Consider the following 72,089-nt stretch of genomic DNA (forward strand, 5'->3'; position numbering starts at 1 on the left):
CTGTCTCAAATTTCCATCTTTTGGAATGATAGGCTATTTTCCATTGAGATAAGAATTATCTGCTATTATGTTCATAGGGGAAAAAAAGAGATAAAAATTTGGGCTATCAGCTGTTTTGATTTTGAGGCCATAGGTATTTTTATTTTTATTCTATTTTAAAATGATTTATTCTGATTATTTGCATTCATTTTAGAAACTGTTGTAAAAGGGGATTTAGAAATCATTAAATCATTGTCTTCACAAAACTTGTATTATAGTAGGCACAGGAGGATAAAAAAATAAATAAATTGAGAGAGTCAGGGGAAAGGTGACTTAAATAGGATGGTCAGGAAAGACCTACTGAAAAGGTAAATTTAAGAAAAGATTGAGGCTTCCCTAATGGTCCATTCTAAAGGAGATCAGTCCTGAGTGTTCATTGGAAGGACTAATGTTGAAGCTGAAACTCCAATATTTTGGCCACCTGATGTAAAGAGCTGACTCATTGGGAAAGACCCTGATGCTGGGAAAGATTGAGGGCAGGAGGAGAAGGGGATGACAGAGAATGAGATGGTTGGATAGCATCACTGACTCGATGGACATGGGTTTTGGTGGGTTCCGGGAGTTGGTGATGGACAGGGAGGCCTGGTATGCTGTGGTTCATGGAGTCACAAAGAGTCAAACACGACTGAGCAACTGAACTGAACTGAATGGTATTGTCCGTGCTTAGTCACTAAGTCGTGTCCAACTCTTTTGTGACCTCGTGGATTATAGCCCACCAGGGTTCCATGGAGTTTTCCAGTCGAGAATACTAGAGTGGGTTGCCATTTCCTCCTTCAGGAGATCTTCCCAGCCCAGAAATTGAACCCACGTTTCCTGCATCTTCTGCCTCAGCAGGTGGATTCTTTACCACTATGCAAACCTGAGAATCCCCAGAATATGCAATACTTGTAAACTACTTTAAGAAATTAGGCTCTAAACACTTGGGGATGCTATTAAAGGGATAAGAACAGAGGAGCACAGAGACATGTTCTACTCTGCTGAGACCAGGTTGTTAGGAGGCAAAGCATAAAGAGAAACCACAGCACACTTGGGAACAGAACTCCACATCAGATTCTAATCAGAGTCTATTTTTTCTGATCTTCCCATTCTTTATTCAATAAACACTTAAGATTAAAAAAAAAAAAAGATACATAAAAGGAAGGCAAAGCAGAAGCAGGGTAATCAATTAGGAAAAAGTACAATGATACAAAATCATTTGTGATTTAAATCAGAGTGCTAGCAATGACCGTGGTCAAAGTGAGGTATCAACAGGTTGTGAGAAGCATTCAGAATTTGAATATATTTTGAAGTAGAGCCAGTAAGATTTTCTAGTCACCTGGATATGGACTGTGAGAAAAGGAAATAACTCAAAGATGACCCCAGTATTTGGCTGGAGGTATTAAAAGAATGAAATTCATGTGTTGAGCATTTATATATGGATTTCTACTCTGCAATGTATATATTTTTTAATTAATAGAAATTGCTTCTTTTCACAACTGAATAAATGTTATAGAAACTATAAAACAAAGACATGACTAACATGTATTCTGTTTTTCAAACATTGCATCACCGACTTATGGGAAGTAAGTACTTTTGTTTCACCTCTCTTTTCTTTAAGTCATTAAAAAAATATGCAGTTTCAACACAGAATCAATTTGGGCTGAATGAATGCACTTACCAAGCTCTTTCTCATTACTGAGCCACAAGAAGGAATCTTCTCAACAGACAGTGATTTCTCAACATCATTTCTGCCATTCTTGAATGTTTTAACTCTGAGATAGAAAGTGACTCCTGACTCAGGATGTGAATTTCAGTGACCTTCACTGCTCTACTTGGCTGTTTCTCTGAACTTGCCACCGTGTCAACCCTTTGCAATGAGTGTGGGATGGAAGAGGCAGGATCCCTTAATAAAATTTTATCACTCATTTCACCCAGTCCTGTAATAAGACTAAACTTAGAATATGATTCAAATGGGGTAGAAAGTTCAATTTTCAATGTGGCGAGTTGCCTTTAACAGGAATATTTATAAGAGGATTTTCACTAAATGTAGTTCCTTTATTAAATACAGCTCTCCTGACACAAATTTTTGAACTATAAATTTGTTCTGATTCCCAGAAGCTTTTATGCCCTACCAACACTTATGACTTGTGAGAGGCATGCCTTTTCTTTGGTAAATTGGGAAAAGAGTTGCTTGTAAAGGGGAAAGGAAGATTGACGTAAGAGCAGGGTCTTCTCAGCATAGTGATTTTAGGAAAAAGAACACGTGGACATGAAGGATTTTCAGACTATCTATGGCCAGTGTCTCTTTGAAAGGTTTCCTGTTGCCTGAGGGGTGTGCATCACTACAGAAGACCACAGGGTCTGAGAAAAGAAATACGACACAGTTGCCGAGCAGCATGGACCAACATAGTAGTCACGGGTTTTGGTCTGTTTAGCTTTTTTCAATAGCAGTGGTCCCAACATACATTAGGTTAACCTTAAAAATGCATTCCAATATATCGTGTTCAGCTATTCAGTTGTGTTCTGCTCTTTGTGACCCCATGGACTTGTACCCCTCCAGGCTCCTCTGTCCGTGGAATTTTCCAGGCAAGAATACTGGAGTGGGTTGTCATTCCCTATTCCACCAGATCCTCCTGATCCAGGGATTGAACCCGAGTCTCCTGCATTGGCAAAGTGGTTTCTTTTCCACTAGAGCCACCCGGGAAGCCCCCAGTATACATTAGGCACAGACAAATGGTGTTTGATTCTGCTTGCACAAGGTACCCAGAATAGTCAAATTCATAGTCAGAAAGTACATTGGCAGGTGCCTGGACAGAGGGTGAGCAGGGTGACTGGAGGAATGGGGACTTGGCATTTAAAGGGGACAGCGTTTCAGTTCAGGAAGGTGAAAAATTCAGGAGATGGATGATGGGGAGAGTGGCACACGATGTGAACGTACTTAGTGCCACTGAGCTAACTCCACGGTTAAATATGGTTAAAAGAGTATGTTTTATACTATGTGACTTCTACCACGATAAAAAATATTTTAAAAGTAGTGATTCTAAATGACTTACTAAATTCTCTTTGTATCTCCTGTCTTTTAATTGAACAGTTTATGTTTTATCCATAGTATTTTCCCTTCATTGGGCCATTTTGTTCTTTTTACCCCTCTACTCTCTTGAGTTCAATATTCACTTCTTGTATTACCAGTTTCAATTACTTCTTGTATTACCAGTTTCAATTACATGAGAAAATGATAAAATATTAAATGTATACATAACAAAGGTAGCTCTCTGCTAAATTCTCCCAACCACCACAAGCCATAATGTTTTCTGTGAGTCCTTCCATCAGATCTCTTCTAGATTCAGTCATCACAAGTTATACACAAGCTGCTGCTGCTAAATCACTTCAGTCATGTCCAACTCTGTGTAACCCCATAGACGGCAGCCCACAAGCTAAATATGTTCATATTCAATATTTGCTCTAAAGTAGGAATCAAAAAATATGCATATAATCATTATCTTACCCTAGATTATAAATTGACTGAAGACCAGGAAATGATCTCATTCATATGCCTGTAGCTTCAAACAGTGTTCGGCGTAAGAAAGGAGTTTAGTAAAATTGGTATGTGATGACATGCGAGTTAACCACGAGAGATAGAGGGTATTTAAGTCTACCACTCCACTCTTTTCCTCTTCTGTTCTTTGCCTCCTGTCTCTAACAATTCCTTTATATAACAAACAGAGAATCTAAATTATCCTGTATTTATTTTTGATTCAAAATTATTATAGAGTCCTTTCTGATAGCCAATACAAAGATGGGTTTCTTGTCATGACACTGTAAAAGATGTCAACCATTTCAAGTTCTATTAGAAATCTACAATTACTACTGCAGGTGGTAGAGTTTTTGTTGCTGTTTGTATGTGGGAGATACACACACACACACACATATATATATACATAACATTTTAATTTTGAGACAATTATTCACATACTATTGTAAGAAATAATACAGAATGACTCAGTACACAAATAAGCACAAGAAAAATGGCTCAGAATAACTTTGCTGAATTATACCAACGTTAACATCCAGATTCTGAAGTTGTAGTATAGTTTTAGAAGATGGCTTGGCCTGTTGGCTAAGATCCAGTGTAGTATGGGGGTTTCCAAATGGCACAATGGTAGAGAATCTGCCTGACAGTGTAGGAGATACAAGAGAGAGAGATTCGAGGCCTGAGTTGGGAAGATCTCCTGGAGAAGGGAATGGAAACCCACTCCATTATACTCTTTTTTTTTTCTTTTTTTACTGTCTGGTATACTTTTTTTTTTTTTAATTTAATTTAATTTTGTTTTCTTAGTTCTCTCTCTCTCTCTCTCTCTCTGTCTATACTTCACAATATTGTATTGGTTTTGTCATACATTGACATGAATCCACCACGGGTGTACATGAGTTCTCAATCCTGAACCCCCCTCTCACCTCTCTCCCCATATCATCTCTCTGGGTCATCCCAGTGCACCAGCCCCAAGCCTCCTGTATCCTGCATCTAACCTAGACTGGCAATTCGTTTCATATATGATAGTATACATGTTTCAATGCCATTCTTCCAAATCATCCCACCCTCTCCCTCTCCCACAGAGTCCAAAAGTCTGTTCTATACATCTGTGTCTCTTTTGCTGTCTTGCATACACGGTCATCATTACCATCTTTCCAAATTCCATATATATGTGTTAGTATACTGTATTGGTGTTTTTCTTTCTGGTTTACTTCACTCTGTATAATTGGCTCCAGTTTCATCCACTTCATTAGAATGGATTCAAATGTATTCTTTTTAATGGATGAGTAATACTCCATTGTGTATATGTAGCACTGCTTTCTTATCCATTTGTCTGCTGCTGGACATCTAGGTTGCTTCCATGTCTTGGCTATTATAAACAGTGCTGTGATGAACATTGGGGTACATGTGTCTCTTTCAATGCTAGTTTCCTCGGTGTGTATGCCCAGCTGTGGGATTGCTGGGTCATAAGGCAGTTCAATTTCCAGTTTTTTAAGGAATCGCCACAATGTTCTCCATAGTGGCTGTACTAATTTGCATTCCCACCAACAGTGTAAGAAGGTTTCCTTTTTTTCACACCCTCTCCAGAATTTATTGCTTGTAGACTTTTGGATCGCAGCCATTCTGACTGGTGTGAAATGGTATCTCATTGTGGTCTTGATTTGCATTTCTCTGATAATGAGTGATGTTGAGCATCTTTTCATGTGTTTGTTAGCCATCTGTACATCTTCTTTGGATAAATGTCTCTTTAGTTCTTTGGCCCTTTTTTTGATTGGGTCATTTATTTTTCTGGAATTGAGCTGCATAAGTTGCTTGTATATTTTTGAGATTAGTTGTTTGTCAGTTGCTTCATTTGCTATTATTTTCTCCCATTCCAAAGGCTGTCTTTTAAACTAACTTATATTTTCCTTTGTTGTGCAGAAGCTTTTAATTTTAATTAGATCCCATTTGTTTATTTTTGCTTTTATTTCCAGTATTCTGGGAGGTGGATCATAGAGGATCCTGCTGTGATTTATGTTGGAGAGTGTTTTGCCTATGTTCTCCTCTAAGAGTTTTATAGTTTCTTGTCTTATGTTTAGATCTTTAATCCATTTTGTGTTTATTTTTGTGTATGGTGTTAGAAAGTGTTCTAGTTTCATTCTTTTGCCAGTGCTTGACCAGTTTTCCCAGCACCACTTGTTGAAGAGATTGTCTTTAATCCATTGTATATTCTTGCCTCGTTTGTCAAAGATAAGGTGTCCATAGATATGTGGATTTATCTCTGAGCCTTCTATTTTGTTCCATTGATCTATATTTCTGTCTTTGTGCCAGTACCATACCGTCTTGATGACTATGGCTTTAGAGTAGAGCCTGAAGTCAGGCAAGATGATTCCTCCAGTTCCATTCTTCTTTCTCAAGATTGCTTTGGCTATTCGAGGTTTTTTGTATTTCCATACAAATTGTGAAATTATTTGTTCTAGCTCTGTGAAAAATACTGCTGGTAGCTTGATAGGGATTGCACTGAATCTGTAGATTGCTTTGGGTAGTATACTCATTTTCACTATACTGATTCTTCCAATCCATGAACATGGTATATTTCTCCATCTCTTAGTGTCCTCTTTGATTTCTTTCACCAGTGTTTTATAGTTTTATATCTATAGGTCTTTAGTTTCTTTAGGTAGGTATATTCCGAAGTATTTTATTCTTTTCATTGCAATGGTGAATGGAATTTTTTCCTTAATTTCTTTTTCTGCTTTCTCATTATTAGTGTATAGGAATGCAAGTGCTTTCTGTGTGTTGATTTTATATCCTGCAACTTTGCTATATTCATTGATTAGCTCTAGTAATTTTCTGGTGGAGTCTTTAGTGTTTTTTATGTAGAGGATCATGTCATCTGCAAACAATGAGAGTTTTACTTCTTCTTTTCTCATTTAGATTGCTTTTATTTCTTTTTCTGCTCTGATTGCTGTGGCCAAAACTTCCAGAACAATGTTGAATAGTAGCAGTGAAAGTGGGCACCCTTGTCTGGTTCCTGACTTTAGGGGAAATGCTTTCAATTTTTCACCATTAAGGATAATGTCTGCTGTGGGTTTGTCATATATAGCTTATATTATGTTGAGGTACGTTCCTTCTATTCCTGCTTTCTGGAGAGTTTTTATCATAAACGGATGTTGAATTTTGTCAAAGGCCTTCTCTGCATCTATTGAGATAATCATAAGGCTTTTATTTTTCAATTTGTTAATGTGGTTAATTATATTGATTGATTTGCAGATATTGAAGAATCCTTGCATCCCTGGGATAAAGCCCACTTGGTCATGGTGTATGATCTTTTTAATGTGTTGTTGGATTCTGATTGCTAGACTTTTGTTAAGGATTTTTGCATCTATGTTCATCAGTGATATTGGTCTGTAGTTTTCTTTTTTGTGCCATCTTTGTCATGTTTTGGTATTAGGGTGATGGTGGCCTCATAGAATGAGTTTGGAAGTTTACCTTCCTCTGCCATTTTCTGGAACAGTTTGAGTAGGATAGGTGTTAGCTAGTCTCTAAATTTTTGGTAGAATTCAGCTGTGAAGCCATCTGGACCTGGGCTTTTGTTTGCTGGAAGATTTCTGATTACAGTTTCAATTTCCGTGCTTGTGATGGGTCTGTTAAGATTTTCTATTTCTTCCTGGTTCAGTTTTGGAAAGTTGTACGTTTCTAAGAATTTGTCCATTTCTTCCACGTTGTCCATTTTATTGGCATGTAATTGCTGATAGTAGTCTCTTATGATCCTTTGTATTTCTTTGTTGTCTGTTGTGATCTCTTCATTTTCATTTCCAATTTTATTGATTTGATTTTTCTCCCTTTGTTTCTTGATGAGTCTGGCTAATGGTTTGTCAATTTTATTTATCCTTTCAAAGAACCAGCTTTTGGCTTTGTTGATTTTTGCTATGGTCTCTTTTGTTTCTTTTGCATTTATTTCTGCCCTAATTTTTAAGATTTCTTTCCTTCTACTAACTCTGGGGTTCTCCAATTCTTCCTTTTCTAGTTGCTTTAGGTGTAGAGTTAGGTTATTTATTTGACTTTTTTCTTGTTTCTTGACGTATGCCTGTATTGCTATGAATTTTCCCCTTAGCACTGATTTACAGTTTCCCACAGGTTTTGGGTTGTTGTGTTTTCATTTTCATTTGTTTCTATGCATATTTTAATTTCTTTTTTGATTTCTTTGATGATTTGTTGGTTATTCAGAAGTGTGTTGTTCAGCCTCCATATGTTGGAGCTTTTAATAGTTTTTCTCCTGTAATTGAGATCTAATCTTAATGCATTATGGTCAGAAAACATGCTTGGAATGATTTCAATTTTTTTTTTTTATTTATAAGGCTAGATTTATGGCCCAGGATGTGATCTATCCTGGAGAAGTTTCCGTGAGCACTTGAGAAAAACGTGAAATTCATTGTTTAGGGTGAAATGTCCTATAGATATTGATTAGGTCTAACTGGTCTATTGTATTATTTAAAGTTTGCATTTCTTTGTTAATTTTCTGTTTAGTTGATCTGTCCATAGGTGTGAGTGGGGTATTAAAGTCTCCCACTATTATTGTGTTATTGTTAATTTCCCCTTTCCTACTTGTTAGCATTTGTCTTACATATTGTGGTGCTCCTATGTTGGGTGCATATATATTTATAATTGTTATATCTTCTTGGATTGATGCTTTGATCATTATGTAGTGGCCTTCTTTGTCTCTTTTCACAGCCTTTGTTTTAAAGTCTATTTTATCTGATATGAGTATTGCTACTCCTGCTTTCTTTTGGTCTCTATTTGTGTGGAATACCTTTTTCCAGCCCTTCACTTTCAGTCGGTATGTGTCCCTTGTTTTGAGGTGGGTCTCTTGTAGACAACATATACAGGGGTCTTGTTTTTGTATCCATTCAGCCAGTCTTCGTCTTTTGGTTGGGGCATTCAACCCATTTACGTTTAAGGTAATTATTGATAAGTATCATCCCGTTGCCATTTACTTTATTGTTTGGGGTTCAGATTTATACACCCTTTTGTGTTTCTTCTCTAGAGAATATCCTTTAGTGTTTGTTGGAGAGCTGGTTTGGTGGTGCTGAATTCTCTGTTTTTGCTTGTCTGTAAAGCTTTTATTTCTCCTTCATATTTGAATGAGATCCTTGCTAGGTACAGTAATCTGGGCTGTAGGTTATTTTCTTCCATCACTTTAAGTATGTCTTGCCATTCCTCCTGGCCTAAAGAGTTTCTGTTGAAAGATCAGCTGTTATCCTTATGGGAATCCCCTTGTGTGTTATTTGTTGTTTTTCCCTTGCTGCTTTTAATATTTGTTCTTTGTTAATTTGATTAATATGCATCTTCGGGTGTTTTGCTTTGGGTTTATCCTGTTTGGGACTCTCTGGGTTTCTTGGACTTGGGTGATTATTTCCTTCCCCATTTTAGGGAAGTTTTCAACTATTATCTCAAGTATTTCCTCATGGTCTTTCTTTTTGTCTTCTTCTTCTGGGACTCCTATAATTCGAATGTTGGAGCGTTTCATATTGTCCTGGAGGTCTCTGAGATTGTCCTCATTTCTTTTAATTAATTTTTCTTTTTTCCTCTCTGATTCATTTATTTCTACCATTCTATCTTCTATTTTACTAATCCTATCTTCTGCCGCCGTTATTCGACTATTTGTTGCCTCCAGAGTGTTTCTGATCTCATTTATTGCATTATTCATTATATATTGACTCTTTTTTACTTCTTCTAGGTCCTTGTTAAACCTTTCTTGCATCTTCTCAATCTTTGTCTCTAGGCTATTTATCTGTGATTCCAGTCTGATTTCAAGATTTTGGATCATTTTCACTATCATTATTCAGAATTCTTTCTCAGGTAGATTCCCTATCTCTTCCTCTTTTGTTTGGTTTGGTGGGCATTTATCCTGTTCCTTTACCTGCTGGGTATTCCTCTGTCTCTTCATGTTGGTTATATTGCTGCGTTTGGGGTGGCCTTTCTGTATTCTGGCAGTTTGTGGAGTTCTCTTTATTATGGAGTTTCCTCGCTGTGGGTGGGGTTATATCAGTGGCTTGTTAAGGTTTTTTGGTTAGGGAAGGTTGAGTTGGAGTTCTGGTGGCTGGAGCTGGATTTCTTCTCTCTGGAGTGCAATGAAGTGTCCAGTAATGAGTTATGAGATGTCAGTGGTTTTGGAGTAACTTGACCTGCCTGTATATTGAAGCTCAGGGCTGTGTTCCTGCGTTGCTAGAGAATTTGCATGATATGACTTGCTCTGGAACTTGTTGGCCCTCGGGTGGTGCTTGGTTTCAGTTGTAGGTATGGAGGCATTTGATGAGCTCCTATTGATTAATGTTCCCCAGAGTTAGGAGTTCTCTGATATTCTCAGGATTTGGACTTAAGCCTCCTGCTTCTGGTTTTCATTTTTATTTTTACAGTAGCCTCAAGACTTCTCCATCTATACAGCACTGATGATAAAACATCTAGGTTAACGATGAAAAGTTTCTCCACATTGAGGGACACCCAGAGAGGTTCACAGAGTTACATGGAGAAGAGAAGAGGGAGAGGGGAGTTGGAGGTGACTGGAATGAGATGAGGTGGGATCAAAAGAGGAGAGAGTAAGCTAGCCAATAACCACTTCCTTATGTGCGCTTCACAGTCTGGACCTCTCAGAGATGTTCACAGAGTTATACAGAGAAGAGGAGAGGGAGGAAGGAGACAGAGGTGGCCAGGAGAATAAAAGAGGGAAATGAAAAGGAGAGAGACAGATCCAGCCAGTAACCAGTTCCCTAAGTGTTCTCCACTGTCTGGAACACACAGAGATTCACAGAGTTGGGTAGAGAAGAGAAGGGGGAGGGAGGAGACAGAGGCAACCTGGTGGAGAAAAAGGAGAGTCCAAAGGAGGAGAGAGCAGTCAAGCCAATAATCTCGCTCTCAAATAAAAATGGGTACTGAAGAATGGGTTTTTAAAGGTACAAAATTGATAGGAAATACCAAAAAGCAAAGATTAAAAATCTAGAGAAGAGGTTGGATTTTCAAATATACAATATTAAAGAAAATAAAAAGAAGAAGAAGGGGAAAAAAGTCACAAGAATTATTAAAAAGCAACAACAACAACCACAAAAAAAAAATATATATGGCGTTTGCTTTAAAAATAGGGTCTTTTTTTTGAAACGTAATAGTAGGTTATAAAAATAAAAATTAAAGGAGAAATAGAGGACTTAAAAATTAAAAAATGTTTTAAAAAAGAAGAAAAAGAAAAGAAGGAAAAAAGACAAACAAAAAAGAATGATCATAAAAATAGTGAAGATATATCTGGGACTTTCTCTGGTGTTGTTGTGGGCAGTGTGAGGTCAGTTCATTTTTGAATAGTTCCTTGGTCCGGCTTATATTTCTCAAGATCTATAGGCCCCTTCCTATGTAGTCGGTACTAATGACAGGGTTTTAATCTATTGCACCTGTCACTTCCAAGGTGGTTCCCTCTGTTTTAGCTTCTTTTGTTTGCTGGTCTCTTCAGTGTCTGATTTCTGCCCTGACACAAGTGGGGCAGTGGTAGACATCTTTTTTTTTTTTTTTTTTTTGTTAGGCTCACTTGTTCATTCACGCTGTGGGGAGGGAGGGATGCTGCAAACAAATAACCCTGGCGTGTGCTCGCAGTGTCTCACCCACACTGGGCCTGCCTCCGCTCGCAGCACACACCGCTCAGGCTCTAGGTTGCTCCACCGGGAATCGTCTGAGGCTGGCCCTGGGCTGCATGCACCTCCCCAGTCTAAGCCACTCAGGCTCAGGCACTCAGGTAGTCCTCAGAGGCGCAGACTCGTTGGGCCTGCATTTTGTGCCCTTCCCAGGTCCGAGTAGCTCAGGTGTTTGGTGAGCGCGGTCGCTGCAACTTATCGCCTTTCCCATCCCTGTTGCTCGGTTTTCTGGGAGTATAACTGGCACCCCTTCTTCAGTGGATGGTGACTGCCCAGAACCCCAGGAAGTCTTAGTTAGCAAAGAAGCTTGCTTGCAGTTGGTAGTTAATGTCTCTCTGGGGCTGTGATTGCCCCCTTCCAGCCCTTCCAGCTCTGCCTGCCTGTCTCTGGAAGGGGATGGTCTACAGCTGGCTAATTCTGTTCCGTCCTTTGTTCTCTGTGCAGGCCTGGCGGTATCTTATGTTAGAGCTTTTCGTGTAGTATCTATCCCACAGTCTGGTTTGCTAGCCCAAGTTAGTTCTCTCTGGTTATGCTCGGGGCATTCTGGCCCAATTCTTAAAAAGCGCTGCAGCCCTCGCCTCCCTGCCCAGCCCATGCTTGTTAGTGGCGGATGCAGGCGTCTGTGCTGCTTCTCCACTGGGGGAGTTACCGTTGGGCTCATAATCTGTTGATTTTAATTATTTATTTATTTTCCCCTCCCTGTTATGTTGCCCTCTGTGCTTCCAAGTCTCACCACAGACGCAGCAGCGAGAGTGTTTCCTGGTGTTTGGAAACTTCTCTCTTTTAAGACTCCCTTCCCGGGACAGAGCTCCCTCCCTACCTCTTTTGTCTCTTTTTTCTTTTATTTTTTCCTACCTGTTTTTGAAGACAATGATCTGCCTTTCTGGGTGCCTGATGTCCTCTGGCAGTATTCAGAAATTGTTTTGTCCACTCCATTATTCTTGCCTGGAGAATTCCCTGGACAGAGGAGCCTGGTGGGCTACAGTCCATGGGGTCACAAAGAGTTGGATGCAACTGAGCACACACACCAGTTTCTCCCAAAGCACCATCTTCTTGCACATATTTTGTGTGCATTTAGTTCTGTGCAACTTTTTTACATGCATAGACTCATGAGATCACTGCACAGTCAAAATTCAGAGCAAATTTATCACAAATTTCTTCTATACCAACAGTCGTCTCTCTCCTCCTGTCCCTAATACACGGCAACAATGAATCTGTTCTCCACTTCTGTCTCTTAAAGAATCTTGTCTATATAAAGGAAGCAGACAGAAGGTAACTTTTTGAGACTGGTTTTTATCACTTAGCATCTTTTCTTTGTGATCTGTCCCAGTTGTTACATGTATCATTAGTTTGATTCTTCTCAGTACAGAGGAGTTACCTATGGTTTAAATGTACCCCTTTACCTAACCAGTATCATATGGAAAGAAGTTTGGGATGTTGCTAATTTGGGGCTATGACCAACAAAATTGCTATGAATATTTGTGTAAGGTTCCTGTGAGAAGATATGGTTTTACTTTCCAGGAATAAATAGGCATGTGTGCATTTCCTCTGCTGTATGGATAGTATATGTTTAGTTTTGAAAGAAACTCCATGTGTGTTCCCAGAGTGGCTTACACGTCTTACATTCCTACTGGCAATATGTGAGTGATACAGCTTCTCCAAACCCTCACCAGCATTTGGTTTTATAATGTTTTTTAAAAAATCTAGTCAATCTTATAAGTAAATAGTGAATCAGCTTGTTCTAGAGAAAAAATGATGACAGAAGAAGAATCCTGTGAAAGCAGAGTCTGTCCCATTTAAACTTCACAGATGAGTTTATTAACCAACCACAGCTCAAGTTGGCATTCTATCTCAGTTTCCTTTATCTGATCTTGAAATTAGACCTGTCTGATTCTTTGCGACCCCATGGACTGTAGTCTACCAGGGTCCCCAGTCCACAGAACTTTCCAGGCAAGACTACTGGTGTGGGTTACCATTTCCTTCTCCAAGGGATCTTCCCAACCCAGGTATTGAACTCCGGTCTCCTGCATTCTGAGCCATGTACAATGGGATACATTTACACTGTGTGCTTCTTAGGATATTTGTATAAACAAAATACAAGCAACATGTTTATATCATTACTTGGCTTACAGTAATGTGCACCATTATCAGTGATTTCTCCTTTAGTAGGTATTGCTCAGTGACACCATTTAACCTTTGATGGTCCTAAAATGGTGAGTTTTAATGGCAATAAGAAACTTTAAGTCTTAGATTGAAAAGGAATCACTTAAAAGGAATTTGATTCCAGTCACAGATAAATATTTTACTGCTACTTTCCATTCCTCTGGTATCACTGTCAGTTCAGTTCAGTCGCTCAGTCATGTCCAACTCTTTGCATCTAGTCAAAATACAAAAGCACTTAATAGTGGGAGGGATGCACATAAAATTCAAAGTGGTCCTTACTGTAAATGCTCATCTACTAAAAAAAATAGATATGCACTGCCTGGTTCAGTTCTGAATTTTGCTTTTGATTGACAGGAACATTAAAATGTATCTTTCCATAGCACTTTCCTTTTTCATATAAACTAAGTAGATTTAAAACATGGATTCCCAAAACATTGCTGAAGATTCTAAGATACTTGCACTGTTTATAATAGCCAGGACATGGAAACAACCTAGATGTCCATCAGCAGATGAATGGATAAGAAAGCTGTGGTACATATACACAATGGAGTATTACTCAGCCATTAAAAAGAATTCATTTGAATCAGTTCTGATGAGATGGATGAAACTGGAGCCGATTATACAGAGTGAAGTAAGCCAGAAAGAAAAACACCAATACAGTATACTAACACATATATGGAATTTGTATGCAAGACAGGAAAGAGACACAGATGTGTATAACGGACTTTTGGACTTGGGGGAGAATGACATTCTAACATGTATACTATCATGTGAATTGAATCGCCAGTCTATGTCTGACGCAGGATGCAGCATGCTTGGGGCTGGTGCATGGGGATGACCCAGAAAGATGTTATGGAGAGGGAGGTGGGAGGGGGGGTTCATGTTTGGGAATGCATGTAAGAATTAAAGATTTTAAAATTTAAAAAATAAAAACTAAAAAAAAAAAAAAAAAAAAAAGAAAAATAAATTTCTCCAAATAATTTTCACAATTAAGCTTAATTTAAAACTCATCTGTTACAGTTACCAAAGCAGTCAGCCTGCATTTTTCTGACAAAGTTCTACAATAAGCTGTACAGGTTGTAACTATGTTCAGGCACTGTTATTATTTCCTAGGGGTTGTTATGAGCTGCCAATTCTTCTACTTGCATAGTTCATTATGCCATTCAAAGTAGTTTCAGGTTCACCATCTTATTTGTCTCTCCTAAAAGATCCCTAATGGTAAGGTATCCTGGGCACTCCTCATTCTGTTCTAAAGATGTGGAAACTAATGTAGTTCATTAAGCTAGTTACCTTCCTGGGCCTGGAATTCAAGTCTCTGCAGCCTGCATTTGTGCTTACCAACTCTCACTTCATCCCCTTAAGCTATCTCTCAGGGCAAAGTAGACTCTGTAACTGAAAGGATGCAAGAGCATGATTGCCAAAACTGCAGCAACAACTTCTATCAAAATGTTTACCCCTCAAGGTCCTTGGAAGATACTGTGCTAGTTCAAACTGTTGAGTTAAGATAGTAAGGTAGGGAGTTGCTGACACTCATTATCAGACAGGTCAGGAAATGCATTTGCTGTGCGGCAAATTTACTCCAATACACCGTTTATTCTGGCCATCTCATAATCCAGTTCCCTGACTTATTTGCTTGTGCTGGTGCACAGGAGAATTCCCACACAGTTCTCTACCTCTGCTCTTACTACAGCAAATGGACAACTCAGCAGTGATTCTAGCCATGGCACTTAAACATGGCTGTTAAAAGACTGACATGCAAAACGATTTTAAAGATCAGTACAGTTCCTCCCTTTAAAAAAAAAAAAAAAAAACAAATAGAACAAATCCTCCCGCCCACTAATTCTTATTAAAAAATTAAGCAAAATGTTCCATTTCCTAACTCAGAGGTAAAGAAAACCTAACTGTGACTCACCTTTGTCCTCCCAAGCTATCTGATCTTAGGATGTTATTAAATTTCCAAAGTTTCTTTTGTGAAATCTTGCCTATGTCTTCCTACTATCATCCTGAGATTCCAGGGAGGACAGTGTGTGTATGCCTGTGTATATATATGTGTGCATGTGAGACAGAAAACCCTTGTGTGTGTAGTGTTGAGGGGGTCCTGATACTATAAGAATGGTGACATGATGGGTACATAGTGATTTAAAATAGAGAATCAGGCCTACACTAGTCTATTTCTTAACACCTATTTATTATTTTTGCCAAGTCTTTGGTGTTTGGTCACTCAGTCATGTCTGACTCTTTGCTACCCCATGGACTGCAGCACGCCAGGCTTCCCTGCCCTTCGCCATCTCCCAGAGCTTGCTCAAACTCATGTCCATTGAGTCAGTAAAGCCATCCAACCATCTCATCCTCTGTCTCCCACTTCTTCTTCTACCTTCAATCTTCCCCGGAAGCAGGGTCTTTTCCAATGAGTCATCTCTTGGCATCAGGTGGCCAAAGGATGGGAGCATCAGCATCAGTTCTTCCAATGAATATTCAGGGTTGATTTCCTTTAGAATTGACAGGTTGAATCTCCTTGCAGTCCAAGGGACTCTCAAGAGTCTTCTCCAATACCACATTTCAAAAGCATCAATTCTTCAGTGTTCAGCCTTCTTTATGGTCAAACTCTCACATCCATACATGACTACTGGAATAGCCATAGTTCCAACTAAACAGACCTTTGTTGACAAAGTAATACCAGGTCTTACCCATTTAAATTTCCTGATGTCTCTTATTAACATTTTGTGTTTTCACAGTCACCAACATATTCAGATCTTCATGTTTCTCACCCTTCTATTTCCTTCAATTCTTCCCTTCTTTCTGATTGTATTTCACTCAATTCAAGCACATTTACTGCCTCATGAGTCATAGCATATCCACGTCCATAAACTTCCAATAACATTTATTTTCTGTCAAATTAAATACAATTCATTCCCATTTAGATTTCTCAATATGTTATCATCTTATCTTAAAACTTTCATCCTGCCCTTTCTCTCCTCATTTTCCTCTCAAACTGGATTACATTATTTTATTTAAACAATACATTTATCCTCCCATGTGGATGACTCACTCCTCCATCCTGTTCTGAATATTTACTTCACATTATCCTGAGAAATCCTGCTCACTTTCAAAGTCCTTCACTAATGCCATATTTTTTTAGAAGTTTGAGTTACATCTTATCTATATTTATTTTACAAATCCTACACTATTATTAGCATAGTTATTTTTCTGCTTATAGCCCTGCATGAGTTCCTTGAGAACAAAGGTAAAAAAATATGCCTGATCTTGTATCCCATGTGTGTTAATTTGCTTGGGCTGCCCTAACAAAATACCAGAGACCAAGTGGCTTGAACAACAGACAATTATTTCTCACACTTCTGGAATCTGGAAGCGCAAGATCAATGTGCCAGGTAATTTGGATCTCCATTGAAGACCCTCTTCTTGGTATGCAGATGGCCACCCTCTTGTGCATCTCATAACAGAAAGAAAGAGCAAGCTAGTGTCTCTGTGTTATTGCTGTTTAGTCGCTAAGTTCTGTCCGATTCTTTGCACCCCCAGGGACTGTAGCCCACCAGGCTCCTCTGATCACAGGATTGTCCAGGCAGAATACTGGAGTGGGTTGCCATTTCCTCCTCCAGGGAATCTTTCTGACCCAAGGATCAAACCTGCATTTCTTACATCTCCTGCATTGGCAGGCAGGTTCTTTAACACTGAGTCACCAGAGAAGTCTCCTGTCTCTGCTTACAAAGGCAATAATCTCACCATGAAAGCCTGGCCCTCACTACCTCATCTAAACCTGATCACCTCCCAAAGGCCCTGTCTTCAAATACCATCAAATATTTGCTAAGGGCCTCAATATATGAATTTTGGGGAGACACACTTCAAGGCATAGCACTGTATGTTATTTAACATAATACTTTATACATAATAAATACTTGTTGAACTGAATTGTAATAGAAACAAATTTCAAAAAGCAAATTTGACATAATAATGAGATTGATGATTTTCCTGACTTCCAGATCCTTTCTTGGTAACAGATTCCCCCCACCCCACCCCCCCCCCCCCACCCCCCCCACACACACCACACGTAAAGGAAAAGGAAGGAAGATTTCTTACTCCAAGGATTCTCTAGTGAAAAGGCAATCCAGAATTATACTTAAACAATAAAAAATAATCCCAGCCCCCAAATTTTAAAATTACATTCAAATAAGCCATAATATTTTGCACATTCATTGAATCATTTCACTTTGGGAAAAAAAATGACTATGATAAAAAAGTATAAATCAAAAGCAAGTGAAGTAATAACCATTTTGATACAAATTTATTAAATCTATGGAGATAAGCTCAGGTTTTGTCTACTCTGGTAAAATGCAGTGTGCACTTGTCACTATAACTATAAATCATAATGGTATTTGTACTATTCAGTGCCAAAAGTCCCTTTTTTCTTCTAAGTTTTATAGATAATTATTCTTTCTTATTTTTCACTGTATTCTCAAACAAATCTATGCAATAGAAGAGCTTTATCATTTCGTAGTACCAATTTCAATATAAAAAATACAACTTTGTGTGGTAAGTATTTACAGAAAGAGAAAAGAAATCGTAACTCTCCTAGAAGAATTAAGGAAACTGTAACAGGAGAAGTCTTAGGATAGCTAGAGAGCAACCAATGTTCCTCAAAACATAGGGCTACAGTTTAAATTAAACACTGAGAAGCTTCAATAGTTCAAATACTTACTCAATTCATCATAAGACTGAAAAAGATCTGTGCTACCCAGGTTTGTAGGAAAACAAAGCCTACCTCAGAACCAACCATAGATTAAATGGTAAGGCAAGGAAGAACAAGAGTGAGTGATACAGTGAGTGGTATTCTGTAAGTGTGAGCTGCGCTGTTTACACTATGCAACGTTGACATGCTTTTATCTGTCTTCTCTGTTTAACAGATCAGACAGACTCACGGTCACAGCAGTTAAAAAGATGGAGATATCTGAATGAAAACTTCTCACTGGGCTTCTGTCCACATCCTATCACTGGGAGTTTGTCTCCCCGTGTCAAATGAGTTGAGTCTCTGGATACTAATAATGCTGGTATAGGCTTCTGAGATTATACTATACATTTTTCAATGGTTTCTGCCTCTCGGTGGATTCTCTTGATTCTCAGAAAAAGGTAAAGCCCTAGAAGTCTCAGCAACCCAATGGTTATCACATGTTGAGATGCTCTGTGTCATCTCAGATCATTGACACACACATTTCAAACTTATAAAGCACTGATGTATAAACCAGCCTGGCCAATCATAACATAAATTCAACAAAAAAGAGTCAGATTGCCAGGGTTCAAGTTTCAGCTTGATGACTTCCTAGCAAGTTACTTAAAGACTGTATCAATTTCTGAACTTGTGAACAATGGAAATAATAGCAGCTACTTTAGGCACTGCTGTGTCAATGAGCTAATATGTATAAAATATTAATTATAGTGTTTGACATATAGTAAACATAAACTACACACAATAACAATAATGATTTAGGGTTTGAGAAATGAGTGTAAATTATTAGTAGAAATAATATGATGCTAATACCTGAAAATTAGAATTAAGTAGCTTGGTTCATCCTTTTCCTATAGTCACTTTCACTGGCCAATTTTTGAAAATTATATTTTTGCTGAATAATGGCATATACAAATATTACATTTCATATCTTTCAGATTTTTTAAAAAGAAAGTCATGTAAACCAACCAAACTAACTTCCTATGACATAAAGAGTTTTTACGTAAACTAGCATTTTTGTTTGTTTCTACTTATAGGGAAAGAAGGATGTCAGTATTTCCAGATATTATAGAAAAAAACAACTCATACTATTTTCTCCCAGTTTTTAACAGTTTCTTAAGAAACCTTATTCTTCTATTTACATGTAACTGTGTATTTAAAACCTTTAAGCCTGGGATTCCTATAGACAGGCAGGGTTTATGCTGTTGGGTTACATCATGGAATAACTTCTGTGAAAATGAGTTGGAAAATATTATTACATCTATTCTCTGTGATGCACACTGGCTGTTTATATTCCTGTTTATGTTGACTACTAAATAAAATACAAATAGCTCATTGCACAGTGTGGGTTTAGCCATTTTCAACAAATCTTTCATAGTTCCTAAAAATTCCTTATTAATGAGTCCTTCATGTATTGCTATATATATATACGTACACGAACTGATAGGATATCAGTTAATGATCACATTCAGAATTCTTAGACCTGGGTAATCAAAGGTTCTCCTTTTGGTCACCTGGCTTCCATATACTCTCCAATGTTCGACCTCCCCGCCTTTAAGGCACTCCTGCCTTGCAGGATATAAAGAGAATACGAAGATGTCAAAGTCTTGCTTCCTCAGCCTTCCTAGTGACAATCTTGCTGGCATGAAATGTGGATTCAGAAACTCTTGCCCGACTTGGCCAAACAGAGCCTCTTGGAGAGGAAGGCGATGGGGACCCACTCAGCACTCAAGGTTGCCGCAGTGGCGGCCCCTGCTGGAGGGATCAGGGACAGAAATTCTCCCGGGGCACCGGCCCCCTAGGAAGCCCAGCACTCAGAGCGGCCACTTGGCCCCAGGGACTGGACCATTTCACCGATAGCATCAAGGACCCTGTTCGGAGATGTGGCCCCGGACCTTGCTTCTCATTCTAGTCACCCCCGCCCCCAAGCTGCGCTCTCTTATTCTCCCAGTGAAAAATTCTGCTGCTGGTGGTTTTGCCGCTAAGTCGCTTGAGTCGTGTCCGACTCTGAGCGACCCCATAGACGGCAGCCCATCAGGCTCCCCCGTCCCTGGGATTCTCCAGGCAAGAACACTGGAGTGGGTTGCCATCTCCTTCTCCAGTGCATGAAAGTGAAAAGTGAAAGGGAAGTCGCTCAGTCGTGTCCGACTTCTAGCGACCCCATGGACTGCAGCCCACCAGGCTCCTCCATCCATGGGATTTTCCAGGCAAGAGTACTGGAGTGGGGTGCCATTGCCTTCTCCGAAAAATGCTGCTAACAAATCCCATTTCTTCCCTAAATTATTGAGGCGTGGTTTATGACGCTGCTCATCAGGGATACTCACCGATCCACCAGCTGAGGATACGCTTCCTGAACATAGCTGTTCTTACCTGAGCAGGTGAGTCCTGGCACTCACTGCGTCCTGACTTGCTTCAACAGTTTGAGCACTTTTCTACGATTTAGTATCTGTGAAGGCTACCCACCATTTCTTGTCTTGAACCTCATTCTGCTAAGAGATATTATTATTATTAAACTTTCTGGTTATTCTTATATATAAGAAAGAAATACTCTGGACACATGTATTCAGGTCATTCTTTATGTTCTCCGACCTCCTGTGGTGACTGTGTGAATCAGTCCCCACAGAATGAATCAGGCTGAGGACGCTTGGGAAAGGACCCTAGGACACACTTGCGTGTCCCGGAAGTAATCCTTCTGGAATCAGGCTGCCTGTCAATGGCTCCCTCAGAACTATTTCCTGTCTAACTCTGCTCTGTTCCACACAAATACGGAGATTTTTATGGCTGTTCTGCTGCGGCTCATAATTACCATGTTATCATGACATTCAATTTATCAGAATAGCGGGTAACTTTGATGGATATGAATCCATGATGAGAAGCGATGAAATATTTCATCTCACATTAGAATATACAAAGCCTGAAGACACGTCTGCTGGGATCAGGACCTGCTGCCCTACATGCCGGCACTAACAGGGCCTCCTAAGCATTCAGTTCAAGGATTGAAAATAGAACCACATTACATTATACAGCCTTAGGATGCTGTGAGCAGGGAAAAGTTTGTAATCGTCCCCAGAGAAGGAAAGAAAAGAAAAAACTAATGAAAAGTTTAAAGAATCAGAATGGACTCAATCTTCCAAACAGTAACACTGGAAGACAGAAATCCGAGAGCAAATTATTTCCAGACAAAGTTTTGCAACAAGCTGATGAAGGTCAGAGCTAACACAGAGAATACGTGAGAAAAAGGCAAATAGACTATTTAGTACATGTGAACAAATGAAGAGATTTTCATAAGTGAAAATAGATCTTGAATTAACAAAACAAGACAATAATTAATTCTAGTCAAACACATGATTGTGTAGGAAAGAAAAGGAAGCAGTGATTACCACGTGGCTCAACAAAAGCCTATTTACATAATTATATTAATACAAACACGAGATCCTAGTATTAGCTTTAAAGATCCAGCAAGAGATGATATATACCAGTATGCATTGATGGGTGCTGCTAATCAGGACTGTGCCCACTCTGATTGGCCAGAACAAGAGCTGTACCTGCGGTTAAGTATGCTGACCATCAGCTCCAACCATGCAGTACAGGAGACGTGGCCCAGATGTGGGGGTGTGAAGGTCTGTGCAGGAGGCTGGGAGGGTGTCGTGGAGAAGGAGCACTAATCCTCACCTTTCCAATCAGTTAGGAAGCATTGCCTGTAGGTGGGAAGTTAATATTCTTGAATACAAGAATTATATTTTAAAAATATGTCCAGAACAATGATAAAATATGAGGAGGAAGATGCAGAGAAAATGTTTTTTGATATTAAAAATGTTTATGGTAAAAAAAAGGTTTCTCAACTCTTTAAAATACATGCTTATATACCTTTGTTATTAAGATAAACTCTAAAGATTTCATGTCTTGAGGGTCCACATGCTTAGTCTAAGGTACTACTATGTGTCGGATTAGGTCTCAAGTTTTAAAATAGAGAATAATTAGAGTACTGTGTGAAATAAATGTCTGTCGCTTAAGCCAAACAGTCTATGGAATTTTAGTTACAACTCTCAGAAAGAACTAAGACATATATAGTCCATATACTTTTCATTTTAATTATGTATTCAAAAACTAAATGTTGAAAAATGTGGTATCAATTTATTTTACTTTCCAAGGGATGGTTAACACAAATGAAAAATAAATTGTGATAATTACATTGCATAATCAGAAAACATAGATGAGTCATAGGGATATGTTTCTATTTGAGCAGAAAATACATGAAATTGTTAACATAATAGTAAAAATGTCCAAGAAAAAAAAATCTTATAATAAGTTTGCATAAATTTTTGAAAAGATATTTTAAAGGGACTTCAAGAACATGTTCTCTTTTAGAATAGTTTGTAATAACTTTAAAAGAATAGAGTTATATATAGACCCTAAAATATTTTTCTAAAATAATTTATAAAATATATATATTATAAATAATATATATATAATAGTTTTATTGGAATTAAAATAATTTGCTTGCAACACAAGGATTAACCTGCATCAATTCTGCCTTAATCTGGTCCTTGTCCTTTTGCCAGATGATCCCGTGCTCATTGGTTTTCACTGTGTGAAAATGTTCCTGCTCATTTGTGTGTATCTAAGAGCTCTCCAGCACACGCTGGAATTAATCAAACTCATCTCCTTGGAACCCAGGGCTCATGGAAGCTTTCCAATCCATGTTTAAACCACAAATATCACCAAATCAATAAGACAATATTATCAAGGTAAAAGAATGTGACAGGATCCTCTGAAGCGAAGGAACAGAATCAAAGCCAAAGCTTTTCAGAGCTTCATTTATGAACTTAACACAGTCTTCTGATTGAACAGAAGACTCTATGAGACTGGTGGTTTAGTCCGTAAGTCATGTCCTACTCTTGAAACCCCACGGACTGTAGCCTGCCAGGCTCCTCTGTCCAAGAGATTCTCCAGGCAAGAACACTGGAGTGGGTTGTCATTTCCTTCTCCAGGGGCTCTTTCTGGCTCGGGGGTCGAACCCAAGTCTCTTGCATTGCAGGTGATCTCCTGCATTGCAGTTGGGTTTTTTACTGACGGAGCCAGCAAGGAAGCTGCACATCAGAGAATTCTGAGTATTTAAGAGTACACATTGCCTCATTCACTGTATTATTAGAACTTTTTTCCACAGAATTCTAAAAATTCGTGTTTGATGAGTCCATCCCCTATGGGAGAGTTTATTTTTGTAAGTTTTCCAAAAGCTATTAACACTAAAGTTTTCACCAGTCTTTCTGAATTTTCCTAACCCACTCATACTTCAGTCTCTTAGATGATGACTTGGTGTTTATCTTCTTTATTCAAATATCTAACACCTCCTCATCTAAGCTTATTTGCCAGTGCACTTGGGTCCTGCTTCACTGAGAAATAAGAACAATCAGAAGCGAACATCCATGGCACAGATGTCCTCTACAGCCTTATACAGAGTGAAATAAGTCAGAGGAAAGCAAATGTTGCATATTAATGCTTGTATATATATATATATATATATATATATAATATAGAAAAATGGTACTGCTAAGTCACTTCAGTCGTGTCCGACTCTGTGCAACCCCATAGACGGCAGCCCATCAGGCTCCCCCGTCCCTGGGATTCTCCAGGCAAGAACACTGGAGTGGGTTGCCATTTCCTTCTCCAATGCATGAAAGTGAAAATTGAAAGGGAAGTCACTCAGTCGTGTCCGACCCTTAGCATGGACTGCAGCCTACCAGGCTCCTCCATCCATGGGATTTTCCAGGCAAGAGTACTGGAGTGGGGTGCCACTGCCTTCTCTGAAAAAAATGGTTACTTCTGCAGCTCAACTCCAGAAAATAAACGACCCAATCAAAAAATGGGCCAAAGAACTAAATAGACATTTCTCCAAAGAAGACATACGGATGGCTAACAAACACATGAAAAGATGCTCAACATCACTCATTATTAGAGAAATGCAAATCAAAACCACAATGAGGTACCACTTCACACCAGTCAGAATGGCTGCGATCCAAAAATCTGCAAGCAATAAATGTTGGAGAGGGTGTGGAGAAAAGGGAACCCTCCTACACTGTTGGTGGGAATGCAAACTAGTACAGCCACTATGGAGAACAGTGTGGAGATTCCTTAAAAATTGCAAATAGAACTACCTTATGACCCAGCAATCCCACTGCTGGGCATACACCGAGGAAACCAGAATTGAAAGAGACACATGTACCCCAATGTTCATCGCAGCACTGTTTATAATAGCCAGGACATGGAAACAACCTAGATGTCCATCAGCAGATGAATGGATAAGAAAGCTTTGGTACATATACACAATGGAGTATTACTCAGCAGTTAAAAAGAATTCATTTGAATCAGTTCTGATGAGATGGATGAAACTGGAGCCGATTATACAGAGTGAAGTAAGCCAGAAAGAAAAACACCAATACAGTATACTAACACATATATATGGAATTTAGGAAGATGGCAATGACGACCCTGTATGCAAGACAGGGAAAGAGACACAGATGTGTATAACGGACTTTTGGACTCAGAGGGAGAGGGAGAGGTGGGATGATTTGGGAGAATGACATTCTAACATGTATACTATCAAAAAAAAAAAATGGTACAGATGAAGCTATTTGCAGTGCAGGAATAGAGACGCAGATATAGAGAACAGACATGTGGGCCCAGTTGGGCAAGGAGAGGGTGGGATGACCTGCCAGAGTAACACTAAAATATATACTCTACCCTGTGTAAAAGAGCTAGCTAGTGGGAAGCTGCTGTACAAGGGAGCTCAGCTCAGTGCTCTGTAATGACCTAGAGGGTGGGAGGGAGTGGAGTAGGAGGGAGGTTCAAGAGAGAGGGGATATATGTGTGCTTATGGCTGATTCACTTTGCTGTACAGCAGAAACTAGCGCAACATTGTAAAGCAATTGTCTTCCAATTAAATATAAACTGAAAAAAGTAAACGAGAATATCCAAAAGCTCCTAACATCACAACATCCACTTCCCAGGCTCTCTATCAATGAGTCCTGCCATCCATCCTGTTAATCCAGATGTACGTCTCGCCACTGTCTACAACTGAGCTTGAAAATACCACATTTGTAAATACCACGTTCCCTCCTACTTTTTCAAGCATATAATTCTGGATTCTCATGCATCGTCACATTTTCTCAGCCAACCGAATCACTATCCTTAGCAACAAGCGTGTTATGATATCTCAGCTCTCTTTTACAAAAAGTCCTTTTATCTCCACATCTCCTTTCAGAAACTTCTGTTTTCCTCCCATTCACCAAAAATAACTTGTAAAAAGAGTGAATAAGACTCACTGTTTCCAACTCCTCTCCCCCCACTCTCTCTTTAAACCGTTTTAACCAACTTTTGCTCCCACCAGTCTACCAACACTGATCACAAGAGATCCTCAGTGATGTTCACCTTGCCAGATAAAAGAGTGCATTTGGTGTCTTCATCTTATTTACTTTATAAGTAGCACATGAAGCCTGGACCCCTCAGCCCTCTTGGGTACCCTTTTAGAATTAGCATTCCGAAGTACCAAACTCTAATGATTTTGTTCCTGTATCATCTCCACTGACCTAAGTCTTCTTCCTTCTAAGTCTTCATCCTTTTCCCCTATCCCTCAAACACTGGAAAGTCCTAGAACTCCTTGCTTTCCCATCTACCCTTACTCTACTTGTTATCTTATTGATTCTCATGGATTTAATTTCTATGCCTGCAACTCCCGAATTTATATGCAGTGCCTGGGTCTCTCCCCTGAACTCTAGGCTCAGATATGTAAAGTATACTCAGCATCTCTACCAGGATGGATAAAATTTTAACCATTGAATTAATCACCCCAGTCCTCCTTCTCCCAGTTAACAGCATTTCTATACCAGATGCTTAGTCCAACATGGTAATTACATTCTCTCATTTTTATCATCAATCTATAACAATAATTCATCTTATCCTCTCCTTTACTACCACCCTAGACAAGGTAATACATGCCTCTTGTCTGTTTTATTTTAATAGTTTTCAAGCTAATATCCCTGCTTTCTTTCTTCCTTTCTTTCAGTGTACCCTTAATACAGAATGATCTTTTTATGACATGTCAGACTATGTCACTTCTCTGCTTAAAATCCCCCATGGTTTTTCATCTCATTAAGACTAAAAGTCAAGTCTTTACATGGTGCGTGAAGCCCTGCATATCTGAACCTTTATCATCTTTTAACTCATTCTCTCTTTGTTCACACCACTCCAGCTGCACATAATTCTTTCTTCCTTTGCACCTGGGTACGTGTCTCTCAGATAATCTACACACCTGTTCCCTCTTTAGGTCTTTGCCTACAAGCCACTATTGTAATGAAACCTGATATACCAGCCTATTTACAGAAGGAAAAAAAAAAAAAAAAAACACCCTCTGTATTCCCTACATTCCTGCTTTATAGGTCTCAGTAGAAGTGATGATCACCTGAAATACAATTACATATTTACTTCATGAGCAACTTTCTCATTTCCAGAGGATCTTCCCAACCCACGGGTTGAACCCAGGTATCCTGCACTGCAGGTGGATTCTTTACCAGCTGAGCTACAGGGGAAGCCCCAATTATATATTTGCTTACCGAACAACTCCCTCTCTTGGAACATAAGCTTCATGAGGTCACAGAACGCATATTTCATGAATGAATAAAAAGTAGCTTTTAAAGTGATGGTGTCTTTAACAGTTGAGAGCACTTCAAAATAGAGGAAATATGATAATTATTATGTTTTAAGTGTAGACTTTACAGACTATTTTTGAACAACTTGGGAACATAATTGCAAAGATTCACGTTACAGTGAAAATGATTCTTATTTTAAATAACTGCCTTTAATCTCAGCTCAGCCTTCAAGGACATTCAAAAATAGATCTTAGGACCCTGGTCACATCTCCATTCTTTCCCCCAGAGCAGCTCTCTTCTTAATACTAGTCCTGTTAATTCACATGTATTTCTTAAATTGCCTCACTCTCAGTAGGTGAACTTGGCTTGTACTTCAGAATGAGAACAGTCATTAAAAGTGAAAACAGCCTGGCAGTCTGAGGTTCTGCCTCATCAGGAAGCTGGTTTGAGTTGCTAAAGTCAACAGGGTGGGAGGCACAGAGACAAGAGACAGGGATTTATTTCTCTTTCTAGTTATACTGAAGAGGGTATCACACCTGTCATCCCCACGATTTCAAACAAACGTTTCTTCCTTCATACTACCTGTATTGATTCATTGAGTGTTTATTATTATACTTGAATTATCACCCAATTATGCTTTTTCTGGGCTTCTCTGGTGTCTCAGATGGTTAGGAACCTGCCTGCAATACAGGAGACCAGGGTTTTGTCCCTGAGTTGGGAAGATCCCCCTGGAAGAGGAAATGGCAACCCACTCCAGTATTCTTGCCTGGCGAATTCCATGGACATAGGAATTGGTGGGCTATAGTCGATGGGGTTGCAGAGTCAGACACAACTGGGTGACTAGTATACACACACATGAAAACATGCTTTTTCTCTTTTGCTGTTCAAATTGTTTCAGCTTTGGCCTTGAGTCACCGTTTCATTTTTCTCCTATGCCCTGTAGACATCATTATGGATTTTTTGAGCACTTTCTTACTTTCTGGCCCTAAAAGATCCTCCAGATTTCTCTCATATATTTCTGCCCCGGTCATGTTGTTGTTGTTTTCGGTTAATTGCTAAGTTGTATCCGACTCCTCTGTGACCCCATGGATTGTAGCCCACCAAGTTCCTGTCCATAGAATTGCCCAGGCAAGAATAATGGAATGGGTTACCATTTCCTCCTCCAGAGAATCTTCTAAACCCAGACATTGAAGCCTTGTCTCCTGCCCTGCAGGTGGATTCTTTCATGGCTGAGCCATTGGAGAAGCCTTGCGTGCATGCATGCTCCGTCACTTCAGGCATGTCCAACTCTCTGCAACCAGGCTCCTTTGTACATGGGATTCTCCAGGGAAGAGTGGGTTGCTGTTTTCCCCTCCCAGAAATCTTCCTGATCCAGAAAGTGAACCCATAGCTCCTGCATCTCCTGCTTTGCAGGCAGATTCTTTTACCACTGAGCCACCTGGGAAGCCTGGGGAAGCCCCAGAATCAGTCAAATCTCTAAGAAGTCCTGATTTCAGGGAGAAGGCCACCATATAAAGCACATCTGGGCTATGTCAGCTGACAGAGCAAGGAAATATATGTGCGTACTAACCTATTATAACTGTGTCTATAAGTAACTACCTGTATGTATACTAAGCTAAACATGAGATTAAACTGACGTATCCAGTTCTAATCCACAACCACAGGATCATTCTGGTCTCCTCCCTGGTTGACTCTTACTAAGTCAGCCACTAAACCTCTCTGGTTATCTCTTATTCCAACACTGAGAAATCTGGTGTCTACCATCCTTCATCCATGTGCATGACTGTCAGAACCCATGTAAAGCAATCTAAGAATCTCTATCCATGCCGAGTGGGAAACTCCTGTGCCATCTGGAATTACTGTCTGACCAATAGAAAGTGTCTCTGTGACTCAGACTCCTCCTCTATAAAATGGAATAACGACCATATCTACATCACACCATAAGTGTTAAAGGATAAATATGTAAAAGTGCTCAGTTCAGTGCCTGCCATATACCAAGTGCCTGCAGTTGTTGGCATTTGTTGTTTTTTACTATTAAGTATTAAGAGCACGTATGTCTTCTATCCATGACTCTACTGCATTTTGCTGTGCTGTGCTTAGTCGCTCAGTCGTGTCTGACTTGTTGCAACCCCATGGACTGTAGCCCTCCAGGCTCCTCTGTCCATGGGGATTCTCTGCACAAGAATACTGGAGTGGGTTGCCATGCCCTCCTTCAGGGAATCTTCCCAACCCAGGGATCAAACTCGGGTCTCCCACATTGCAGGTGGATTCCTTACCAGCTAAGCTAGCATGATAAAACTTTTTTTTTTTTTTTTTAAGATGCAGGTTATCTTTACTGTTAAAAATGTGAGTGATATAAAATGGCCTTTCAACTTGCCTGATGGTGTAGTGGATAAGAGTCTGCCTTCCAGTGCAGGGGACACAGGTTCGGTTCCTGGCCTGGGAAGATCCCACATGCCACAGAGCATCCATACCCATGCACCACAAGTGCTGAGTCTGCACCATAGAGCTTGTGCTCTGCAGCAAGAGAAGCCTGTGCACCACAACTACAGAGCAGCCCCCACTCCCACATCTAGAGAAAGCCCACGCAAAAGCGAAGAAGACCCAGCACAGACAAAAATAAATATGTAAATAGACAAATAAAAATTAAAAAAATAATAAAAAAATCACTGCAGATGATGACTGCAGCCATGAAATTAAAAGACGCTTGCTCCTTGGAAGAAAAGTTATGACCAAGCTAGATCGCATATTAAAAAGCAGAGACTACTTTGCCAACAAAGGTCTGTCTAGTCAAAGCTATGGTTTTTCCAATAGTCATGTATGGATGTGAGAGTAGGATCATAAAGAGCATCAAAGGATTGATGCTTTTGAACTGTGGTGTTGGAGAAGACTCTTGAGAGTCCCTTGGACTGCAAGGAGATCCAAACAGTCCATCCTAAAGAAAATCAGTATTGAATATTCATTGGAAGGATTGATGCTGAAGCTAAAACTCCAGTACTTTGACCACCTGAGGCACAGAACTGACTCAAAGCTGGGAAAGATTGAAGGTGGGAGGAGAAGGATACAACAGAGGATGAGATGGTTGGATGGCATCACTGACTCAATGGACATGAGTTTGAGTAAGCTCCAGGAGTTGGTGATGGACAGGGAGGCCTGGCATGGTGCAGTCCAGACAGAGGCCTGGCGTGGTCACGGTCAGACAGGACTGAGCGACTGAACTGAACTGAACTGAAAAAATAATGAAATGGTCTTTGAAAGTTGATGTGAAAGACAAGAATTTATTTATATAAGAACATTGCTTATTACATATATCATTTATAAACTATGTGAACATATCTATACAGTATTTTAAGATACTTTAATAATTGATAAAATTGCTATATTTGGGGATAATGAATTCAAACCCTACTTTTTAATAATATATTTGTTCATTTTAAATAAATCAATGTCCAATTAACTAAACATGCCAGGTATATTTATGCATCAATATTGCTTTCCTTTGACCTGGTTTTCCTCTAGCTTTCCTGTTTATTTTCTTCATGTTACATATATCTCAGTATCTCAATAAAGATGAGCTGTTTGCAGGAAGGAACACTTTCACCCCTCCTGATATTTCTTTCTGGAGATGGCTCTTTCTTCTTGAATTTATTTTTTTAACTGGAGTATAATTGTTTTATAATGTTGTGTTGGTTTCTGCTGTGTGACATAGTGAATCAGCTCTATGTACACCTTTATCCCCTCTCTCTTGAGCCTCCCTCCCACGCCTCCTTCCCTCTCCTCTAGTCATCACAGGGCACTGAGCTGAGCTCCCTGTGTTATACAGCAGCTTCCCACTAGCTGTCTATCTTACACATGGTAGTATAGATACGGCAATGCTACTCTCTCAATTCATCCCTCCCTCTCCTTCTCTCTCTGTGCCCACAAGTCCCTTCTCTATGTTTGTATCTCTATTCCTTCCCTGATACTAGGTTCATCAATACCAGGAAGGCTCTTTCCTAAGTCTTCTTAAACTTGTCTCAGCCTGTATTCCTCCCCTAGATGTAGCATACGTTACCTCGTCTGATCAAAGTCAGTGGTCATCCTTCATAGGTGAATGGAGTTAATTTTCCCATAGTCCAGAGCATCCAGAGGGATTGTTTGATCTGTTTTTGCATCTCATCCCACAAAGACCAAGATGTAACTGGGGTGAGATGTAACAGCTTGTCCAACTTTCTCCAGTGGTTTCTCAAAGTCAGTCTTTACCTGACTTTTCTGGTGGGTAGGAAAGAGCAAGGTCCCTCTGACCACCCTGAGCAAAACTCGCATTCAGTAGATAAGGACCGTGTGGCTTTACACTTGTTAAGCTCGGGTGTTCCCATACTAAATGATGGAAGTCTTTGCCATGAATTTGTTAAGTATTTTGATGACCAGTTCTGTCCGAAGCTGCATTCCCTGGCTGAGCCTTTAGGAGTTAGGAGAGTGATTCTTTTCATTCTCTATTTACTGCACGTTTAGTGTGTTTGTTTCTTATTCAGCAATTAGTTCACACCTCAGAGAAAAAACGTGCTATTTGTTGGCTCCACTGAAAACCTCAGGGCTGCCAGGGTACTCTAATCCAGGGATTACCATTCACACTGTCTTCAATGATAAATGCACCCCTGGAGCACAAGTATGCAACATCCCAACAAAATATGTCAAATGAAAAATTACTTGTCTTTTAGTATAAATGAGCATATTGAATTGCTCTTTAGAGATTTAAGAATTATTTCACTAATCCACAATCAATTCTGAGCATGTCTGTCCATTTCTTTGGCGCATGTTTTTGTCTTAAGAGAAATTACGTTACATAGAAATAAACAACCGAAGATGCTGAAACACACAAAGAGAGACATACACCACTCACTCAACAGCTCTTCAAAGCACAATTTATTCACTTCAAGACAGCAAATATTAAAGACTCTGGGATGTGATAAATTGGGTCTATTGTTCTGTTCCCTGAGTTTTGCAGGCTTCTGAGTTCCTGGCATTTGAGAAAGGAAAGGAAACTGTTATATCTGCATCTTGCTTCCTATTAAGCTTGGATCTGCTCTACATCACAAATGCTGTGCTCCTAATTGACAGAGACGAGGGACTTGTGCACTTAACAGATGGCCTTTTCATAATCACCCTGCCCAGTTGTTTTTAACTGGCTTTGTTTGTCTTTAAAGCTATCTCCAACACCTGTTTTAGTTCAGGATAATCTTTACAAAAATATCAGGAGTAGTGAAGTCGGAAAGAATACGGCATGCATTTTCCTAGCTTCTACACACTATAGAGGAGCTTCCCTGGTGGCTCAGTGGTAAAGAATTCACCTGCAATGCAGGAGATACAGGCTCTATCCCTGGGTCTGGAAGATCCCCTGGAAAAGGAAATGGTAACCTACTCCAGTATTCTGGCCTGAAAAATCCCATGAACAGAGGAGCCTGACAGGCTACAGTCCATAGGCCTACAAGAGTCAGACATGTCTTAACGACTAAACCACCATCACCACACACTATAGAGAGTCAGTCAGTTCAGTCAGTTGTGTCCAATTCTTTGTGATCCCATGGACTGCAGCATACCAGGCCTCCCTGTCCATCACCAACTTCCAGAGTTTACTCAAAATCATGTCCATTGTGTCGGTGATGCCATCCAACCATCTTATCCTCTGTCATCCCCTTCTCCTCCTGCCTTCTATCTTTCCCAGCATCAGGGTATTTTCAAATGAGTCAGTTCTTCACCGTCAGATGGCCAAATTATTGGAATATCAGCTTCAGCATCAGTCCTTCCAATGAATATTCAGGACTGATTTTCTTTAGGATGGACTGGTTGGATCTCCTTGCAGTCCAAGGGATTCTCAAGAGTCTTCTGCAACACCACAGTTCAAAAGCATCAGTTCTTTAGTGTTCAGCCTTCTTTATAGTTCAGCTCTCACATTCATACATGACTACTGGAAAAACCATAGCTTTGACTAGACGGACCTTTGTTGGCAAAGTAATGTCTCTGCTTTTTAATATGCCGTCTGGCTTGGTCATAACTTTTCTTCCAAGGAGCAAGCATCTTTTAATTTCATGGCTGCAGTCACCATCTGCAGTGATTTTGGAGCCCCCCAAAATAAACTCTCTCACTGTTTCCATTGTTTCCCCATTTATTTGCCATGAAGTGATGGGACCAGATGCCTTGACCTTCATTTTCTGAATGTTGAGCTTTAAGCCAACTTTTTCACTCTCTTCTTTCATTTTCATCAAGAGGCTCTTTAGCTCTTTGCGTTCTGCCATAAGGGTGGTGATATCTGTGCATCTGAGATTATTGATATTTCTCCTGGCAACAGAAGACTCTTGCTATAGAAACACATACACACACATTAAGAGTGTGTGTTCTCGGGAAATCCACTGTCAAGTTATAATTATTGACCACAGAGCACAACATGGTTAGATGGTTAAAGGCTATATTAGAAAAAAGAGAAAGTATAAAAGTATATTAGAGAAAGTATAAAAAGAACCAGGAATTAATTTTCTCTAAGAAAACACCACCAACTTCTGCATTACTAGTTGTGTATGTCAACTTTGTAGATCCGTATGACCAGAGTAAATGTGGCAAGCCTGTACTCCCAAAGCAATTGATTCATAAAAGTTATTTAATAACCAATATGTGAATTTTATATTAGCCATATATATATATATGCACACACACAGACACATACGTATGTGTTCATGAATGTATTCAGTCAGTCAATCAGTTATCAGATTATTCCTCACACTCCAAGTTTATTGATAGCAATAAAGCAATAGGTAGATAGATAGATAGATGAAGCAAATCAAGCAAGTAAAAAATCTGAAAGATTCCACATAGAGGGGAAAAAAGAAACCTCCGCAATCTCTTGTGTTTGTGATATAAAGGATTGTAATTATACTTCAGCTAAGAGACTGTAAAAGAAAACTGATCACTAACTGGAATCACGTGGTCAATAATAACTGTTCTTAAGGTTAAACTACAGCCCTCATCTTCCTGTGGTCGACAGTGCAGGGCCCCACACAGAGGAGCTGAGAATCAACGACATTTGACCTTCCCACCCTGAAGCAAACAGGAGGTAGAGAAAAAAGTGGTACCTACAAGCCGTGAGAGCAGACTCAAGTTCTTCCTAGGCAGCACCCAGGTTTCCCTGAACAGCACTCCTACGTCTGCAATGTGACCACTTGAGGCTCTTATAACACAGGTTCTTATTCAGCTTTGTCTAGAGAAAAGTCAGATTACTTCATTCCAGCATAATCCTGGGAGATGCCAAGGCTAGCTGTCTGTAGGGAAGTCTGAGCAGCAAGTCTCTGGGACTTCTCTGTCTCAGGTAGGAAGGGTAGGCATGTAACGAGCAAACTGGCTCCACGCCCCTGCAGCTGAAGCCTTTACAAGAGAATAGTGAGATCAACTATCCTCTTCCCTGTGGATCCATAGCCAGAGAAACACCTTTCCTGAGAGGCAGCCAAATCCCCTAGAGAAGTATAGTGTATAACATTTTAAAGAGTCACAAGTTTCCATCAACTTGGTTAATGCAAAAAAAAAAAAAAAAAAAACCACAATAGTGACTTCTCACTTTTGAAAATGCTTTGCACAAGTCTTCTCTTAAGGTCCTCCATCTCTTTGCCCCTCATTCTCACCCCTCCCTTCTCCCTACCATCTTTCTCTACATTTTCTCACTTTGAAATTCCTTCATTTATTCCTTCTGGGTCATGCAGATACCAAAAGCTTGTTTTTATTTTTGCCATTTTTCTGTGAGCTTGAAATTACTTCCAAACAGTTTTAAGAAGATGAAGAAAGATTGAAAAGGGACTTCCTTGGTGGTCCAATAGTGGAGACTCTGCATTCCCAGGCCCAGGTTTCAATCCATGGTCAGGGAACTAGATCCCGCAGACAGCAACTAGGAGTTTACATGCTGCAATTAAGACCCAGTACAGCCAAAAAAATAAAGAAGATAAAAAAGGTTGAAAAGGAAAAATTTATACAAGCACAACTCCAAACTATCTTTGTTGACTCAGATTATCCATCATCTCATTTTGCATTTTTAAATACACATTCCCTCATAACTCAGTCTGTAAAGAGTCTGCCTGCAATGCAGGAGCCTTAGGTTCGATCCCTTGATCAGGAAGGTCCCCTGGGGAAGAAAATGGCAACCCACTTCAGTATTCTTGCCTGGGAAATCCCATGGATGGAAGAGCCTGGCCTACTACAGTCTATGGGGTTGCAAGAGCCGGATACAACTGAGCGACTAAGCACACGTGTACATACATATGTATATATGCTTAGGTTTATTTTTACATATTTATATATGCTTTTTATATATGTATATATGCTTAGATTCACTTTTGAAGAGTAAATTTTATATCTCAAATTGATCTGTTTACTGTCAACAATATTTCCTGTGGGGACCCAAGTGATTTACTTAAAACTTTAATCAGTATTGCTATTTTAGAAGAACTTTTGCCCTAATTTCCTTCTTCCCTGGAACATGTTGACAGTTATTAGTGTTGATGCTTTTGGAAGTAGGTTAATTTCTTTAAGTTATGCTTTACTCTTGTTAACCTGATTGCTCACTTGGTAAAGAATCTGCCTACAATGCAGAAGACCCAGGTTGGGTTCCTGGGTCAGGAAGATCTGCTGGAGAAGGAATAGGCTACCCACTCCAGTATTCTTGGGCTTCCCTTGTGGCTCAGCTGGTAAAGAATCTGCCTGCAATGTGGGAGACCTGAGTTTGATCCCTGGGTTGGGAAGATCGCCTAGAGAAGGGAAAGACTACCCACTCTAGTATTCTGGCTTGGGGAATTCCATGGACTGTATAGTTTGACTTTACTCATGTTTATAAGATACAGTTTTTATAACATATGTGTTTTGCCTATCATTGATCTCTTTGATCCTTGTTACATAATTTTTATGACGTAAATAAGAAAGTAATTTATTTATTTCACTTTCTTTTTCTTATACTACTTTCAATGTAAAAATAAGCCAGCTGAAATTTGTAAACATAAAATAATCCATTGATGATAATTTTAACTTAAATGCCATTTTAAATTTCTTTATATTCTTTCGGGATTGGAATAAAAAACAGATTCTGGCTTAATAATCCAGTTTTACAAAAATTCTCCAATTCAACAACATTTAAAGTAATCTTGGTTCTAATTATTATAAAAGCCCAAGCTGGTGTTGATGCATTGTTGGCAATAAAGCTGAATATAAAATGTTTTTTTCCAAAAGAAGTATAAAAGTGAATTGCTTTAGAGGGAGAAATTCAAAAGGATTGTTGATAGCTTTATAAACACCTCCAAAATGTTAGAGGAACTCCAAAGAGAGTTTAATGGTTCGGCTGGGAAAGAGAACAACAGAAGGGATGTTACAGTGGGGAAGGGAACTGTTAAATTTGTTTCCAATGGCTTGTCGGTGCAGATAATCTTCAAAATAAGAAAACCAATCTACAGATATGTTCCCTATGCTGTGCTGCAAAATCGGAGATTATCAGAGGCAAGAATCTATTGTCTACCAAAGTTTGCAGTTTTGTTCAATTCTATCAGATTTTTTTGAAGATATGCACTTAAAAATGTCAGATTAGCTCTGTTATATAATTTAGTTTAGTGGCAAGTGCATATTAGTTTATCTGCTAAAATGATATCAATTGATAGTTGTGCTCTTTCTCATAAGTTTGTTCTAAGAAGTTTAGGAAAACAAATTATTTTAATTATCATATATTAGAAAAATGTGTGTTCATTGCTCAGTCGTGTCCTACTCTTTGTGACCCCATGGACTGTAACCTGCCAGGCTCCTCTGTCCATGAAATTCTCCAGGCAAGAATATTGGACTGGGTTGCCATTCCCTTTTCCAGGGGATCTTCTGAACCCAAGGATCAAACCCCAGTCTCCTGCATTGCAGGCAGACTATCATCTGAGCCATCAGGTATTGAATTCTCCAGTTTTACATAGGCTTTTAAGTCTACATTTGTTGGCTTGTTTGTTTTTAAGAACTATGAATCCAAGTTGAAATCAGTTCACATTGTTATTTTAATTAAGCATAGATGATGAATATTAAGTAGATTTACATGTTGGTTCATAGTCATGGTACTAAATTAAAGTAGGTGTAGATGGTCACTTGTTATACAGATCTTTTAAAAATGTATTAGAAATTCTAGTGTACACCTGATTTCATGGCAATGGATTTTATAATGACCATATATATTCAATAATTTATAATGAGTTTTTGCTCTCTGGTAGATGTTTTTATACATTATGTCGAATCCTAATAAGAACTATAGAAGTAAAATATTTCTTTTCATCCCAAAATATTCTCATCTTTCAAAGAAAATTCTGCACACAAACTAAACTGAATATTTTTAGCCCTACTTAAATTAATCTTCAAGCTCTCACGAATTCAAATTCAAGTTAGTTGCTCAGTAGTGTCCAGATCTTTGTAACCCCATGGACTGTAGCCCACCAGGCTCCTCTGTCCAGGAGATTCTCCAGGCAAAGATACTGGAGTGGGTTACCATTCTCTTCTCCAGAAGATCTCCCCCACCCAGGGATCAAACTTAGGTCTCTAGCATTGCAGGCAGCTTCTTTGCTATCCGAGCCATGAGGGAAGCCCAAAACTTGCATTTGTGTCTCAGACTGAGACATTATCTCAAGTGCTGAGTCATGGTCAGGAAGTGCTGAGTCACGGTCTGGAAGTGCTGTTGTCTTATCTCCTGCTCAAGGTTCCAATCTCCTGATTATCTTTTCTCATCCTTTGAAGTCTCAACTTTAATATACATTTTTATGAAGATACTCCTTTTCCTCAGTGAACCAGTTCACTTGCCACTCCTTCAAGTTTCCACATTCATTTCTAAATTTCCCTTATGTTGCTTATTTGGAGATCTGAATCTTCCTCTAATCTCAACACTATGAAGCTGGGGGTTTGAATGCTTCTGCTTATTAAAGTATCCCAGGGTTTATTATGGTGTCTGGTGCATAATATGACTCATTAAAAATATTTTGTGTGTTAATGATAGGATTCCCATTTACACTGAAAAAAATTGAAGTTCAGGCAAAAAGGGAGCATGAGCAGTTTTACCATCAATAAGGGGCAGAACTAAGATTCCAAACAAATTTGTTTTCATTTCAATCTCATGTTGTCTTTAACAACACACCGTCCCTCAGCATGTTTGTGAACATAGAAGTACCCTCTGGCATAACGTTCTGGAAAGAGATAATTTAGAAGAATATTAGCATCTGATACATTCAGATTCTAAAATCCAGGGATAAGCTTGTGCTATTTATTGATAATAATAGGAAGGACAAGAGATTGTAAGTTAATTTGATGTTTGGATTGGATATGAACACCTAACAAGAATATTTTGGAATATATATTATGGGTTTCATTTGATAAGAGTAAAAATCAATACAAAATAAAGAATGAGACAAAGTATATTATATTAAACATATATTAAAATATTCTTGCCATATATTAAAATATGCTTTATTGCCTTTGTACCTTGCAAGCGCTTTATTCACTACCCTGTTGCTTTTCCAAGGTAATTCCTGAATTTTACATATAGAAACAAATACCGAGAAATGCCTGATTTTTACCCTTTGCAATGGTAATTTCTTTACCAGACCACAGTAACAAAGTATTTATCCATTTTCCTCTTTGTTTAAGTAGATTTCAATCATGTTCTAAAAATGGTCAGAAAAAAAGTGCTGACTTAAAGAGAACTTGATAATCTTCCACCAGGTTACCTTACTAAGATTGATTGCATTTTTGCTGATAAATTTTGATTTTCCACATAGAGTTTTAATACAAGGGACTAATAAAATTGAAATGCTTTAGAGGTCTTTTGACCCCCTTTCCTTGGAAACCGGAAAAGACACCGACTAAATTGTTTTTCATTCTGTGCTTTGTTATTTATTAAAGTTTCAAATCTCAGTGCCTATGTGTCCTATGTTGATGAGACTGATGCTGAAGCTGAAGCTCCAGTACTTTGGCCACCTGATAGGAAGGGTCAACTCATTGGAAAAGACCCTGATTCTGAGAAAGATTGAAGGCCAAAGAAGGGGGTGGCAGAGAATGAGATGGTTAAATAGTGTCACTGACTCAATGGGCAGGAATTTGAGCAAACTCCTAGAGAGAGTGAAGGACAGGGAAGCCTGGAGTGCTGCAGTTTATGGGGTCACAAAAGTTGGACACAACTTAGCAACTGAACAACAACATTGAGTCCTATAGCCTCTGAGAAGTTGTTTTCAATTTCTGTTACAATGGTCTGATGATGATAATCAAGGAGAATTACAGGAATGCCTCCTCTACTGATTGCATAAAAATAAGTATTGCAAACCTCTTTAAGCCCATCTTGTTAAATTTATGGCAGAAAGCAATATGACATTGTATCATGGGAACAGAGCACACTTGTCCAGATGACTTTCCTAATTTTGGGCTCTACTATCAGATTTTTTCTTGCAGGGACATGAAATAAACTTGCCACTTAAAAAGTGTTAGTCACACAGTCGTATCTAACTTTGAAACACATGGACTGTAGCCAGCCAAGTCTCCTTTATTCATGGAATTCTGCAGGCAAGAAGACTGGAATTGGTAGCCATTCCCTTCTCCAGGGGATTTTCCCAACCCAGGCATCAAACCTGGGTCTCCTGAATTACAAGCAGATTCTGCACCATCTGAGCCACCAGGAAAGAGTGTCAATAGAAATGCACTATTTGAATACTTATTGTCCAACTAGGATTTAACAAAGCTCTCAAATCCTAATCCCAAGGACACTCTTGGATTCAAAATTATTTTCTGCCCTCCTTGAATCACATTCAGGCTTCCCAGGTAGCTCAAATGGTAAAGAATCTGCCTGCAATGCCGGAGACCTGGGTTTGATCCCTGGGTCAGGAAGAACCCCTGGAGAATGGCAACACAACCCACTCCAGTGTTGCAAGAGGAGCCTGGTGGACTACAGTCCATGGATCACAAAGAGTTGGACATGACTGAGCAACTAACACACACAATCACATCCATATACCTGCCACCCAAAACATCTCCCTTATGCAATATCTAAAGGAAAAGAGGGGAAAGCAGAGGAATGCAGATCTTTGAGTTGATAAGAGTAGTGCAGTTGGAAAAATCTTCCCCCAAATGAGCTTCTAATTCAATTGGAAGGTGATGTGTGGGTGGTGATAGACTGGCCAGCCCAGTCTCATCTCAGAATAAGAATCTTTGGTATTTGTGATAAGATAGCACAGTTCAATAATGGTTTAAGTACACATGTGGTCTCATTATCACCAATCTTTTCCTCGTTTCCATGACATTTTACGGGTTTTATAGTGGTTAGCACTTCTTGAGCAAAACATAAATTGACAAACCATCTTTTCTTAAAAAAAAGTCAAACTACTGAAATCTTTTTTCGCTTTGCGTATGTAAGTTTAAATTCTAAAATATGGTGGGTCAAAAGTAGAATTGTTTTCACAACTCATTACAGATTCATAACTTTAACTGCTTCACAAAAACCATTCAAGACAAGGGTAATATAAGTTTCTATATCCCTGTAGCCTTAAATTCATTTATCTCTTTTTTTCTTCTTGGAATGTGTCTAGTAATAGTGACACTGAATTCCCAGGGGGAAATATCCTAATTTTTTAAATGGAAATCCTTCAGTCATGCTTAATAAGAAGGTAGATTTTTACATTTTTTTCTATTCTTCAATTAATTGGCTCAGCAATCTAACTCAATTTTATAATAGCAATATAGATATTTTTAGTTAGCCATCTTCTTTATTTCTTCTATATCACCTTCTATATATGCTTAGTCACTCAGTCATGTCCAATTCCTTGTGACCCTTTAGACCATAGACCACTAGACACTTCTGCCCATGGGATTTTTCAGGAAAGAAAATGTTGGAGTGGGTTGCCATTTCCTTTACAGGTGATCTTTTTGACTCAAGGGATAGAACCTGCATCTCTTACTTCTCCTGCATCATAGGAGGATTCTTTACTGGCTGAGCCATCAGGGAAGCCCTATGTATGTATGTATGTATGTATGTATGTATGTATGTGTGTGTGTGTATATATATATATGTGTGTATGTATGCATAATATACATGTAAGTATATAAACATTTTTAATATGGCTTCTTTATTTTTATTTTATGAATCAAGTCTTTACACACTAACTCGGTATACTGCTTCATGTTTCAGAAATTCTATTATAAAAGTGTAAACTCCATGTCCTATTACATTTGAAATCTTTGTAAGGTAACTAATTGTTCAGTTCAGTTCAGTTCAGTCATTCAGTCATGTCCAACTCTTTGGGACACCATGGACTGCAGCACGCCATGCCTCCCTGTCCATCACCAACTCCTGGAGTTGACTCAAACTCAGGTCCATTGAGTTGGTGATGCAATCTAACCATCTCATCTTCTGTTGTCCCCTTCTCCTCCTGCCCTCAATCTTTCCCAGCATCAGGGCCCAGATAATCATGATGGTGTGATCACTCACCTAGAGCCAGACATCCTGGAATGTGAAGTCAAATGGGCCTTAGGAAGCATCACTATGAACAAAGCTAATGAAGGTGATGGAATTCCAGTTGAGCTATTTCAAATCCTAAAAAAATGATGCTGTGAAAGTGCTGCACACAATATGCCAGAAATTTGGAAAACTCAGTAGAGGCCACAGGACTGGAAAAGGTTAGTTTTCATTCCAGTCCCAAAGAAAGGCAATGCCAAAGAATGTTCAAACTACTGCACAATTGCACTCATCTCACACTCTAATAAAGGAATGCTCAAAATTCTCCAAGCCAGGCTTCAACAATACATGAACAGTGAACTTCCAGATGTTCAAGCTGGTTTTAGAAAAGTCAGAGGAACCAGAGATCAAATTGCCAGCATCCACTGGATCATGGAAAAAGCAAGAGAGTTCCAGAATAACATCTATTTTTCCTTTATTGACTATGCCAAAGCCTTTGACTGTGTGGATCACAATAATCTGTGGAAACTTCTTCAAGAGATGGGAATACCAGACCACCTGACCTTCCTCTTGAGAAATCTGTATGCAAGTCAGGAAGCAACAGTTAGAACTGGACATGGAACAAAAGACTGGTTCCAAATAGGAAAAGGAGTATGTCAAGGCTGTATATTGTCACTGTGCTTATTTAACTTATATGCAGAGTACATCATGAGAAATGCTGGATGAAGCACAAGCTGGAATCAAGACTGCTGGGAGAAATATTAATAACCAGAGATATGCAGCAGAGAAGGCAATGGCAACCCACTCCAGTACTCTTGCCTGGAAAATCCCATGGATGGAGGAGGCTGGTAGGCTGCAGTCCCTGGGGTCGCTGTGAATAAGACATGACTGGGTGGCTTCGCTTTCACTTTTCACTTTCATGCATTGAAGAAGGAAATGGCAACCCACTCCAGTGTTCTTGCCTGGAGAATCTCAGAGATGAGGGAGCCTGGTGGGCTGCCGTCTATGGGATCTCACAGAGTTGGACAAGACTGAAGCGACTTAGCCTCAGCAGCAGCAGATATGCAGTTGACACCACCCTTATGGCAGAAAGGGAAGAAGAACTAAAGAGCCTCTTGATGAAAGTGAAAGAGGAGAGTGAAAAATTGGCTTAAAGCTCAACATTCAGAAAGCGAAGATCATGTCATCCGGTCCCATCACTTCATGGCAAATAGATGGGGAAACAATGGAAACAGTGACAGACTTTATTTCCTTGAGCTCCAAAATCACTGAAGATGGTGACTGCAGCCATGAAATTAAAAGACACTTTCTTCTTGGAAGTAAAGTTATGACCAACCTAGATAGCATATTAAAAAGCAGAGACTTTACTTTGCCAGCAAAGGTCCATCTAGTCAAGGCTATGGTTTTCCCAGTAGTCATGTATGGACCTGAGAGTTGGACTATAAAGAAAGCTGAGCACTGAAGAATTGATGCTTTTGAACTGGGGTGAAGACTGGAGAAGACTCTTGAGAGTCCCTTGGACAGCAAGGAGATCCAACCAGTCCACCCTAAAGTAAATTAGTCCTGAATTTTCATTGGAAGGACTGATGTTGAAGTTGAAACTCCAATACTCTGGCCACCTGATTCAAAGAGCTGGCCCATTTGAAAAACTAATTGTGCATCTCATAATTAATATAAAAAGTAAATCAATCATTAACAAAAGACAACTGCATTTAAGGTGGTAATAATTGTAGCCCAACCTTGCAATCTCTTTTTTTGTGTGTGAGAAAATGAATATGAAACAGTTTTAAGTTAGCCTTTGTTAGACCAGAGCTATAGTCCACTGTTTTTGTCTCCAAGTAGAATCTCCCTTGCATTAGATAGAACAATAAATTAGAATTTAACTGAAATAATGCTAATTTCTCCTTCTATCAGGTTAGATAATTATGACTTTGTCTTCCTATATCAAAAATCATGTTTCTCGTTTCTTTGTAAGAACAATCTAATGCCCATAACTCTTTTGCATCCTAAAAATGTTCAATATGTTTTCACTTATCCAGTTGATGATAAAGAGTAAAAAGTGTATAAACATTACATTTTCTAGTCTTTCCTGCCAAACTACATCAGCCAGCAATTACTTCTGATCTTAAAGATCCTGATCTTTGCTCGTTTACCAGGGTCTGTCTCCTAAGCACCTTGGTATGTGAGATGAATGCAAATCACACTAGCACTAACAATCTCACTCTTTGCTCTTTTGCTGTCTGAAGATGATTTCATGTACACTGCTGTTAGGCTGGCTCTTGAGCAGTGTTTCTGAATGATGCAACCTGTCAATCTCCCTAGCAGAGCTGGCTAGAGGATATGATGAGCTGATCTCAAAGAAGCAAAAGACTTTGTTTTGATCACTGGAGGAAGGAGATCTGCAACTGGCTTTATTGTAATCTGACTCCCGCACCTGGCAAATCTGGACATTATAGAGAATTATTGTTCAGCAAAGCAGAGGAAGAGCAAGTAATGTGATTTTTGTCTTTTTATATTTTTCTTCAGAGACCCAGTAAAGTTGAAGGCTGTGATTTAGAGGAATTTGTTAATTTTCCACATGCCGTTCCAAAGCAGTACTGTCATTATCAGAACCTTCAGCTTTGTTTACTATCCAGGACTCTTTTGTTTTCAACAATCCTCCTTACTTGCAGCCACCAAGTTAATGAAATTAGGAGTTGGTTTCACAGATTTTATTTTTTAATCCAAATCAACGAGGCAATAAAATCGGTGTATGGCATGTATCAGCAACAGAATTGGTCTGAGGGCCTGGAGAATTGGGTTTCCATGACACTGCCATTAATTTTAGGTAACTTTGAATAAGTCATTCCTGCTCTAAGGTCTTTTTGTTTTCTTTTTAAAATAAAAACAGCAAGGAAACTCATTTTGCATGGAAACTCATTTTGCATGGGTGGCTTTTGACCATGACTCAGCAGAATTTCTTTGGGCTCTTGTTAACAGGACAGACACCAAGAAAAACCCATGGGGAGTCTAACATAGCAACTTGGAAGTCAAATGAGAGAATGTACATGTTTAGCGTGCTTCCAAAGTGATTCTGATGCAGTGAGTCTACAGATGGACACTTGAGAACTATTAGTGTGATGATTCTCATGATCCCCTTAAGTTCTAGATGAAATCCTTTTGCAAGATAGATCATGCACATTAGGAATACCTAGTACACTTTTGAAAGTTTACGGGTATTAGGAACCATTCCTAGGCATTGTGCTATAGTTGGTCTGGAGTAGAAACTGAGTGAAAAGTGTATTAGTTGCTCAGTTGTGTCTGACTCTTTGCTCCTCTGTCCATGGGATTCTCCAGGCAAGAATACTGGAGTGTGTTACCATTTCCTTCTCCAGGGTATCTTTCCAATCCAGGGATCAAACCCTGATCTCCCATACTGCAGGCATATTCTTTACCATCTGAGCCACCAGGGATTCTCAGAAGTGACTCTAATGCATGGGCAAGGAGAAGACCCACTCCTTTAAGGTTTTTCCCGGGATTCAGCTCCAAATTACTAAGGGCTTATTATATGCTCTTTGTCTGCCACTCTTGCCACTCTGTACACACTTTCTGGACAAGTGTGGATATTGTACTAGTACTGAATTTGGCTATGCATATAAAAGGAAACTGAGGCTTATAGAGGCCAATTAACTTGCCAAAGGTCAAATAGTTCATGAAAGAAAGAAGAAAGATTGTATCTTGATCATCTGCTCCTGAGTTCCTTCCAGGAAAACACACTGCTTTTCACTAGCTTATGGAATGTCTATAATATATTGACATCAGAATTGGGCTAACTAATCAAATTTGGCCAGATTCCCAGTTTTACTAACTCCCAGAATGATTAAAAGAGTTTCTTCATGGGAAACAAATCTACTACAATCCATCAGGGGACTCAATTTCATGTGCTATCTTGGGTCAAATTCAACTGGCATAGTTATGGAAATAAATCCCAGCACATTTATTGAGAGCCCCCTACCCACAACCCATAGCCAAATTTAGTACTAGTACAACATCCACGGGTTTGAAATCAATCTTTGAGTCCCAAAGCAATTAAGAAATTGCCAGAAATTTTTGGAATAAATCATGCTGATTCTGTTTTAGGAAGCACCCTAGTTAGACATTTTAATTAACTCCAACTATAGGTCAATAAGGCACTTGAAGGAAAGCCAAGAGTTAGGTTCTCAAAAATGTGAATTTCCTTCTTCTGAAATAAACATTTCCAGTCCAAAGTGTTGTAATGTGACCAGGTGGTCAAGTTGTAATGTCTCTGAGCTATTTCTTTCATTTCCTCAGGGAGTTATCCTATAAGTGAGATAAAATTTCACATGTGGAAAATTGGAATTATTGCCCAAGACTTATTACACAGTCGCTGAAAATACTCCAAGAAACTTGTGAAAAATACCTCTTAGGATACTTATTCTGCAGGTATTCAGTTTACTTGTTCAATTTTAAGACCAATGTCAGATCCTAGGTTTCAAATACTGTACATTTAAGATGATGTTGTTCAGTCACTTCAGTCTTGTCCAACTCTTTGAGACCCCATGGACTGTAACCTGTCAGGTTCCTTTGTCCATGGTATTCTCCAGACAAAAATACTGGACTGCGAGTGAAAACGAACACTGAAGTAGGTTGCCACTGTTCTTTCTCCTGGGGATCTTTCCAGATCAGGGATTGAACCTATGTCTCCTGCATTAGCAGGTAGATTCTTTACCATTGCACCACCAGGGAAGCCCACGTTAAAATGCAGACGGTAAATACCTCTAGCCATGGGATTATTGGTTCCTGATGAAGTTTACATGTCAGTGGGACATTACTCACAATTTTTGACTGAATTTAAGGCTATGTTTTCTACTTTGTTGTTGTTAGAATTAGTAAATCTCTCTCAACCTCTGGGCTTCCCAGGTGGCACTCTCGGTAAAGAACCCTGCTGCCAATACAGGAGACATAAGAGATAGGGGTTCAATCCCTGGGTGGGGAAAATCCCCTGGAGAAGGGCATGGTGAACCACTCTAGTATTCTTGCCTGCAGAATCCCACTGACAGAGGAGCACAGCAGGCTATAGTCCACCGTGTTGCAAAGTGTTGGGCTTGGCTAAAGCAATTTAGCATGCATGCATGCCTACACCTCTACTTCCTGGTTTCTTGGTCACACTTGGTTTGTTCTACTGTACTGAATTTCCAACCTTCATCTACTACTGGATCCTCCTTTACACCAGGCTCTGTTAATTCACCACTAACTTTTTCAGGGTCTGATCTCATCTTGGTTGTAGTTATTCCAGCTACAGGTAGGTGCTAAAAGAACTAACTGAAATTCTCTACTCAACATTATTTATAAGAACCATGAAGGAGGCTTGTACCTGAGTTACCTCGAGCGGATGGGCTCTTACTTTAATGAACTGGTATACCATCCATCATGCCAACCAAAGATCCCCCAAGCCATCTCCAAAACAGGCTTTCACAAGCCTTGGTAATCCTAAGTCTGACTGTGTCTTGGTGATTCTTCTCATGATTTCCTGAGACCTATTTTATTGAAAAATCTCCTTTTACCCCTATATTTCACTGTGTTTTGAACAGGGGCCATTCCGTCATCTTTACTGCATTCCAGCTGACTCTCCCCTTGCTTCAGAGAGACAATTTGCTGCCCAGAGAATTAATGCAGAATGCTGAATGTCAGCCTACTGTGTATCTTAAATGGTATTTGAGTTATTAGGGTTTTATCTGGAGCAAATGTTCTGCAAAATATCCTTGTTTACTGACTGGACAGAATAAAAATAGAGTAAAATAAACTTGCAGTTACTTTACTGGTCAAAGTAAACTGGTAAACTGTCTTTTAAAACACAGATAATGTTATCACAGTCTTTGAGGTTAATTAGCATTTTTCCTTTTTTACTAGTCTACTGGAACACAAAGGCAAAATTCTGTTACAAACACGTTTTTGTTCATAGTAGCTGCGTGCTGCAGATAAGTGATGATTTTAAATTTTTTTATTCTCAAACCTAGGGCAAAAGAGAAGTGGTAACCAGGGTATTTTGTTTGATTATAAGTAACCTACACACAACACTATACAGTATACTATATAGGCTAATAAAGGCTGAACAGGACATTGCAAGTTGACTAGTTTTAAGGGTTTATGATGTAGCCTTCAAAATTATTGTGTCAGAATTACACCTTCTATGAATGAAAAATAAAACACATAATTGGTTTGACTCTAGTGGCTACTGATCAAACTGATACTTGTAATTCAGCCATTCAGTCTGGTAAAACAGTGATTCTTTAGGTTTGAGGAATAACGAAGCACTTTATACAGTAAAGTTTCAGTTCAGTTCAGTTCAGTCGCTCAGTCATGTCCAACTTTTTTGACCCCATGAATCACAGCATGCCAGGCCTCCCTAAAGTTTAAAATTAGGCGAAAACATGTTGTTTATGTGTTCATCTTCCCACTTGAAGAGTGAAAATCTGTGACAACTGTCAGTTGCTGCCCACCTTATTCACTTTGGTATATCTGAAAGATTCTTTAACTTGGGATTTATAAAGAAAACAGAAAGGAGAACTAAAATCACTCATACATTAATACATATAGCTATATCTAAACTATGTACATTCTATTAATCAATTCACATAAGATTAAAATTATATATGTTAAAAAATTATATAGATAGATAAATAGATAGACAGCTGTGTGTTTGTGTTCAGTCGCCTCAGTCATGTCCAACTCTTTGCAACCCTATGGACAGATAGATAGTCTAAGGTTCAATTACATGGGTCTTATAATACAAACAATATTTGGGTAACAGGCTCTCACTAAGAGAATCTGCTAGATGTTGGACTTTCAGCCTCCAGAGGTGTAAGAAATAAACTTACTATTTACAAGCCACTCAGTCTATTTTGTTTCAGCAGCAGGAATAGACCAACACACCACAGTGAAATTGACAAGGGCAAAGAGCACGCACACCGTATCAGCTAGGACTCTGCTCGTTGGCCGAAATGCATGGACAGTCCAGGGATGCAGTTTATTAGGGTGAACGATTGCCTTCAGCACTGGTTGGAGCTGCTTCCGATAAGCATCTGCAGGAGGCCAGCTTCTGCTCTGGGAACCAGGCTGTGAGAGTTGAGCCTCAATCAAGCCAATCTTCATATTTCAGTATTTACCGTTCATTTTCTCTTTAAATCATCTCAACGGCATAAGGAGAGATGCTCTCTTTGTAGTTATTTCTACAGAGCTATTAATAGATGTATAAGGAATTGAAATATTCTTGAAAGGTATTTCAGAAACATTCAAAGAGAAATGTGAATTTGAACCCATTTCTCCAATAATATGACCCATGCAGTAAGCTTCTTTAATTTTGGTAGAGACTACATTTCTATCTTAGCAAACATTCAGGAAACAAAAGTGTCTGAATTATTTATAATGGGTTTCATTTTTGTTTGCATGAATGTGCTGAATCTGTCTCCTGCCTTTTCTTTCAAAATATAGCTAGATAATTACAGATACAAATAAAATACATATAATAGATATAGACATGCTCATATATACAAGTAACATATATAACATATGTTTCCAAGAGAGATGCATAAACAGTAATTTGGTGATGAACTCCTTACACCCCGCCCTGAATCAACAACTTCTAGAGGAAAAATAACTCCAGGTATAAGAGATAATAAAAGAGATGCCACTAATCTATCATTATCTTCATCAGCTTGGCATTCTCTGGGGCCCTCAGTGTTAGTCTGAGATAGTTCTTCACAATGCATTCAAATTGTGCCATCATTCCTATGACAAAGCTTTTCTCTTAGGTGAGTTTATCATAGAAGATCTCTCTCTCTTCCTCAATCTGTGTGTTTTCTTTTTTCTCTCTCTCTCCTTCTTTCCCTCGATAAAATTTTCAGTGGTAAGGACAAGATTTGAAAGGGAGGAGGTCAAAATGCATTGGAAAGCAACTCTTGCTTTCTACCTGAAAATCTTTGGTGGGAAAAACTTTCCTGGCTGAGGCCAAGAGATGATTTCATCTGAAAATACAAAAACAAACAAACAAAAAACCTAAAACCTTCTACTCTGTTGATGACTTCACAATTTTGGTGGGCTTCCCTGGTGGCTCAGACAGTAAGGAATCCACCTGCAATGTGGGAGACCTGGGTTCGATCTCTGGGTAGGGAAGATCCCCTGAAGGAGGGCATGGCAATCCACTCCAGTATTCTTGCCTGGAGAATCCTCAAGGACAGAGGAGCCTGGAGGTCTACAGTCCACAGGGTCACACAGAGTCGGACATGACTGAAGAAACTTAGCTTCAATCAGGTTTACCTGATTTTTTTTTTCAAATTTCGAGTATCTTATTTTCTTATTCACACAGTATGAAGTTTCCTAAAGATCCGACAACATGATGTTTCATGCGGAAGAAAAGCTAAACATTCAACATAAACCATGGTTTGTGTTTACCTGATTTTGACATATTTTCAGAAAGTGGGTATTTTTTTCCTTGGTTTGTTTGTATGTTTTCTTTACCAGCTCCAGGTTTCAGTTTCCATAAGTGTCAGCTTGGTTGACATCAAAAGCAAGAGGCTCCTACTAAACTATACACAAAGCCACATTTGCTGCCAGCCAGGCAAGGTAGAAAAGTCTGAACTACATTTTCTTTCTGCATGTTGGGTTTTGCTGACATTCCTTCCTGGGAGCACAGTTAGCAGAGATTAGCTCAAGCAACCAAGGAAAAGAAAAGACAGTTCCAGCCCGCTTCTTCTGTCTGCTTGTGAGATGAAAAAACACAGCTGTCCACTGCTGCTCATTTACATCATGTCTCGATACGAGGGCACCTACACAGACTATGCAATTCACCCCGTCTTTCATGGTCGGTACACAACTGTCCCCCACACCCTTTCCCTCATTGCCTGAAACCTCCAGGGACATTTACAAACCATTTTGAGTTCATTTTGTGACAAACATCCCTCCTCACCCCAGCTCTTTTCTGAGTACACTTGACTCCTAGGCTGAGAAGGTATGACCCTGTTCCGCCTGCTCCCTTAGCCTGTCCCAGACCCACATAATTATTATGTTAATCGTCGCTGCATGTTAAGGCAGTCTCTGACTCTCTAAATGTCTTAACCCTTTGTCTGTTGACAACAAGATTATATATATAGTCTGAGAAAGGCCCTTCATCTTACAAATGAAGAAAACTACAGGACAGCTACACAGAGCAGTCTAAAGCCAGGTGACGATGGGACCAGATCCTTCTTAAGAACCTGAATTGTAAGCCTGCTAGGGTTCAGTGTCACCGGAAAGTAGTCAATTACACAGGCACGGTTCGTTCTGTGTGTTTCGATTTATTTTAAATGACCTGCATTCTCTTTTCACGTTGATATCATTCTCTTAAAAAATGACTCTGAATATTCCATTTGCTCCTATTAATGCTGATTCTCTGCAAAATACATCATCATTCAGCTAAAATCAGCTTTTTGACAATGCCCTTCCCTTTCTGACTGTCACTATGACTTAGCTGGGTAATTCCAAACCGCAGTCCTTATCTATTTGTTCAGGTTTTCCTTTCTTTTTTATCCGTCTTGTCAGAAGAAAGAGATTTTTTTTTTTGCATAAATCTCTTTTCTGTTTTACCTGATTGCAGCTTACACTTCATATCTGATCCCTGTCAGCCTTCTAGTCAGTGTGTCCTTTTCTGTCAACAGTGGGATTACCTATCATCCAGAAAAACAATTTTACATCTCCTCAGGTTTTCTACTTTGTTCAGTGAGTTTACTCAAAGTATCCTTCTTTAAAAAAAATTATATACATAGCTTTGCTGGTTTTTCAAATAAAATATTTGATCGTATAGTGCTGTTTATGTCAGCACTGTCATAGGCTGACAATCTAATGTCATAGGCTATGACCGTACAAGTTGTTCAGTATTTTGATATTTCAAATTTATAAGCTCTTTTCCTAATGTATATTTCCAGAGGACATTTACCTGCATTATGACATTTGTTCGTCACAGCATCCCACAAGTTAATCAGATAGGCATCGGTATAAGCCATTATAGCTGTGAAAGTTCTCAGAGAATTTTTAAGTGACAAAGTCAAAGTTAGCCAACAAAAAGCCAAAAGGATCCATAAAAAAAGAATAAAATTTTTCCATTTGCAACAATGAGGATGGACTTGGAGGGCATTATGCCAAGTGAAATGTATCAAAGACAACTTATATGTGGAATTTAAAAAGTACAGTTCAGTTCAGTTAAGTCACTCAGTCGTGACCGTCTCTTTGTGACCCCGTGAATCACAGCACACCAGGCCTCCCTGTCCATCACCAACTCCCGGAGTTCACTCAGACTCACGTCTATCGAGTCGGTGATGCCATCCAACCATCTCATCCTCTGTCGTCCCCTTCTCCTACTGCCCTCAATCCCTCCCAGCATCAGAGTCTTTTCTAATGAGTCAACTCTTCACATGAGGTGGCCAAAGTACTGGAGTTTCAGCTTTAGCATCATTCCTTCCAAGGAACACCCAGGACTGATCTCCTTTACAATGGACTGGTTGGATCTCCTTCCAGTCCAAGGGACTCTCAAGAATCTTCTCCAACACCACAGTTCAAAAGCATCAATTCTTCAGTGCTCAGCTTTCTTCACAGTCCAACTCTCACATCCATACATGACCACTGGAAAAACGTTAGCCTTGGCTAGATGGACCTTTGTTGGCAAAGTAATGTCTCTGCTTTTGAATATGCTACCTAGGTTGGTCATAACTTTCCTTCCAAGGAGCAAGCGTCTTTTAATTTCATGGCTGCAATCACCATCTGCAGTGATTTTGTACAGGAGACTAGTAAATGCAATAAAAAAGAAGCCTCACAGATACTGAGAACAGACTAGGGGTTACCAGAGAAGAGAAGAGATTTTTTGTGTTAAAAAATATATAAAATAAAATTTTATGAAAATGAGCTATCTTTATGTGCTTCACATGCTTGTGTTGAAGCTGTTATTAATTAATAAATATTGACATTTATTGTCACTATTATACTATTAATCATTATTATTAGGGTTTCCCTGATGGTTCAGCAATAAAGAATCTGCCTGCAGTGCAGGAGAAATAGCGGACACAGGTTGGATCCTGAGTTGGAAAGATCCCCTGGAGGAGAAAATGGCAACCCACTCCAGTATTCTTGCTTAAAAAATCTCATGGACAGAGGAGCCTAGTGGTCTACAGTCCAAAAGGTCACAAAGAGTCAGATATGACTGAGTGAGCACACACACAATAATTATTATTATTGATTGCATAGGTTATATTTTATTGAGCAATAATAAAATATTAATAGTATTAATAATAAATAGTATTAATATGAGCTGCATTATTTAAGTAATAAATTTCATAACACTAAATATATATGCTGTCTCTAATTTTTGTTCTTATAGTGAATACTGCTTTTCATTTTCATACATAATATTCTCTACTTAAAAAACTTCTTTCAATTAAATTTTTCATTATATGTTATTGTAATCTATTCTTTCCTATGGTGACATTACACAGCAGACAACAAAGGCCTACTTCTTCCTGTACCAATATTCTCAGAGTAAAAGTATATTGTTTACCTGAGTGGTGGACGCATTTTTGTAGTAGTAGCAGAAGCAAGAGTCTTTCCTCTGCAAATACACATTCATGTTGAAAACGCAATTCTCAATAATTTTTAAAATTTAGGGGGTTCCTTGGTGGCCTAGTGGTTAGGATTCCAAGGTTTCACTGTCGTGGCCCAAGTTCAATCCATGATTGGGGAACTGAGATCCCACAAGCCATGTGGCACAGTAAAAAAAAAAAAAAAGTTAACTTTATTTTCTAGCAAATATAATCAGAAAGTATTAGTTTGTTCTTAAAACATAGACAATATTCATAAAGTTTGTTTCTTTCTCTCTTTGTCAATAGTGACTTTATTCCTTCATTCTAAATTCCCCCTAAACCCTATTTGTATTGACTACTGGCTTTACACTCACTCCCATATCACCATCCATATCTACTTATTTAATCACCATCAGTAAGTTTCATTCTCTTCCAGTGTGATTCAATCCAAAGGTTCTGGATAGGTCTCATTTCTCTCCAGGCACAGCCAAGACCCAGGAAATGTGACAGCAAAGGTAAGACTCTTCTTAACAGTAGGGAGCATCAGAGAATGACAAATTCACATATTAAAATGTTCATTTCTCTTGTATACAACATTTAAAATATCTTCTTAAAGATATCATGCCGTGGAGGTTGGAAAATGTGAGGTTATTTCAGAGACATAGAGAAATCTGCTGTAGAAGTTTGAGATGAATACTAGGATAATACTGTATACAAGGTATATACTCCCTTGAGTACACTAAGATAAAACCTAACAACCAACTAGAGCAATTTTATAGTTGGGGAAACATTTCTGCTTATTTATAGAACTGGAAAGTACTGGAGATCAAAAACCGTGCATTTCACAAACAATTTGGGTCCTATTAGCGGAAAGAAGGAAAGGAGGGAGGGAAAAGTAATGCCCACAAAAGATGGATAAAGTTACTGAAAATTATTTATATTTTCCATATTCTCCTCTCTCCCCTCCTTTGAGTCTTTCTAAGAAGTAATTTCCATATACAATCTATTAAAAAGTTAGTGACTAAGCAGTGAAGTATCACTATGTATATCTGAGCTTCTTGAATTCAGTCCCTATTTGGGTATCTCTTAAAAGTACAAATCACAGGACTAAATCCTTTAAACAGTTGACAACTGTAGAACTATATATCTCTATTCCTGGTAGATTTGGAAAGATATGACAGAAGTCAAAACAAGTTATAAATATTAATAAAAGTCTATTTGAAATTTGGTTTTCCTGCAATCCTATCTATCTTGAATTCAGCTAAAAATTGGGAAGTAAGTATATATAGAGACCTTTCACAGGAAAGCAAATGATGTCCTCCAAACGTTAAGCACTGGATATCAAGGACTTCTACATTGTATGTATTCTGAGCCTATTTATACATACTTTAGGCAAATGTTTAATAAAAGCTATAATATAATTAAGTTCTTAGCAAATTAGTAGTGATGACAGAACCTATTTGTAAATTCTTAGAGCAACTTTGTAACATAACACTGCTGCTGCTGCTAAGTCACTTCAGTCGTGTCCGACTCTGTGCGACCCCATAGACGTCAGCCCACCAGGCTCCCCCGTCCATGGGATTTTCCAGGCAAGAACACTGGAGTGGGTTGCCATTGCCTTCTGCAATGCATGAAAGTGAAAAGTGAAAGGGAAGTCGCTCAGTCGTGTCCGACTCTTCGCGACCCCATGGACTGCAGCCTACCAGGCTCCTCTGTCCATGGGATTTCCCAGGCAAGAGTACTGAAGTGGGTTGCCATTAAAACTTATATCAATAGTGATTATACTAAGCAACCAGGAAAGCTAATAAATTACCATTTTTTAAATTTCAAAAGTCATAGAAATATGTTATCTATTTTAGAAATATTTTTATCTACAATGGTTAAAAAGACAAGTTTGAGGCAAAAAGGAGTAAATCTCCAGCTAGCCAGAAAGCTGGGCTTAACAGAATAAATTATTTCCCACAGGTTTTGAAAAGCAGAGCTTTTATTCAATGGAAAAGAATCTGAATAACAATAAAGTAATAATATGCCACGAGGTAAAACATGATTAAAAGTTTGAATGAAATATATAGGAAATTGCTCTTGGAGCTCAGAAAAGCTTCCGTGATGGAAAGTTAACACTTCTGAGGGTTTTCAACTGGGCATTGATGGATAGAGAAGATTTAGATAGGCAAATAAGAAAGGGAAAACTCGATAGGAGATTGAAATTGCTGATGCCCTATTGAGAATAATAAATGTGTTGTATATTTAAGAGGGAATTCAAGAGTTAAGGGAAGAAACTGATAGAATGAGTATTCATATGCAAGGATGATGAAATTTAAGAAGCATGGTGAAGAGTTTTTGAAATCTAAGGTTGATAGCCTTTGTATTTCAGCACTTGGGAATAAGAAATTATTCAATACTTGTTTTAAAGGGAAATTAAACAAAAATGGTATTGGAAGAGTTGGATGTGGCAACTCTTAGGATAGCTTATTTGCTTGCTAAATCGTTCAGTTGTTTCTGAACACTATGGACTGTAGCCAGCCAGGCTCCTCTGTCCATGGGATTCTCCAGGCAAGAATACTGGAGTGGGTTGCCATGCCCTTCTCCAAGGGATCTTCCCAACCCAGGGATCGAACCTGTGTCTCTGATGTCTTCTGCATTGGCAAGGGAGTTCTTTAACACTAGCTCCACCTGGGAAGCCCACCTTTAGGATAGAAAGTACTAGTTGCTCAGTCGTGTCAGACTCTTTGTGACCATATGGACTTAACTTGCCAGGCTCCTCTGTCCATGGGATTCTTCAGGCAAGAATACTGGCATGGGGTGCCATTTCCTTCTCCAGTTTAGGATAAAGAGAAACTTAATTGGGATGAAACGTAGAGAAAAAAAAAATGGCAAAGAGAAAACCGTAAATAAAGAAATTAGTAAAAATCTAGACATGAACTTAACAGTGCCAGTGGGAATGCAAAGGAAGGAGACTTCAACCCACAGAGGTGACCCAATTTGTTTCGCAATAAAGACCCTTAGGGAAGGGAAGACAGGTAACTCGTGCAAGGTCACACCCCTAGGTAATGCTGAAACCAGGACTTCCTGCTTCTCGGTCCAAGGATATTTTCTATTATAATAACTATTTAAATTATGCTGCTTTAATTTTTTTCTACAAGGCATTAGCCTTCAGAAGCTAGGCTAGAAGCCAAGAATTTGAGATTTCATTTCCCAGTCTACCCAGAATGGTTCTCTTATTGTCAATTAACCTGACTGTGCCTTTCTCTTACTCCTCTTAAATTAAGATCCTGAGAATGTTTCTGCCAGATAATATCTGTTGAGAAGAAATGCTGTTCTAAGAATGAGGCCATGTAAATGTGACTTGCAAATATAGCATGTTGTAAAATACACAGAAGTCGGCCAATTTTCTTCGTGTTGTGATGGATTTTGGCATGAATATCGTGAAAGGAGATGTGTGTTATTCACCAAAAAATGTGGTTTTCATATATATAATTTCAATTTAATCTCTAAGGGAATTTAGGTTTCCACTGAGCCAGCAATAAACTTTCCCTTAAAAATATTTAGAAAAGGAATATATATAATTAAAAAGAGCAGAAAGGGACTTTCTCCAGACTGTTTCCAATCTTTAATTACCTGGGAACAATTACCTTTTCTTTTCTTCCTTTTTGTGCTTTTCTGTTCATTTGGCTTAACGCTGAGTCAGCAATGACCACTTCATGAAACTCAAATGAGTCTCTTTTCTTTCCTAAGTTAACAATGTCTTTAACACACAATTCGACACCACCAAGGCATTTTATTCTTTTTACAATTTGTTAAGGATTTTATTTTGATGGGATTTTATTTGTGTAATAGAACACATCCTTCTCAAGGAATTATTTTTTGTTTCTCTTCAATTTCACTGTTCAGTCGCTCAGTCATGTCGGACTCTTTGTAATCCCATTGATTGTTGCTTACCAGGCTCCTCTGTCCGTGGGCTTCTCCAGGCAAGAATACTGGAGTGGGTTGCCATTTCCTCCTCCAGGGGATCTTCCCAACCCAGGGATCAAACCCTCATCTCCTATTTATCCTCAATTATTTCCAAGATCTTTCCCCAGGGTTCCCTGTTGGCTTCAACCTCCTTTTATATTTATGCTTTCATTTGGTAATGCTGTTAGATTTGGGGACTGATTTTGTACACCCTAATTCCCCAAATCACCCCTGAAAAATGGGTATTTCTTTTGTACCTGGATGATAATCTTCACGTAAAGTACAAGGCTGACTATCTGAAAAAACAAACAAGAAAGGTCAGCAAGATGAACTTCAACAGCCTTTTCTGTTTTGTTTTGTTTTGTTTTGTTTTTTTTTAAGCCATGTTTCCTTCCTAGGTGCTGTGTTTCTTTAATGGAGTTTTCAATTTATTTGATGCTTCTGTCTTTTTTGTGATCTGGAAATAGGCAGTATGAAATAAACAAAAGCAGAGATTCCTATTAGAGCAGCATATCCAGACACTGTGGGCATTATTGAACCCTGCTACAGTTTCAAGTCCTAACCTTTATTATTTTTGCCACATTTGTGGGTTTGGTGCTTAATTATCTCGAAAAGTTCAATACAAGGAAAGAGACAACTTGACAGGTAGACAGAGCAGAGCAATGGAAAATCTCAGAGCAGGTAGAATTAGAGAAATGAGCCAGCAAGTGAATGGCGGCGCCTGGGTAATCTGTCAGCAGATAACAGGGCCCTGGGCAGCTGCCTGCGTCATTGGAACCGGAAGGGCGAGATCTGCAGGCCAGCAGAAGGGGCTACTGGTGTGGACATGTAGGCCTCACACAACAGCTCATCAAAGATAAAAACACACAAAAGTGGCCAAGAATCCAGGCACCAGAAGAATATTATTAATGGTTAGGAGGGGTCTTCAGAATCTGAAGGTCAGCATTCCTAGGTGTAGAATTTGGTTCTGATATTTTTGATGATTCGCAGCCATGGGAATGTGACAGAGAAATCCTCAATGTGAAACTCTTCAGCATTTTCTCTTTTCCTGAGATCAAGATTGATCTCAGATCTGGGAAATCCCATGGACAGAGAAGCCTGGTGGGCTATAATTCATGGGGTCGCAAAAGAGTCAGATGCAAGACTTAGTGATAAGACAACAGCAACAACTGGGGCCAGTCAAAGGCTTCAAATGGGTCAAAAGGATGGAGATGTGACCACCATAATAATGCTCGAGAAAAATGTCCAATATAAATAAAAAGTTAGCAACAGCAGATAGAAGGATAAACTATGAAACAAAGTCAGTGTATAAACAAGCACCCAGGGTCAAATTAAAATATAGAAAACATTAAATATGAGGGAGCCAGTCTGGAATTTCTCTGGTGAAAAACCACAACCATTCCCAATTAGTCTCTACATCGCAAAGACTACAGTTTGTTGGATAAAACATAATATTCCTTTCAATCCAGCCATGCTGCAGAAGTAGCTTGTTCTCTGAAGCTGTGTTGTCAGTGTTGGGGTTGAGAAGACTCCCCTACAATCATCTTTGCCTGAGTTCCCCATCCCCTGGCTTCCCTGGTGGCGCAGTGATAAAGAATCTGCCTGCAATGTGGGGAACATGGCTTTGATCCCTGGGTTGGGAAGATCCCCTGGAGAAGGAAATGGCAACTGGCTGCAGTATTCTTGCCAGGAAAATTCTGTGGACAGAGGAGTCTTCAAGCTATAATCCATGGAGTCTTGAGAGTCAGACACCATTTAGTGACTAAGCAACAAGTAGCTAGCTAATGAAAACCTACTATATAGTTCTGGGAAATCTACTCAGTGCTCTGTCATGACCTAGAGGGGAAGAAAATCCAAAAAAGAGTGGATATCTGTACATGGCTAGCTGATTCGCCTTGTTATACAGTAGAAATTAATACAACATCATAAAGCAACTGTAGTCCAATAAAAATCAGTTTAAAAAAAAATACAAAGCAATGGTTAGAAGTGCAGATTCTGAAATCCGACTCATGAGTTCAAACCTGAGCCCTGCCACTTGCTAGCTCTGTGACTTACCACAAGTTAGTTAACCAGACTACATCTTAACTTCTTCATTCTTAGGGATAATAGTTCTTATCTCATGGCATTGACATGAGGCTTGGTTACATGGATCCAGACTGAGCACTACCAAACCAAGTGGCACTAAAGGCCTTTACTGTGTTAGCTGTATTTTATAGTAATCAAGCAATCATTTTGTCTTGCTTTGGCTTCCCACATATATTTCCCTACCGAATAAAAATGAATGAACCATGGATGAGATTAATTCCGGTTGGCTTGGCAGCTATGTCTCCATTGTACTTTAATCCACTTACTCCTCGGGCATATGTCTGTTTTGTGTGAATAGGATAATGGTGCTTTTGAGGAAACTGAATAAATCCATGCCACGTAAAATTTCTGAACTTGCAGAGCTGAAAAATAAGATGCTTTTCAGTGGGGTGAAAACAACCTGGAAGATGGGCCCCCGAAATGGCAGTGATAATAATGTGCAGACTGCTACTCTCTTTTCGATACTGAGAATCTCATATCCTTTTTATTATCTTAAAAACACTTATTAGGTCTCAGGAAACACTCTCTTTGAAAGGCCCTTTAAGCCCAAAGACCCACAGTAAGCATGATGGAGGTCCGGTTCTGTAATTCTGAGTCTGGCTCTGTCACTGACCCTCACGTGGGCCATCTACCCTCTACCCTGCTTCATTAACTTTCCTGGCAGTTCCAGGACACCCCACAGGAACACTTAGCAGCTGAGCAATCTGCCCTGATCAAATCATAGCTCTATCTTTACTGGATCACAGTTGCAAGATACTAAACCTAGGTGTCTTCTTAAGTGCAAATGATTACTGGCAAATGAGTTAGTCATTGGGAACAAAGAGACACGTGTGTGTAATTTTTCTTTTTTTTTTTTGAGACTGGCCCAAGTTTGGGGACACTGGAGTTACTTAAAAGCCCTTAGGTTTGTATTGAAAAAATCTCAGTTACAAGTTACTAAGCAAAGATCATTATGTGAAAATTGCAAATTATGTATCTTAAATCACACTTTGAGTGTGATTTACTAATTATCAGGGAGATCTTTCACTATTTCTTATTCCTCTTTTAATATATTATAATGTAGTTGCTCAGTCGTGTCTGACTCTTTGCGACCCCACAGACTGTAGCCTACCAGGTTCCTCTGTCTATGGGATTTTCCAGGCAATAGTACTGGAGTGGATTGCCATTTCTTTCTCCAGGGTGTCTTCCCAACCCAGGGCTCGAACCCGGGTCTCCTGCATTGTAGACAGACACTTTACCGTCTGAGCCACCAGGGAAGCTGGATAGTTTAATACATTGGAACTATTCAATATTCCTCAAGGGGTATTGTTGCTATGTGGATGGGGTCATTCTTCATCACTTGGATAACCTGGTCTCCACCCATGAAGTTCTAGTCACTCTTATACCAGGTAGCTATTGCTATAAAATAAACTGCTATAAAATGCAGTAGAAGACTTCCCTGGTGGCTCAGCAGTAAAGAATCTGCCTGTGATGTAGGCGATGTGAGTTTGATCCCTAGGTTGAGAAGATCCCCTGGAAAAGGAAATGGCAACCTACTCCAGGATTCTTGCCTGGGAAATTCCATGGACAGAAGAGTCTGGCAGGCTACAGTCCATGATGTCTCAAAGAGTTGGACATGACTTAGTAAATAAACAACTACAGACATTTGGACGTTGACTTGGGAGCTCTGCTCATCCCAGGAGGTCTTGCTAATCTGTCTGATGGCCTTAAAGTCTCTACTACGAGTGATTTTGTAACTCCCTTCCATGTGTATCTCATTCTCTTTCTGGAACAAAAGAGCTAGACGAGGCTCATCCTTCTCTTGAAAATGGCAAAAATTCTTCAGGCCCAGGCTGTTAGGAGCTGTCATATCAAAATGTCAATCTCACTGTATGGGCCGGAGCAATTACAACACAAAGCCTGAATGACAAGGATGGAGGAGGAAGTGAAAAGTTCAATGTCAAAGCCTTTATACAAGTTTCCTTTGGCTGTGGTAATAAATTGCTACAAACTTAGGTCTAAAGCCACACACATCCATTCATTTTCAATCCTGGGGGTAGTCAGAAGTCCAGAATTGGTTTCAACAGGCCAAAATCAAGGTATGGACAGTACAGGGAAGAATATGTGTTCTTACATTTTTTTCAGATCTTAGAGCTATATTTGATGCATTTTGTGGCTCATGGCTCCTTTAGTCCTCTTTATAGCAAGCATCCATCACAGCATCTCGCATTGGTGATCATACGCCTTTTCCTGTCCAATCTTCTATTGTATCCCTCTTATAACAACAATTGTGATGACATCAAAGGCCCAAGAGGATAACTCTGGATGATCTTCCAATATAACATTCCAGGGATTAGAACCTGGACATCTCTGGGGGCCACTATTCAACTACTGGAGGCTTGGACACAGGGAGTCATGAATCACTGAGATCATGACTGCATGCATTCAGTGGGGCCCCCAAACATCCCCACACATCTCTAAATGTTTCTGAAAGACAGAATCACCCTCAGGAATCAGTCTTGATTGAAATTAGTAGTTTAAGAAAGGGACTTCCCTGGTGGTCAATGGCTAAGACTCTGTGCTCCCAATGCAGGGGACCCAGGTACAATCCCTGGTCAAGGAACTAGATTCTACATGCCACAGCTAATCCCGTAAGTTGCACCTAAAAGGACTTGTGTGCCACAACCAAGACCCAGCACAAATATCTTTAAACAAAGAGAAGTAGAGAAAGGGAGGGGGAAAAAATGGAAAAAACAGAAACATGCTACAAGGTCTTAGATGTAGGTGCTAAATTCCAGCAGGCAAAATTCGAGCTGTCAAGGAAGAAATGGTACAGTGATATAATCCAGAGATGCGTGAGTCCTGTACCCACTGATATGACTGAATATAGAAATAAATGTGCAGATCAGCTTTCATTCATCAAATATATCTTGTGGGTATCTTCTCAACGCTGCAAATAGAGCAGTGAAGAAAATGGATGGACACAGCAGACCTCATGGGTTCATTTTTGGAGATTTTGATTGGAAGCAGCGACACAGTCTGGGAGCAGAGAGAGAAGGCCATGCTGGTGAAGGTGTTGAGCAAGAAAAAGCATCTAGGTCAGAGAGGGTACTTGGCCAGTGCCATTCACCTTCTAGAGAGTTCTGAAGAGATTGGCTTTTACCCTGCATGAGCTAGGAGCTCCCTGGAGGGTTTTTAGCAGAGGCTTGTCAAAAAGCGACTTCCTTCAGAGCAAGAACATCATTCTGGTAATGGAAAGGGGTTTTGGGGGGCAGGGTGCAGACCAGGCTGCTTAATGAACTGGAGCCACCACCCAGAGGGAGGAGAGAACTGACCAGGGCTTGGGGGAGAGGAGGTGGGGCTGGGCAAAGAGGAACCGGCATAGTACTTTCGGGCTAAGAAGTAAACCTTCCAAGATATACAAGCTAATGAACACGATCTTTCAGATCTGCTGCCTTCCTCTCATCCCACCCGCATAAGTCTTACCAGTTCCGAGAGAGATACACAGCTAATTAGTTGCCTCCACGTGTGTACATGTAAGACATACATGTGAGTTTGATCCCCAAGTTGGGAAGATCCCCAGAGGAGGGCATGGCAACCCATCTTGCCTGAGAAATCCCATGGACAGAAAAGCCTGGTGGGCTATGGTCTGTGGGGTTGTAGAGTTGGACACGACTGAAGCCTTAGCACTCACACTCACATGTGTGTATGAGACTATGGGGCGTGAGTGAACACACACACATATATGTGTAGTGTATAAACATGCATGTGTATTTAGCAGAAGTGGGATTACTCTGTACATATTTTTCCACAATGTGAATTTTTCACTTGGTATTAATATTTTTAAAAGATCTTTAGCAATAGCAACTGCCTGTCACTTAACTGTCTGGGTTCATCTAGCTTCCAGTTTTGTGATTTGGGCCTAGTTATTTAGCTTGTCTATAAGCCTCAATATTCCTATTAACAGGAAGTACAATAGCCAAACCATGTAATCCCAACTCCCCAACACGTATTCAGGACCTCACTTTACAAAACACACACACACACATACACAGACACACCAGTATACAAAAACACCCATACGCTTTTTGGGGAAATAGTTTTCAAGGAGAGACCTTAAGACAACAAACTCCACTAAGGAACACAGAAGAATGGAAATTCTCAACAGAGAATGAAAAATGGAAAACATGTTAGTGATTATCTTTTCATTTGGTTATCTAAGAAAATGGTATTAATGTTAGATGATATGTTTGGAATCACAGTTAGACATGCTAATTGCTAAATTAAGAAAAAAGTTTAGTACTCAGGGCCACCAGGGAAGTCCAGTGGCTAAGACTCCACACTCCCAGTGCCTGGATTTGATCCCTGGTCAGGGAACTAGATCCCACATGGTGCAGCTGAAAAATCCCGAATGCCGAAACTAAGACCCAGCACAGTTAAGTAAATAAAATTAAAAAGAAAAGAAACAGGAAAAATGTTTTCATTGCCCAAAAAAATACACCTCTCTCACTGTCTGATATTGCACCTAACCTTAATTAGATTATATTGTTTTCCTCAATTCTCAAGTTGCCAAATCCCTGTTTGTTAACCTAAGAGAAAGGAGTTATGCTGTTTGGAGTGGAAAGAATGATGAGAGTGAGCAACTGTTTATTTTTTTATTATTTTTTTGCCACTCATCATGTGGGAATCTTAGTTCCCTGACCAGGGACCAAGCTGAGCCCCCTGAAGTGGAAGCACAGCGTCTTAACCACTGGACCACCGGGGAAGTCCAAACAACAGTTTGAAATGAAGCTCCCTTGTAGGGAACAGGGAAGAGTAGTCCTTGAAGTTGGGTCAATTACAGAGGGAACACAAGAGTTTCTGAGGGTTGGACCTTGGATAGTAAGAGGTGAGAGAAGGTGCGAAAGGAAAGAAAACTAACATTAAAGATCAGCTTCCCTACTTTAAAAATTTGATCTAGGTCTTTAAATCTTTCCTCTACATAAGATTATAATTCTACCTCTTCCGGATCCCTTTTTGCATACTGCTAGCTGTTTCATAGAGTTGGTTTATCATATATAACAGATGTGTGCATGTGTGTGTGTGCGTGTGTTTGCGCATGTGTGTGTGCGTGTGTGTGCATGTGCGTGAGCGTGCTTGTGTGTGCATGTGTGCATGTGTGTGTGCTTTTGTGTGTGCGTGTGTGTGTGTGTTTGTGTCCATGCACATACGTATAACTAGTCTCTTTTCTCTCATAGCCTAATTTCATTTCTGAGATTCTGGATTAAGGAGCCTGGTAGGCTGCAGTCCATGGGGTTGCTAAGAGTCGGGCACGACTGAGTGACTTCACTTTCACTTTTCACTTTCATGCATTGGAGAAGGAAATGGCAACCGACTCCAGTATTCTTGCCTGGAGAATCCCAGGGAGAGAGGAGCCTGGTGGGCTGCCATCTATGGGGTCGCACAGAGTCGGACATGACTGAAGCAACTTAGCAGCAGCAGCAGCAACGCTGAAATTGGACAGGGAGGCCTGGCATGCTGCAATTCATGGGGTCGCAAAGAGTTCAACACAACTGAGCGACTGAACTGAACTGAACTGAACCCTGAAATATTTAACAATTACTCAGAAAGACAAAAACAGTTAAAGTGGCAAAAGTTTTTCATTAGCTTCGGTGAAAACATAGATAATAATCGTCTTGCCCTAACCTCAGATGCCCTGGCCTCTGTTGCCCTCAGCCTATCCTAAGGGAGTCAGGTTCAGATGCCCTGAACTCTTCAAATGGACAAAATAGTGGAAAACTAAAAATTCTGAGCATCTGTTTAGGCTCTCAAATTCATCACAGCTCTAACCAGACATATAAAACATTCTTTAGCACAGACATAATAACAAGCATGTATGGAAATAATGTGAAAATTTTCACAAGAGGCACAAGCCTGCCTGGACCAATGGATTCACTCCAGCCCATCCATCCCACTGCATCCAACAGTATCAGGAAAAAGTTGACCTTTTTTTCAAACCATGAGATAGGACTTCAGCTTGAAATCGCTGTGAAAAAGTGTTTTGATGCAAGTTTGGCAAAGCACATCTGTCCTGGAGGAGATGCTTTTCATCTTTAATTTTAGGCTATTTGTATTAGAGAAAACAAATTTCTTGGTAAGCCTAGGGTCTTTTTTCAACCCTAGCCTATTAAACCCAGTTAATGTTGATTTATTGTTGGTGAAGATTTGACAAAAGACTGTTGGAAATGACAGAAAGATGAATCAGATTTCAATACAGGATCTGTAGACAGATCAAGGTAGTGATTAAAGGTGTGTGTCTATGAAGTGACGGAGAAGGCAATGGCACCCCACTCCAGTACTCTTGCCTGGAAAATCCCATGGATGGAGGAGCCTGGTAGGCTGCAGTCCGTGCTAAGGGTTGGACACGACTGAGTGACTTCCCTTTCACTTTTCACTTTCATGCATTGGAGAAGGAAATGGCAACCCATTCAATGTTCTTGCCTGGAGAATCCCAGGGACAGGGGAGCCTGGTGGGCTGCCGTCTATGAGGTCGCCCAGAGTTGGACACGACTAAAGTGACTTAGCAGTAGTAGCAGTCTATGAAGTGAAAGTCAGATCTGTTCACACTCTCATTTCAATTCATTCATTGGCCTCTTGTGGGTCTTAGAGTGGCTCTTCCTTAGCCCTTAAAACAGCCACAAAACATGAGCTGACCACTGCCAATGAGAGTCAATTCCTGGTCAGACTGATGTCCAGGGTCCCCAAGGAAGAGAAAGGAGTCTGGGGCTCTAGGAGTGGAGATTGGGGGTCTAGAATTCTCAAGAAGGAGAAAAGGACAAACTTTTTTTTTTGTTCTCTACATTCCTTAGTCTTAGTCAATTACACACTGTAATTGACTGTCAAGTACACTCTATACTAAGGATTATACAACAACAACGTATTCCGCTGGAGGACAGTTTCTTCTTCCTGAAAACCTTCTGACTAATCCTGATATTTTAGAATGTTTATTATGGGAGTGGGTCTGGAGGATCTTTCTATTGCTAAATTCTAATCTTGTTATCCTAAAATGTAAATTGTGGGAGTGGGTCTGGTAAAATTTTCAAACTTGAGATATTCTTTTGATTCATTGTAATAACTAATTCAGTGTAATAACTAATTCATTGCTAACACTAGCAAGGGTGTACTCTTTCTTCCTCCTTCTGATGTCTATGTCAGAAGCTTTCCCTATCCCTTTTATACTTTCAGTTCAGTTCAGTTCAGTCACTCAGTCATGTCCGACTCTTTGCTACCCCATGAATCGCAGCACCCCAGGCCTCCCTGTCCATCACCATCTCCCGGAGTTCACTCAAACTCACATCCATCGAGTCAGTGATGCCATCCAGCCATCTCATCCTCGGTCGTCCCCTTTTCCTCCTGCCCCCAATCCCTCCCAGCATCAGAGTCTTTTCCAATGAGTCAACTCTTCACATGAGGTGGCCAAAGTACTGGAGTTTCAGCTTCAGCATCATTCCTTCCAAAGAACACCCAGGACTGATCTCCTTTAGAATGAACTGCTTGGATCTCCTTGCAGTCCAAGGGAATCATAAGAGTCTTTTCCAACACGACAGTTCAAAAGCATCAATTCTTCAGTGCTCAGCTTTCTTCACAGTCCGATTCTCACATCCATACATGACCACTGGAAAAACCATAGCCTTGACTAGATGGACCTTTGTTGGCAAAGTAATGTCTCTGCTTTTCAATATGCTTAGATAGCATAGGTATAAGCTATGATAGATAAGTGGGTCATAACTTTCCTTCCAAGGAGTAAGTGTCTTTTAATTTCATGGCTGCAATCACCATCTGCAGTGATTTTGGAGCCCCCAAAGATAAAGTCTGACACTGTTTCTACTGTTTCCCCATCTATTTCCCATGAAGTGATGGGACCAGATGCCATGATCTTGGTTTTCTGAATGTTGAGCTTTAAGCCAACTTTTTCACTCTCCTCTTTTATTTCCATCAAGAGGCCTTTTAGTTCCTCTTCACTTTCTGCCATAAGGGTGGTGTCATCTGCATATCTGAGATTATTGATATTTCTCCTGGAATCTTGATTCCAGCTTGTGCTTCTTCCAGCCCAGCGTTTCTCATGATGTACTCTGCATATAAGTTAAATAAGCAGGGTGACAATATACTTTAATAAAACTCTATTGCATAAAAGCTCTGAGCGATCAAGCTTCGTCTCTAGCCCCGAGTGAATCCTTCTCTTCCAGAGTCCCAGAATCCCGGCATCTTTCATGGTTCAGCAACAACCTTTCACCATCTTCATCAGCTTTCTGAACCCAAGGCACAAAAGCCTCCTCTCAATTACTCTAAGTCACTGTGCTACTTGTGGTCTTAGGACCTTGGACTGAAATTCCTGTTACTGGAATGCTTTTTCTCCCATCCTTACCTACTTAATTCCTAACCTTCCTTCAAAGTACATCACCCCAGGACCTTGAAGAACTTAATGAACTTCCCCTGTCCGAGGTCCTTTCTCTCATCCTCCATTTCCTATGGCAGTAATATCTGAACTGAGTTTGAGTTGAGTAATGCATCATGTAACTTTTTGTTAAATTCCATGCTCACCCACAAGAATGCATTGCTATAAGGGCAAGGGCTGTGTTTTTTTTGATCAGTGATAAGTCCTAGCTCCTATTACAGAACTCCAATCCATGAGGCAATGGATAAACAACACATCAAGTGAATGAATGTAGCTGTGGAACTAAGAACAGAAAGTCACAAAATTGTCAGTAATAAGGGTGCATCTCATATAAAAATCAACTATCTTGACACAGGATAGGGGATACTATTTTCACAGCAGCAACTATTAAATTGACCTAATGTTGAAGAAAACTAGAACTCACTGCATGTCTGGGGTGATGTACTGTGCCAACAACAACTGAGCTGAGCTAACAGTCCTATTCCAGCTGTGAACAGATCTTATCATATCTGGAATAGCATGTTTTAGGGGAGGAAAAACATTCCTTTCTTTTCTCCTAGGTTCTTTAGCCGGTCTTATGATTAAATGACATAAGAAAGATTAACAAGAGAAAAACAAATTTAATTTTGAACTTCTGGGAGTCCCATAGAATACGAAGGAATCAGGAAATAGAGGCTTATATCTGCCATCTTAAGCTAAAGAGAAGCAAGTAGGGGTCTGGAGCCCCATGGGCTCACAGGAAGCTGATAGTTCACAGGAAGCTGAGGCGTGCAAGCATTTGGTTATCAGCTGTCTGGCAGGCCATGTGGATAAGTTGCCTTTCTGATATGATGAGTTATCACTGGTAATTGCTCTCTTCCTGGTTCAGGCCCTCTATCTAAATACTTTTAGGCAAGTAAAAGAAAGGTAAAAATCTATTCCCCTGAGTCTGCTGGATCTTAATTGCCTTCAGCTCAAAATAAACAAGATGCCAAACTGGCACATTTGGGGTGACCTGCTCTGCTTTAATGTTCAATTTTGAGGCTCAGAATTAGAGGAAGAATTAAAATACTAAAGAAAAGCAATGATACATATCAAGAGGTAGAAACTATTCAGTAGACATCTGAATAGCTATCTGAGTTTCTGGAGAGCTGTGACAATAAAGGAATTTAGATTTACTCTTTATAATCACAGACAGAGGGGAAAAAAGAAACAAATTTTTGGTTCAAAAAAAGGAAAAAATAATAAACAATCAAAATTGTCTAGTATCTTCTGGGATACCTATTTCCTGTTGTAAGAAGCCTGAAAGTACAGACCAGATGGCTGAGCTTATGGTCAAAAATGGATGGACAAGTTCCTCGAAAAGATGAGCTCTGACAGTTTGTTTCTGACAGTTAATTTAATTTGACTTGAGAAATGTTATTAATTCTTATAATTCCTAAGATCACAACAAAGGACTTACCAACATGTTAAATCACTGTTAAGTGTAAATAATTTGCACTTCCTTCTCCCTGTCACAAACTATTAAGAAGAAAGCAAATTTGGATATGAGAGTTGGATCATGAAGAAGACTGAGCAGGGAAGAATTGATGCTTTCAAATTATGGTGGTGGAGAAGGAAGACTCTTGAGAGTCCCTTGGACAGCAAGGAAATCAAACCAGTCAATCCTAAAGGAAATAAACTTTGAATTGGAAGAACTGATGCTGAAGCTGAAGCTCCAATACTTTGGCCACCTGATGCAAACAGCCAACTCACTGGAAAAGACCCTGATGCTGGGAAAGATTGAAGGCAGGAGGAGAAGGGGACTACTGAGGATGAGATGATCGGATGACGTCATTTACTCAATGGATGTGAATCTCAGAAAAACTCCGGGAGATAGTGAAGGACATGGAGGCCTGGTGTGCTGAAGTCCATGAGGTTGCAAACAGTCAGACATGACTGAGCAAATGAACAACAAAAACAAATACTTTAAATAAAAATCAGTGTTAAAATTAGGTTACAGAACCAATGCAATACTGTAAAGCAATTATCCTTCAATTAAAAATAAATAAAATTTTTAAAAGTTAGATTGCAGAGATGAAGTATTTCAGCTCCATACCAAAGCTAGTACTATATTTAAATTAATGTCATTTCAAATGTATCTTAAAAAAAAAAAAAAGGTGTCTGTACCAGTTTTTCTTGAAGAACCTTCTGGAAATTTTACTATTATAGGAACACTATTTTGAACTAAGCCAATTGATCCCATATGCTCCACCATTAGCATCTGTCAATGTCTGGAATTTATTGTTGGAGCACCTAGACTTCACAAAATTTCCAAGCTGCTTCTGGGCCTGAAATACCTGATTGGTGAGTCTCTCAATGAAATGTTAATAGATGTATCAGTGAATTTCTACTTTTGGAAAAAGAAATTGCGCTTCTGTAAATGTGTATCTGTATATAATTTAACAAAATAGTGGGTTGAGTTTAAGATAAATCTGGGGTGGATAAGAAATTTCCAAGTTTAAAAACCTTTTAATCACAACTGGTCATCTTTACTCTCATATAGGCGTAGTTCTCCTGAGATCTCAGTCTCTGATTTTCAAAAGTGAGCTGCTCTGGCTGGAGTAAAACAAGCTTTGTATAGTTCATTATAAGTGTTTATCAACAGTATAATGTTCTGCTACCTCCATGTAATGGAATACAGTGGGACTTTGAACCTCCTGCTCTGACGTCTTAGTGAATGGTGTGCCTGTGTCCCTGTGCTCAGTTGTCTCTGACTCTTTGCAATCCCACAGACAGTAGCCTGTCAGGCTCCTTTGTCCATGGAAATTTCCAGGCAAGAATACTGGAGCAGGTCGCTATTTCCTACTTCAGGTGATCTTCCCCACCAAGAGTTCAAACCTGCATTTCTTATGTCCCTGGCATTGGCAGGCAGATTAGTTACCCTGTGTCACCTGGGAAGCCCATTAGTGGATGGACCTATTACCTAATCTGTGGGTGTGTTTTTAATAGATGTTAATTCTAGTCTTTTTGTCTTTAAGAATCTATATAGACCTTTAAAATTAAGTCCATCTGCCAAATTATTCTGTCCAAAATGAAGGATGACTAAATTTAAATTTCATGTGGATATTTTCTCATCTGTTGTAGTAATTATTTTTCATAGTGACTTTTTCCTGAACCTATTCAACCCATTTCTGTATTCATTCTTTTACACACTGTCATTGTGAAGACAATTACCATCACTATGAGCCGCAAAGGAGAAAAGGAAAGATATAAGCATCTGAATGCAGAGTTCCAAAGAATAGCAAGGAGAGATAAGAAAGCCTTCTTCAGCAATCAATGCAAAGAAATAGAGGAAAACAACAGAATGGGAAAGACTAGAGGTCTCTTCAAGAAAACTAGAGATATCAAGGGAACATTTCATGCAAAGATGGGCTCGATAAAGGACAGAAATTGTATGGACCTAACCGAAGCAGAAGATATTAAGAAGAGGTGGCAAGAATACACGGAAGAACTGTATAAAAAAGATCTTCATGACCAAGATAATCACGATGGTGTGATCACTCACCTAGAGCCAGACATCCTGGAATGTGAAGTCAAGTGGGCCTTAGAAAGCATCACTATGAACAAAGCTAGTGGAGGTGATGGAATTCCAGCTGAGCTATTTCAAATCCTGCAAGATGATGCTGTGAAAGTGCTGCACTCAATATGCCAGAAATTTGGAAAACTCAGCAGTGGCCACAGGACTGGAAAAGGTTAGTTTTCATCCCAATTTCAAAGAAAGGCAATGCCAAAAAATGCACAAACTACCGCACAATTGCACTCATCTCACATGCTAGTAAAGTAATGCTCAAAATTCTCCAAGCCAGGCTTCAGTAGTATGTGAACCGTGAATTTCCAGATGTTCAAGCTGGTTTTAGAAAAACCAGAGGAACCAGAGATCAAATTACCAATATCTTGGGGATCATCGAAAAAGCAAGAAAGTTCCAGAAAAACATCTATTTCTGCTTTATTTACTATGCCAAAGCTTTTGACTGTGTGGATCACAACAAACTATGGAAAATTCTGAAAGAGATGGGACTACCAGACCACCTGACCTGCCTCTTGAGAGACCTGTATGCAGGTCAGGAAGCAACAAGTAGAACTAGACATGGAACAGACTGGTTCCGAATAGGAAAAGGAGTACGTCAAGGCTGTATACTGTCACCCTGCTTATTTAACTTATATGCAGAGTACAATCTGAGAAACGCTGGGCTGGAAGAAGTGCAAGCTGGAATCAAGATTGCCGGGAGAAATATCAATCACCTCAGATATGCAGATGACACCAGCCTTATGGCAGAAAGTGAAGAGGAACTAAAAAGCCTCTTGATGAAAGTGAAAGAGGAGAGTGAAAAAGTTGGCTCAAAGCTCAACATTCAGAAAACGAAGATCATGGCATCTGGTCCCATCACTTCATGGCAAATAGATGGGGAAACAATGGAAACAGTGTCAGACTTTATGTTTGGGGGCTCCAAAATCACTGTAGATGGTGATTGCAGCCATGAAATTAAGATGCTTACTCCTTGGAAGGAAAGTTATGACCAACCTAGATGGCATATTGAAAAGCAGAGACGTTACTTTGCCAACAAAGGTCCGTCTAGTCAAGGCTATGATTTTTCCAGTAATCATGTATGGATGTAAGAGTTGGACTGTGAAGAAAGCTGAGCGCTGAAGAATTGATGCTTTTGAACTGTGGTGTTGGAAAAGACTCTTGTGAGTCCTTTGGACTGCAAGGAGATCCAACCAGTCCATTCTAAAGAAGATCAGTCCTGGGTGTTCTTTGCAAGGACTGATGATAAAGCTGAAACTCCAGTACTTTGGCCACCTCATG

This window comes from Ovis aries, chromosome 23, assembly GCF_016772045.2.
Source record: "Ovis aries strain OAR_USU_Benz2616 breed Rambouillet chromosome 23, ARS-UI_Ramb_v3.0, whole genome shotgun sequence".
Taxonomy (NCBI): Eukaryota; Metazoa; Chordata; class Mammalia; order Artiodactyla; family Bovidae; genus Ovis; species Ovis aries.